The sequence below is a fragment of the Dipteris shenzhenensis genome, chromosome 22, assembly GCF_047967505.1.
Source record: "Dipteris shenzhenensis isolate YYH24624 ecotype China chromosome 22, Dip_SZ_1.0, whole genome shotgun sequence".
In the NCBI taxonomy this organism is placed as follows: Eukaryota; Viridiplantae; Streptophyta; class Polypodiopsida; order Gleicheniales; family Dipteridaceae; genus Dipteris; species Dipteris shenzhenensis.
The window spans coordinates 24,538,563-24,610,651 of NC_141617.1; the positions used below are offsets into that span (position 1 = coordinate 24,538,563).

Sequence of the window (72,089 nt, forward strand, 5' to 3'; positions counted from 1 at the left end):
CATCCCAATCGATTGTCACTCCCATTGCCTCTTGCTCAATAAACCACGACTTTGTTCCTATACAAAACGCGTGTCGCGTCTTTGCATCTATAGGAAGACGACCCATCGTAGCTTGCTGTGGATCCAATTTACGAGAGTTAGATAAAGTGCATGTAATATGTAGTAAAACAAATAGAACAATACATTAAATGAGAAGAAGTAGACTTACCATGGTTGCCTTGAACGCCAACCATCCGCTTGTACCAAAGTGCGAAGTACCTACGGCGTGCAGCCATCTCCTCGCAGCCCTCCTCTGATCCTCGAACATTTCAGGATGGTCCCTATTCTGCTTCTTGAAGAACTTCCAATCAGCTTTGTCTGCCCAACTTGGTTTAGCCATCCCCTTTGCGATGGAAGTATGCAAGGTTGATCTATGATGCTTCAAGACCAAACCCATGCGCTCTCGCATGTAATTCTCATTGAACTCCCAATTTGGTAGGTTAGGGTATTTTTGTTTTAATTCATCGATGACCACCTGCTTCTTTTGGTCATCTTGATACCACCAATCAGTAGCAATGCCGCTCTTAAAGTGGTGGCTCATCAACCGCCTCATGGTGGCCATCACTACTTTGCCCTTTCTATCTTCTATTATCTCTCCGATAGCCATGATTTGATAGGAGAGGTCCTTGGGTAAGGAGGACTCATGATAGTGGTAGAGTCAAAGCGAGTGGAAGCTATGTGAGCACTTCCGGAGTGAGGAGTAGTAGTGGGAGTAGGATAGGGCAAGGGACCTGACTAATACTGTGTCGCAGGACCAAGTGGAGACTTGTAGGGATGTGAGTGTGCTGACTCATCTACATCTCCCGAGTCAGCACAACATAAGCGGCCCCCCCTACTCTTCCTTCCCTTATGATAGGCACGTGCAGGTGATGACCCCTCAGTCAAAGGGGCACGAGGGGATGGCTGGGCACTAGGTCTAGCCATTAGTGTAGGAGAGGGAATTGTTGAGGTCCTCTGAGATAGCAGAGAGAAGAATCTCATTGCCTCCTCATCAATCATCTATGCTACAAACTCATCGGGACACCCGACAAAGCCATAAGCTGTTAGCAAAGGAGTTCCCTGAGGGGTAGTCGCAGTGCTACCTCTAAGAGGAGTCACAGGGGGACTACCTCTAAGAGGAGTCAGGCCAGGGGTAGTCACAGGGGGACTACCTCTAAGAGGAGTCAGGCCAGGGGTAGTCATAGGGGTAGGCCCCTGAGGTGTCACCTGAGAGGAATCAAAGTCCTCTGGAGCATAGAGATCGTGATGTCTCCTCCTGCAAGGCTGTCCATACTCATCGGACGTGCGACGTGATCCCATGTCTAATGTAGACACAAACATGAAAACAAAAAATAAAAAACAAACATAGGCATAGGCATAGGCGTAGGCATATGCTTATGAAAACAAGACAAAAAGAGAGAAAGAGAGAAGAGAAAGAAGAGAGAAGGAGGGAAAAAGAAGAGAAAGAAGAGAGAAGGAGAAGAAGAAGGAGAAGAGAAAGAAGAGAGAAGGAGAAGGAGAAGAGAAAGAAGAGAGGAAAAAAGGAAAAGGGTAGGGATAGGCATAGGCATATGCTTATGAAAAGAGATCGAAAGAGGGGGAAGAGGGGGAAAAGAGATTGAAAGAAGGAAAGGAGAAGGAGAAGGAGACATATGCTCATGCTTATGCTTATGCTTATGCATGAGCATAAAAGAAGGAGACATATGCGTATGCTTGTGCATAGGCAAATATATATGCTTATGAAAAGAGACTGAAAGAGAGGAAAGAGGGGGGGAAAGAGAGAGAAAAGGAGGAAAAGAGGAGGAGAAGGAGAAGGAGACATATGCTCATGCATAAGCATAAGCATAAGAGAAGGAGACATATGCTCATGCTTATGCTTATGCTTATGCATGAGCATAAGAGAAGGAGACATATGCTTATGCTTATGCATAAGAGGAAGAAGAGGGAAAGGAAACAAAGCATATGCTTATGCTTATGCATGAGCATATAAGCATAAAAGAAAAAGAGAGAAAGCTTAAGCATAAAAGAAAAAGAGAGAAAAAGAGATTGAAAGAGGGGAAAGAGGGGGGGAAAGAGAGAGGAAAAGAGAAAAAGAGATTGAAAGAGGGGAAAAAGAAGAGGGGAAAAGAGCATCAACATAAGAGAAGGAAGAGGGGAAAAGAGATTGAAAGAGGGAAGAAAGAAGAGAAGGAAAGGAGGGAAAAAGAGATTGAAAGAGGGGAAAAAAGAAGAGGGGAAAAGAGATTGAAAGAGGGAAAAAAGAAGAGAAGGAAAGGAGGGAAAAAGAGATTGAAAGAGGGGGAAAAAGAAGAGAAGGAAGAGGAGAAAAGAGGGAAAGAAGAGGGAATAGGGGAAGAGAGGGTTCCTACGCCCATCACTATAGCTAGAGCTTAAGGCGCTAGCTGCAAGCCAATGCAAATAACAAAAATAACAAAAGGAAAAGAGGAAGCACTTTCTTACCTGGAATAGTCCCGCTTGGTGTTTTGTGGATTGGTCCTACAAAAGAAAGGAAACATAAGCTTTTTCAAATAACGAGTTAGAGAAAGAAGGAGTTTAAAGAAGCAACTTCTCAAAGGGATTGGATTGAGGAGACAAGGAGAAAGAGGAGGAAGAGAAATACAAAAAAGACTAGAAGAGGTGTCTTCGTTTTTTTGCAAAATATCGTTTTTTGTCTTTAACCCTTGAAAATCAAGCATGAAAACTAGGATATAGCCTTAGCAATACAAGGAGAAACATACTTCAACACTCATTGCTCAAAGAGACTCACCTTCTTGAAAAACTTCTTTTCACACAAGCAAAGAGGGAGAAGAGTGGAGAGGGAGCACAAGTGTTAGGAGAGGGGCTGAGTAGTGGTGAGGAGTAGAGAATAGAGAGGAAGAAAGCGAGGTCGTCGGATATGAGGTGGGAGGAGAGATTACTTTTTCTCTCGGGGGGGTCACTATGTATAAACCCTCTATATCACGTGCGTTCAAGGCCTATATTTAAAATCCCTTATCTGTAAATTTTTTCATTAATAAAATGTACCCCTTTTCTATACAAATCTGTAAATTTTTTCCAAAACTATTTTAAATAGTCCCTTATGTATATTTATTTCTGTAAATTTTAGGAATTAAAAATATCCTTCTGTTGAACTCACGTGATAGGGTTACATATGATGAGTGACCCCCCCGAGCTTTTTCTACAATAGAGATGCTAAAGAAAGCGCCATGTCGTGGGGTTTTGGGTTTTAGCCCATAGTGTCACTATATAGCGACATTGGTCAGTCGCTATATAGTGACACTTATAATTAAAAGCATTGCTACATAGCGACGAAACAGAGCAAATCGTCACTATATAGTGACTGAACAGAGCAAAACGTTGTGAAGATTGTGGGAGAGAGGGAAGGAGTCTCACTTGCGGCTTTCTCACATGCACAAATGGGGGAATACACACAAAGGTGGAGGCTGAAAACAGTTTTCCTCTTCTTAGTTGTGAAAGCCAAAAGAACTCATGTACAAAGAAATAGAAGAACCCTATATGTGGGTCTCAAAACCAAACTCAACTAACTAAGGTGGCATACTAACTGAGCCACGAACTAGTGTAGATAAGGATAGATGTCATCCAGCTATTATTCATGAGCGGTGTACCAACCGCATCTCCAGTTAACAAGTCGGTGACATAAATGCACAACAGTCACCCTGGCATATCGCGAGTGGAGCTCGATATCTCAACAATATAGTGATGCTTCAGGACACTTATTGTTTAAAGTAAAAAAGAAGCTCATAGATGCTATTTTATTACTATTAATATATTTCCTTGCAACTTATGTGGTGATTTTAGAAGTGTGCAGATGGAAGGGATGAGTGGAAGCTCATCAAATGATGCGCCAATGCCAGGGAGAACAAAGTGGCTTACGGAGAGGTTGTATTGTCATTGCACTCATTGCAAGCAAGAAGTACGACATCAACATCATATTATCATGTGGCACTTGCGGATGTATGGGGAGGATACCATTATGATACGAAACCTTGAGACAAGATCTTATATTTATATGAAATCTTAAAAGAGGATGAGGGCGCTGATGAGGGTGCGCATAGACCTTCACACTTTGAGCAAGACTATAGTCTCTTGGATGATGATGAGGGTATGGTCGACATGATGGATTCTATTTTTAGGGGCACTACATCCCATGTACATGTGATGTCTGAGTCTGAGGTCAAAATGCGAGAGTTGCAATCAACACAATTGTATGAGGGTGCTAGGATGTCTAAACTACGTGCTTGTCTTTCAATCTTGAATCTGCAAGTCAAGTATGGGTGGTCAAATACAAGTGTCTCGGCCTTAATGAGGTTAGCTCCTGCATTAATTTGACTCATTATTTGGATATTGTTTGTTTTGAGAATCATCATGTATGGATTAGTGTACCAAATCATCATTATTCGAAGCCTATGTATGTTTGAATTGTGATAGGTTGCTTAAGATGCCCGCATCAAGAGATGAAGCGAAGAAGATGCTAACAACGGTGGGTATGGATTATAATACCATCCATGCTTGCTGTAATGATTGTATTCTCTTTCGTCGTGAGCATGGAGATTTGGCTAGTTGTCCGAAATGTGGAGAATAAAGATATAGAGATGACTTGTAGGGTGAGTAGATACCGGTTAAGTTCTTGAGACACTTTCCCATCATTGCAAGGATATAGCACATGTTCCGATGCAAATCCATAGTGGAGTTGATGACATGGCATGCATCTCATCGGTCCACTGATGACACATTGAGGATTCTCGCAGATTGTGCAGCTTGGAAGCACATAGACAATCAGTGGCTAGACTTTGCGAGGGAGCCACACAACTTACATCTTAGGCTCGCCATGGACGGCATGAATCCTTTCGGGTTATGCTTGACATCTTGGTCGACATGGCCCATAGTCGTGGTAAATTACAATATCCCACCATGGCTAATAATAAAAAAGGAAAACCTCATGCTTGCACTACTTGTGCCAGGGAAGTACAAGGCAAAAAATATGGATGTGCACATGGCACCTTTGATAGAGGAGTTACAGATATTATAGAGAGGAGTGCGGTTCTTTGATATTTCCAGAGCTCCTAGACATACCAATGATATTTTGGTCAAGGGTATCTTGATGTGGACCATGCATGACTACCCAGGATATGGAGAGTGCACAGGTACATGGTTGTGTCTCTACATGTATAATATAGGATTATGCTTTTATGACTCTCTTTCACATGCATGTCTTATACTAATACATTCATGCACGCGTGTAGGACTTGTTACAAGTGGGTACCATGCTTGTCCTATTTGTGGACTGGGTGTGAAATCGCTTGCACGATACTCCAAATATATGAGGAAAAATGTTTATGAGGGTCATGCTTGATACCTTCCGCTGGACTATCTCGCGTGTAGAGGTCAAGTTGATCCACCACCATCATATATGAAGGCAAGTGATGGGATTCAGGCTTGGAGGACAAATGGAGAGGAACCTCCTCCTGGTATGAAGAGGCTATCGATCTTTCATGAGCTTCCTTATTGGGGTGAGTTACAAATCAATCATCTCTTGGATCCCATGCATATCTTCAAGAATGTGGGGGCTACTATTTGGGCACACTTGGTTGGCTCCAAAGACTCGAGAGGAGTACGAGAAGACTTGTGTGCTATGAATAGGATGTCTCATTTGTGGCCCCAAGTGCATGCTTCGAGAAAAGTTGTCCTCCCGAAAGCAATGTGGATCCTCTCTATGGGGGAGGAGGCAATGGTCAAGGCAGACATTGCCTCTTTTCAAACACCGACAGGGTACATGCGTTGCTTGAAAGCAGCATTTTCAAAGGACAATAAGCTTAGTCGGGGCTCAAGTCCCATGATTGACACAAGGTCTTACAGGTATTCTAAGTTGTAGAATTAGTGTACCGATAATCGTGATGCGTTAGCGTAATTATGATTATGTTATATTGTTGACATGACTTCTTTGTTGCTTTGATAGTTCATCCTCCCAATTACAATAAAAGGGTGCTTACAAGAAGATGGTAGAAATGCTATATTCAAGATCAGTGGTATTGTGAGGTATGTTTACTATCAAATCACATTGATTGCCTCTTGATTGCATTTTCTTCAATTTAAGTTGAATAATCTCTAGACTGATTATGAAAATATCTTACATGGGCATGTGAAATAGGTGGATATCTCAAAAAGAGATCTCCATATTGAGCATTGAGAAGGCTAGGGTGGAATACATCGAAGCTGTATGCTTGCTTGAGAAGCACTTTCCCTCGAGCATTATGATAACTCAAGTCCACTTGCTTGTGCACATAGTTGATGAGGTGGCTAGTGCAGGTACCATTCATAGTCGGTGGATGTTGTTTCTCGAGCGGTTTATGAAAACTTTGAAGGGATTTGTAAGAAAAAGAGCAAGACCAGAAGCAAGCATGGCAGAGGGATGGCTTGTGCAAGAGTCATTACTATATATCACGGAGTTTCTTGCATCCACAGATCCTGATATGCTGCAAGCTTGGCATAACAAGGATGATGATCGCATCGTTGGTGAGGTTCCCCAAGGAAAAGGGATTGAAAGAAAGATGAGCGAAGAGCAAATGGAGAAATTCAATAAGTTTTGTATCCTCAATAGCAAGGAGATGCAGAAGTGGATTGAGAGATATGAAGTGGCCAAAGCAGAAAGAATAAATGCAAGGACGAGATTCAGAGTAATGTATAGGCGATCGTAACCATATCCATGGGATCTGGCTCTTCTCCCCACTCACATGTCACTTGATTGGCTACAACTGGCTCTACGTAAAGCCAAACGCGATGGAGAGACAATAAATGAGTGCGAGCGAGAGTTATCATCTGGATGTATGATGCATGTAAGTTTCTTACCTCTTGATGTAATTAAGTAATTATTTGTGGCAATATACGCTATAAAATAGATGCGTCTTCATTGTTTTAATGATGCTCTTTTATAGTACAAAAAGTACAGTGCATTATGGTCATATGGACGACATTTTCACATGGAACGCATCGATTCAAAGAGAGTCATGTATGATTGTGGAGTCATGGCTAACTTCACACAAGATAGCCAACCAAGTGCTTCGGATACCAATCTTCTCTCCTCACAGTTGGATTATTGTGGAACCATATGCGAAATCTATGAAGTTGATTTCAGACGATTTAGTATTTTCATTCTTAATGTAAAATGGTTTAAAACTATTTACAACGGTCCCCATGCGACAATGAGAAAAGATAGTGGGGGTTTCTTTGCAATAGACTCCACCAAACATTGGACCGATGAAAGTGATACTTTTGTTCTTCCCGAGCACTGTGAGCAGGTGTATACTAATGATTTAATTAATCGACGCTTTCGTTTTTAAAGATCCATTGATACATGTACTTAAGCATAATTTCATATATATAATTGATGACATTTGGCACCCATCTTCAATATAGGTGGTTTTTCATCCGGATCGTTTTGATCCAAGATGGTGGTACGTGATCCAAGTTGCATCACGAAGTAAGCAAATTTTTGAAGATAGAGATGTGGATATGGAGATGCTAATACCAATGCCGGATCCAATTGATCTAGATGAATCTAGCGAAGAAGATGAAGATCACAATATGAGCCAAGAGGAAGATGCACATAATGACATCGCACGGGAGGAAGATTGAGATCACGATATTGAGGAAGAAGACAACAATCATCAAGAATAACCACACTTTATTGAAGAAGATGATCAAGTACTTTTAGGTGAACGTACGATGCTAGAGTACGATGATGATATAGGAGATCAACTCGGTATAGAGTTAGAGATAGACTTGTTTGGTGTGTTAGATGAAACTGTTGATGTAAATGCTCTTCATTGATTTTTTTTCATCTCAAACTTGGACATGAATATATGAGCTTCAAAGGCTTGATGTACATGCTCTTGTACTTTTATTCTCTTAAAAGATCAAACATGCATGAAAATTTTAAAAAAATTAGTATATAGCGACACTTAGAATTCTGATAAAAGTCGCTATATAGTGACTTTAGAAATCATCATTATATAGCAACGTTTGTCTAAATGTATTATTTATATAGATATGTGTCAATAGAGTCAAGTTTTATCGAGATGATGACCCACTTTTGTTGGTTGGTTCATCCCAATTACAACCCTTCCCAACCAGATGTGTGATTGGCAAAGCTAATCTAGATCATCTTTGTTATGTGATTTTGTTATATGTTTCTTGTTCTAGCCTCCACCAGCTCATAGGTTGATAGTAAATAGTGACTTTACAGAAGTTGCTCTATAATAATGGATTATGTAGTGAGCTGCTATAATAGTGGATTATGTCATGAGCTACGAAATACTTGACATAATATTCCATTGCCTTAGAAAGCAAAACGTATTTAGTAGTTTATTATTCTGAGGATCAGAACTTTTGTGAAAGTTATTTTGGAACATGACAATTGATTGTACATTAGCATTGCAAATTTGCATGTGTAATTTGGGTATTCTTTATTTTGAAGTAGTTTGAGTGCTTACAAAGTGATTGTTACATGCACTAGATCACTACACACCCATCCTTGATGGCAACACAAGAGCAATTGAAGATTGAGGTTTTGATGCTTGTTCGTAAATTAACGATCACACACTTCATAGGACTAAGTGATGAAGAAATTCGAGCCCATGCGAACTCAAAATATTTATGTGATCAAATGCTAACCTGAGTAATTGACCTTATGTACTTTGTGCTGCCCCGACGTGGCCAAATGTCATAGTCGGATGTTAAATTGATACTTGAGCAATATTTCCTTCAAGTGTTGGGAGATCCTATCAATCAATGGGAAAAATATGTAAAGATAAATAATGTCACCTTGCTTATCAATGGAGAGGAGAAGCACTACTACACATGGATCCTATTGCAACGTTTAAGTACCGACGTTTAGCACGCGCAGGGCACTAATCGTCGGTATTGGAAGTGTGCCTCATCAAGGGTCGTTATATACTCTCTTTTCCTCTCTCTCTCTCTCTGTCTCTTTCCCTCTCTCTCTTTTCATTTCCCTCTCTCTCTTTCCCTCTCTCTTTTCGTTTTCCTCTCTCTTTTACCCTCCTTCTGTCTCTCTCTCTCTCTCTCTCTCTCTCTCTCTCTCTCTCCCTCTTCCTCTCTCTCTCTCCCTCTCTCTCTCTCTCTCTCTCTCTCCCCCCTTCTCCCCCGCCCCCCCCCTCTCTCTCTCTCTCTCTCTCTCTCTCTCTCTCTCTCTTTCTCTCTCTTTGAGCTCTCTCTCTCTCTTTTCCTCTCTTACAGCCTACAGTCAGCCAAGGCGAGGTGATTCCAACCAGCCGAGGTGGGCCATCACTTGGCCTGACTAACTAACGTGAAAGCCTAAAGAAAAAAAAACTCACCCAGAGACGAAATGAAATAGACAAGTGGAAGAAAGTGAAAGCCACAGGTGTGGTAGTGGCAAAGGCAGTGTCTTTTTATAAGATTTCGCAATGATATTGTAGATCATTGAGAGTCAGATAGTCCTTGATGACACACATGCCGACATGACCAACACCACACGGTATGGGTATGTCATCTGGTGGTGTCTCATGACACCCTAAAAAAATCAAAGCAGTATGGATGCAGGACCATGTGGGGTCTCTCCTATTGCTCGGCATGGTTCTATACTGTGCGGAGTCGGAAGACACATACCGCACAGTATTTTGACAAACCATGCGATATGTTCCCGATCGATAGCAGGTGGGAAAAAAGTGTTTTTTTGCGTTTAGGATGTTAGGCTACATTTTTTAATTGAAAAGTATGTATTTTAATTTTTTTAAACGTACTTTTCAAATCCCTACAAGTTTACATCCCTCTCTCAATTTCCATTAGATTGTTAGGTCATGTTCAAAGGGAAACCAGTTCCAAAATATGCTCTTTAGGTGCTCTTCTAAGGGAAAAATAGTCTAAACAGGCAATTTATAAGAAAGAAAACACCCGTGTGTTCTTTGATCATTATAAGATTTGTGTATGGCTTTTATTGAAATTTAAAAGAAAGAAAGTGACCTTGAAATTGAATGTTGCACTATCAAGTTTTGCTCGACTTAGAGTGAGAAAGTAGAGAGCTCAACGAAGAAGAAGAAGACTAAATCGAAGAAGAAGAAGAAGACATTAGAACTTGTAGTTAGAGAACTTCGAGGCACATTGCAATGTTATCTTGTCGATTATTTTAAATCCAAGGGTTATTAAATAGGCATGGGACCAAAGGATAAGCTAGAATTTCTTTTCATTCAGCCAATATTGTTAGCACATGAAATCTCTGCATCAAATAATTGTAAATAATCATGGCTCCAAAATTTTATATAGGGACCTTATGTTTTGGATTAGCATAAGACCCATCGGCAAAAGCATCTTAACCTTCTATGCTTTTAATGCTATTATAAGCATATATTATTAGCACTTGAATTCTCCATATAGTACAATTGTAAATAACAATTCCAAAATCTAATAAAGTGACCTTATGTGTAGGATAGCTAACAAAACATATTGATACATCTAAATATAGATCTTGATATGTTGGGATGACTTACTAGAAAGTGTAATAGCACTCGACATGCTATTCAGGAGCACTTTTTAGCAAGTGATGATTATGGGGTCACTATGTACAAACTTTATATATGAGTACTTGCATTCAAATCCTATTTGTAAAACCCCTTAATATGTGTAAATTTATTCTTTTATCTCTGAATATCCCCTTTATATGATAAGCTCTCTATGTGAAAAATGTGTAAAAAGGGGATTTGAAAAACTCCTTGAGTTAAACCCCCGTGCTATGCTTGCATATCTATGAGTGAGCCCACCTAGACATGCTATTTTGATTGTTCCACCCCATAGTTGTGAAGATTTTGTTTCACCCGTGTGGACGGGCTATTTTGTGGAGATGAACATTGTTTCACCTCCATAGTTTATCACACCTGAGTTGTAAATGTTAACGAGGGCTATCTCTGGGCGTCTCCGCCCACCGCCATATCATATGGGAGTACATTGGCAAAGGCTACAGTACCCATTGCCTAGAAAATGGAATAGAATCATCTCTGATATCATGAAGCTGCACGCCGATTAATTTGTATTCAACGCCAACAATTTTGCAGGCACAACGTGCCACATGATTTGAGCTTTGTAGAGCTCGCCCAGCGTCGTAGAGCTCGCCCAGCGTCGGCCTTGCCATCTCCCTCTCTACTATTAGGCGTTGGTTTCGAACTCAAGGAACCTCGGACAAAGATCTGATGGCTTTCACCTTGTGCAAATCCGCTCCAGCCATATTTCTTCTTTCCTTCTTGATAATTTTGCATTCCTCGTCGCTTGCAAGGGAGCTACAAGCCTCGCAATATGACACCTACAAACAGGACAGAGACCATGACCGCGTGGTGGATCTGCCTGGACAGCCCAATGTCAACTTTGCGCATTATGCTGGCTATATTACCGTGAATGTCACACATGGGAGAGCTCTTTTCTACTGGTTCTTAGAGGCAGCATCCGATGCGAATCGCAAGCCCTTGCTTCTGTGGCTTAATGGAGGTACAACTTCTCAAATTAGGCTAGGCAAATGCAGCTATTGACGATTTAGATGACAGCTATAGCTTCGTAGACACTCGGATGCCGCCTTTCATAATCAGTCTTGCATGAGTCTGGCAGGTCCGGGATCTTCATCTGTTGGCTATGGGGAAGCTGAAGAGCTGGGCCCGTTTATCGTAAACAAGGATGGAGCCAGTGTCTCAATCAACGAATATGCATGGAATAAAGGTATAAGTCGATGGTAGTTATCTATAGCATTGTGCATCACTGATGGTGGTTAGCGCTTCAGGGCAGGCAGCGTAACATCACTTGTTGTCTGCTGGTTTCGACCGCACTGTTTGATTCCTAGATTATGAATTCGCAGAGGTGAATTTGCTGTTTTTGGAGTCGCCTGCCGGTGTCGGGTTCTCCTACTCTAACACATCAGAAGACTATAACCAGTTTGGGGACACACTAACCGGTCCGTAATCGCGTTCGCTTCTCTACTACTAGATTTTTCGTAAAATTTCCTGCTTCAGCGTGTTTAAGATCCAGCTAGACCCAATCTTGAAGCTACTTCGCAACGGTTCCGGCTAGTATACTGCGACTCCAATTCTTGAAAGTTAGATCAGCTTCAGGTTCGTTAGAACCCGCGCGCAGTACGATAATATGGGTACGTTGATTGATTTATGTAAGTCACCGCTGTTCTGCACTGAAATTATGTGTAGCTTGGGACTCCTACACGTTTCTCGTTCGTTGGTTCGAGAGATTTCCTCAATACAAAACCCACGATTTCTACATAGCAGGAGAAAGCTACGGAGGTAATATCTTCTTTAGCGCAGATCTGTCCCATCATGTTTCTAATCTCCAAACTGGTCAAGAGAATGACAAAGACTACCGAAAGAGCCTCCTTTCCGAATCCAAAACACATAAGACCGTCAAAAATGTACGTATCTGATAGCTATCCATATGCGAATTTCCGTCACATTCTAAAGTCATTTTCATGTGGTCTATTTGTTGGACGTTGCTGGGAGCATAAAAGCAGGCCATTACGTCCCCCAGCTCGCACAACTGATTATCGAACGGAAACACAGTGGGGGCCTTGCGATCCTTCTCAAAGGAATTCTGGTACGTTGTTGTTGGTACTGCCCTGCAAAAATGTTCGTACTGCAGTGAGGTTGACGTCAATCTCAGGTCTAACTACGTCTGGTGGAAGCAGATAGGCAACGCTATGCTTGATGACACTCTTGATTACAAGGGCATTTTGGACTACGCCTGGAGCCATGCAATTGTCGCGGATGCCTTTTACAAGAACATAACCTCTGCATGCAATTTCACGACGGAAAATTGGTCTGACGCGTGCGACGAGCTGTTGGGTTCGCTTGATGCTCAATACAGTTCGATCAACAGGTACAGCATCTTCTCCGATAACTGCCTCAGCAATGCTCCTTCCGCGGTTCGAACCCGGCAGAGATTGCCCACGTCCTCTTTGAAAGCAGGCAGCTCCGCCCGCAGGTTCATCATGGCGGTGGGTTCCCTTAATTCTATCGCCATATAACTGTGAAGAATGCAATATACTCCTCATCCATAGCTTTGCTCGATCGGTTAATTGAAACTGCAGTGGAGGGGCAAGATTTCGAATGGAGGATCAGCTACTGGAGGATCCGATCCCTGCATCGACGATTACGTTTCCGCGTATCTGAATCGAGCCGATGTGCAGCGGGCTCTGCATGCAAACACAACAAATCTTCCTTCTCCATGGATGCTCTCAAACATGTAAGGACAGAAAACTAGCTCAGATTTTTTATGAACAGCTCAAAGATTGTAGAGGAATTCCCAGGGATGATCATGAATACGTGTATCGGAGGTCAATCTGAGCATTTTGGGATGCAGTCATTTTGTTGGACTTAACTGGAAGGATTCCCCGGCCTCGATGTTGCCGACATTGAAGCAGCTTATGGAATGGGGCTTACGAGTATGGGTATACAGGTAAGCAAAGTGCAACGTTTATAAGCACATCAAATTAAATCCAGTGGATGTTATAAGTGATTGATAGATGTTATATAAGTGATTTGGATTAAAGCTGGATGCTAAGTGATTGATAGATGTGGATTGAGTGATCAAGGTGCTTCATCAATTATCACTCATTCCAATGCATCAATCAAATGTTAGCCACTCTCCTCACCATATCAATGATCACTCACTCCCGATGCATCAATCAAATGTTAGCCACACTGCTCACCATATCCTAGCAAAATTTTATCAAGCTAACTTTTTTAGTTCACTATATTGACAAAACATAGCACCGGTTATATATTGTCTTTTTTATTTCCAAGTAAATCTTGGCTAAACTTTTAAAATTTTTGCACAAAAGTTTCAAATCTTGGTGAGTAGTTAGGACGTGTAAACTTTCAATGCCAAATTAAAATCTCAACTTCTTAATGAAATTAACATGAAAAAATCATCTTTGTAACTCACTCAATTCACATGCATCAATCAATTAACAATGAATGGATGAAATATTAACAATCACAAGGATTTGATGTATGATTAATCAGCGGAGATTCTGATGGCGTTATCCCAGTGCTGTCATCGCAATATGCTATGGACGCATTGGATATTCCAACGGAGGTGGATTGGTATCCATGGTATTACCAAAAGCAGGTGATTATACATATATAACCAATTAGGCTACAATCTTAAGCTCCTTTTGATGAAACTAGTTTGGTTTAATTTGAGAAAGTGTATGAACTGAAGTGAAAACCAATGCTTGGGGAATTAGAGTAGAGCAAGTAGATGGCAATTGCATGGGATAACAATTAATTAGAAATTTGTGTATGAATTGGAGTGAAAACAAAGGGGTCGCTTATACATGAGAAAAACTCATCCTTAGCTTAAAGGAATTCGCCCTTAAAGAGTAGGAAATATTGGCCTTCAAATCATGCTCATTGGCATTGTGTAGCACCGGGATATAGATTCTAGAAGCAATTAGAGCCTGCATTATGTAAATTTTAGTATGTAAGATGCCACCTGCTAAATAAGTTTTGGCAAGGTGACACTTAATGGAGTAGAGATGGGGCAATGATGAACACTAATGTAAAAAGTTTCAGCCAACAAATGACATTAATGCGACATTAATGGGGCAACTTAAGTAAGGGGGGACTCAAGCCTAAAGGGGAGATGAAATTCGAGTGGAGTTGGGGATGAAATTGGAGTGGGAGTGGGGGAACATTTATGAACAAGAGAGGATTCATTTCTCTCTTGTTGACCTTGCCTCTAAAGGCAAAAAGTCTCGACATTGCTCACTATTACTTGTGTTCCTTATGCCTAGGCACTTTTATCCTTACACTTATTCCTTCATATATCCTTTCATAAGGCATATGGTGAAGCCATCAATTAAGTCCTTTCATTCCTTTAGGAACAACATCGTCTTTCATATGTTAGTGGTAGGACTCAAGTTTTGGAAGAGGAGATTATGAGGTCAAATGATATTGAGGGGATCTCTTCCTTTCGGAGGAGTAATAATATGTCAATCCCCAAATTACCACCCCTTCCAAGACTAGAGAAAATAATGTGCATTTTAAAAACCAAAGTGAAGAATTCAAAATATATTCCCTAATGGGATCTAGTAAAGTTTCACCAAGATTTGTTTTTTGTTTTTTTGAAATTAGAAAGAAACCACACTATACTTTGTCAATATTGTGAAACTTAAAAAATTAGCTCGATAAAGATTCTATTGTATTTTATATTAACACATAAGTTACCTTTTATGCAATGACATGTAAGGGGTTTTGTACATTTTTAAGCATGTAACACTCATATACACAAATACCTCAAGGGGGCCAGTACTATGTAAGAACCCCATATAACATGTGAGATCAAGGTGTATTAAAAGTACTCGTCCCCCTACGTATGGATCTTTATAACTTATATACACCTCTTCTATATATTTTGAGATGATTAAAGTATCCCTTATGTATGAAAATTTTCACTTTTTGAATTAAAAAACCACTTATGTATATTTTCTATAACTCCATAAAAATATAAAACCCTCTTTGTTGATCATACGTGCTATCTTACATTTTTCTTAGTGACTCCCTCGGGGCAAAGACATGCAAGGGAATGTTGTATATCTTTAAACTATTGGAGTCTACAGAAATAAAGGAAGGCTAAGCACTCTCTTACAAGAAAGGGTTTAAGAAAAGATGAAATCCATTAAAGATTCCCTCAAAGGTAAATCTTGATATGACTACAAATAAAAAGGGGATGAGGAATCAAAGGGTATGATCAATGAGTGAATGATAGTGTAGGAAGGAGAAAGGTTGAGAAGAGAGGTGAGGTATGATTCCTGGTGAAGGGAGGAGAAGAAGGGTGAGGAAAAAAATGATGAATGTTTAGGTGATAACTACGATGGCTATATGCTTTGGTTTTTTACAATGATCCTTCAAGAGAAGGAATGATAATGAAGCGTGGAGAATCAATGGTGAGGGAACAAATGATAATTGTTAAGGAGGGAGGAGCCACTACAGCTACAGGATTGGTTGCATATACAAATCAAAATCATCTTAGCATGACTTTGACAATCTTGTATAGATCTCCTATTGATGTGGATGAAGTGAACAAGAGATATATATCATGGAGTTCCTTTTAGATGCCCCATTAAAATATCCCCAAGAAAAAGAATCTCCTTTCCATTCAAGGTCCAAGCATGGTTAGGTGGTATCAAAAGCAATTATGTTGATATTGCTTTTAATACTCTCTTTTTTAAATTTTGGAGAGTTTTAAGTAGATTTACAAAATACTAGTAGTAGGAGAGTAGTACTTTGTAGCATTCTTGTCCATAAAAGAGGACAAAATCCTCTCTAGAAAAGATCCAATCATACTTGCAAAATCAAGATCTAGAGAGAGAAAGATTAAAACTAGTCATTTACAATTTGAAACATCAATCAAAATCCTCAAATGAAGCATCTTTTTTTTCCTTGACCATGCTTTCACCCTTCCATTATTACTAGGCTTGTGCCCCTTTTAATAGTTGCAAAAATACAAATTGGCATGCATGCATGTGTGTGTGTGTGTGTGTGTGTGTGTGTGTGTGTGTGTGTGTGTTTAGATTTGAATATCCCATCATTATATGAACCATACAATCATTTCGAAATACAATTGCCAAAATAATAATACATTTGAAAGAATATAAAAAGCTTGCATAAGAGAATTAATAATCAATATTGACACAACAATAATAAGTCTACTATAGCAACTTGCTTAAGGAATTTAAGAATAAAATTAAATCAATATTGATATAACAAGAATACAGTTATAGTAGAAGCCCGAGTAGCCGTGTCTTCCACAACAATTATTTGAAGAGTGAGGAACTCTACCTGTCAACCAACTAAATAATAACCATTGTTAGAACAAATTGATTATTGTGTGGGTGACAGGTATCCAAGCATCCCCCACACACTTGTTATTGTTGTCACAAATAATTACTGTAAAAACCATGCTTTTTCTAGGTAAAATATGAATAAAAATTAAACAACAATTGGAACATCTATATAGTTGAGAAGTGAGTATCCTTTAATGGGGATATGGGGGTGATCATCAAAGTATATAGACAATTATAGACTTCTAGCCAACAACCAGAGATAATACATTTTCTTTTATCTCCATAGAAAAAACATAGATCATAGTTCGGAACAATGGTCATGAAAGCATGTAGGAAATAAATGTGGTAAGGGCCACGAATGGAGACGTCTGTTAGGAACTTTGGGAGAAAGAACGTGCCAAAATATGGAAGAACCTACGAGCAGTTTTGATAAGACCAAAAGGCATAAAGATTAGGAGAGAGCTTACCCATGCACACAAGCAAATTTATGGCTACCAAATGATAAGCAAACACTTGTAAACGAAACTACCACGAAAACATGCATACATACAAAGATCTAGAGGGGGGTGGAAGCTACAAGCAAGGGGTGACACACAATAGTCTAGCAACAAAGGTAGAGATGCAGAGCATGTAGGTTGGTAAGGGACAAAAGAAAAATAGAGCTGATCGTGAACCAAGGAAGAGCACAGCCGAACAAAGCATAGGTGGACTCATCATAGCAGTGAGCAATGGTAGCTAAGGGAGACCTCCACAAGCAAGAAGGCTAGACCATGAGCCAAAGCATAGGGTGGACGACTAGCCACAGAGCACTGTGAAGAGAAGCAGCTATGCATTTTCATCATATAAAGGCAATTGGAAAAGTATTTGAAGGCAAGCATCATTCCAAAATATGCGATACCGCGTGAGTGCAAGAAAAGCTCGTAAAGCCTACTAAAACAAAATGAAAGAAAGGAAAAAGGCAGGTTGCACAGGGAAGAGCATTTGGAAAAGAGAGCCAATGGCCGAGTTAAGAGTCCATGAGCTGCGTGGCACCGTAGAGGCAAGGTGACTATGATAACAAACTTCTAATAATGGATAGTCTTAAAGAAGAAAAATGACGAGAAGATTGTTGAGGAAGACTATGTCCACTTGAAGCAAGCTCACCTGAGGAAACAACGAGACGAAGTTAGAAGGAGGAGCTACGAACAAAGAAACAAAGAAACAAAGAGGAGATGAATTCGACACAGAGAAAGGCAACCAATATAGGCATGCCAATTAAGATCAAGGTGGTGCATGCTTTAAATGAACAACAACGGTGGGGGTAAGGTTAGGGGGTGCAAGGGACATTTACGTGGAATTTATCAAAGAGGGTCAAAAGACCACCACTAAAAAGGTTGGCCAACATTTGAAGGCTGAAATTAATGTCCACGTTTGCGTAGGGATAATACAAATCTTCTAAAATTTTCATCTAAAATAATGTGGCTAAGATAATTTGGATAATTAAGCTCCTAGATTATATAGTGATAGTAGGCCCATACCCCTCAAATGCACAAATTATTTTGCTTGTAATAAAGTTCTTACTTTGTATGGTATTAGTAAACTTATGTTTCTCAATCCTTCCTCAATTTGTAGCTACGAGGAATCAGTAGTCAATTATTTCTCCATTAAATCTCTCAACTAATTCTTACTAGGATATAAAGATGAAAAGGACTAGATAAAGAGATATAAAGTCGCCAGGCAAGATCTTCATCTCTCAGCAGAAATATGCAAAGGAGATCTTGAAGGCATTTGGTATGTCTGACTGCAAGGAGATAGCTACACCTATGGAGGTAAATGTGGGGCTATTTATGGAGGATGCCTTACCACCAGTAGACATCGAGAGGTACATGAAGTTGGTCGGCAGTCTCATCTATCTATGCAACACTAGATTGGACATCAGTTTTGATGTTGGCATTTTGAGCAGGTTCTCTAATAAGCCCTGAGAGAATCATTGGAATACAGGGATGCGGGTGCTTAAGTATGTGAAGGGCACTCTTGATTATGACATCATCTATAGTATGGGCAGTTCCTTGGCTGGTCATTGTGACTCAAATCGGGCTGGAGATGTTTCCAGGAAATTAGTTTCTGCATATTGTTTCTCTTTAGGTTCAGGTATCTTCTCTTGGATCAGTAAGAAACAACCAATAGTGGCATTATCTTCTACCGAGGCTAAGTACAAGATAGCATGTTTTGCTGCATGTGAAGTAGTGTGGCTGAGGAGGATCTTATGGCACATGGGAGTGTAAGAGGATGAGGCAACTATGTTGAGGCGTGACAATCAAAGTTGCATGGCCATTGCTAAAAATCCAGTGTTTCATGCACGCACAAAACATATAGAGATTTAGTATCACTATGTGTGTGAGTTGATCGAGGATGGGATAGTGGAATTGGTCTACTATCCAACAGACCAAAATGGAGTAGATATCTTCACCAAGCACTCGGGAAGGATCACAGCTTTAGGTTCATCTTTAGAGACTCAGCATTGGGCCGAGAAGGTAGTTACTCACTATGGGTGGACATTGAGGGGGGATGTTAGATATGCTCAATGCCCTACCCTCTTGGTATCCACTAATGGTCTAAGGTGCTCAGGTTGTAAGGGCCCCATATGAGAAGAAGCCATGTGTGAGCCCAAGACATTGAATGGATCCCGACTTGCATGTCAGATGAGGTCTATCAATGAGACTGTTGATGGTAGAAAGGTGATTGTGTGGGAGCCCCTTGCTCTCGCTAGGGTCTCAGGGCCAGCTAGCCTCCAATTGGGGGGTCTTAAGGGGCCCAGCGGCCCCCCTGGTGGGGGTTCGGGGGCAAGAGCACCTGAGGCGATGGTATAGGGAATATTCCATGGATGACTAGTCGTTTCCACTGACTAGGTTGACTGGTCCTCTTCATTAACTAGGTTGACTGGTCAGTTCCACTGACTACGTTGATCCAACTAGCTACCACCCTCATAGCTATAAAGAGGTGATCTTCCCAGTCCATTGTACCAGATCAGATCTTCGAGCTAGTAGCTCTTCACCTAGTATCTATCCATTGTGGGAGTGCACGGGTGGGCGAAACCATCATCTATACTACATCAGTATTGAAGAAAAAATTTGTTCATCTTCAGTTTGCTATGTACTCTCTATTCTTTGTTCAGTTTCTGTTCCGCTGCGTCATGTAATTTAACATATCATACCAATATTAGAGGCCTATAATCGCACCATTAGACCAAAGGAAAACTGCATATAGGAGAGCTAAGACCTTAACATAAAAGCTAATGTTTAATCAAGAGTGTTGGTAAAATTATTTGTGAAAGAGTAAAGTTGTGGGTGTATAAGCTTGAGTATGGGAGTATGTTAATATGCGTGCATGTGTAGAATTATGTACCTATGTCAACATGAGATGGAGAGAGAGAGAGAGTATGTGTGTGTGTGTGGCCCACCCCCAACCCAGAGGGAAAGACCACATAGTGGAGAGTAAGCCCACCATGTGGAGCTTACTCCCCACCTAATAGTATAACGAGCAACTTAAACAAAGATTACTATAAGTGAAATGAAAATGTTAAAATAAGGGATAAAATAAGTGGTAACATATGCCGATTTGGTAGTTGCATAAAGATGGCATAAGTAGCACCAGATTCCCATTTCGTCCAAGATATAGTCCATTGGTTCTGCATAAATTTTTAAATAATTAGGATTCAAGGATGAGGGCAGCAATTGCTAAATTGAAAATGATTATATGGTAGTAGCTAGTTGGGAGAACAATGTGTGTATTTAGATTTGAATATCCCATCATTATATGAACCATACAATAATTTCAAAATACAATTGCCAAAATAATAATACATTTGAAAGAATATAAAAAGCTTGCATAAGAGAATTAATAATCAATATTGACACAAAATTAATAAGTCTACTATAGCAACTTGCTTAAGGAATTTAAGAATAAAATTAAATCAATATTGATATAACAAGAATACAGTTACAGTAGAAGCCCGAGTAGTCGTGTCTTCCACAATAATTATTTGAATAGTGAGGAATTCTACCTGTCAGCAACCAATCTAACAACAATCATTGTTAGAACAAATTGATTATTATGTGGGTGACAGGTATCCAAGCATCCCCCACACACTTGTTATGGTTGTCACAAATAATTATTGTAAAAAACATGCTTACTCTAGGTAAAATATGAATAAAAAATTAAACAACAATTGAAACATCTATATAGTTGGGATGTGAGTATCCTTTAATGGATAAGGGGGTGATCATCAAATTATATAGACAATTTTAGACTTCTAGCCAACAACCAAGAGATAATACATTTTCTTTTATCTCCATTAAAAACCATAGATCATAGTTCGGAACAATGGTCATGAAAGCATGTAGAAAATTAGGAACAATGGTCATGAAAGCATGTAGAAAATAAATGTGGTAAGGGCCACGATTGGAGTGTCCGTTAGGAACTTTGCGAGAAAGAATGTGCCAAAATATGGAAGAACCTACGAGCAGTTCCGATAAGATCGGGAGGCATAAAGCTCAAGAGAGAGCGTATCCGTGCACACAAGCAAATTTGTGGCTACCAAATGATAAGCAAACACTTGTAAACGAAACTACCACGAAAACCCGCATACGTAAGAAGATCTAGAGGGGGGTCGAAGGTACAAGCAAGGGGTGACGCACAATATTCTAGTAGCAAAGGCAGAGATGCAGAGCACGTAGGTTGGTAAAGGACAAAAGAAAAATAGAGCTGATCGCCGAGGAAGAGCGCAGCCAAACAAAGCACAGGTGGACTCATCGTAGCAGTGAGCAACGGCAGCTAAGGGAATCCTCCATAAGCAAGAAGGCTAGACCATGAGTCAAAGCGTAGGGTGGAGGAGAGCACAAAGGCAATTGGAAAAGTATTTGAAGGCAAGCGTCATTCCAGAATATGCGATACGTGTGCGCAAGACAGGCTCGTAAAACCTACAAAAATAAAATGAAAGAAAGGAAAAAGGCAGGTTGCACAGGGAAGAGCGTTTGGAGAAGAGAGCCGACGGTTGAGTTAAGAGTCCACGAGCTGAGTGGCACCGTAGAGGTGAGGTGACTACGATAACTAAGTTCTAACCATGGATAGTCTTGAAGAAGAAAAAAGACGAGAAGATTGTTGAGGAAGACTGCGTGCGCCCGAAGCGAGCTCACTTGAGAAAACAAGGAGACAAAGTTAGAAGGAGGAGCTACAAACAAAGAAATAGAGAAACAAAGAGGAGGTGAATTCGACATATATAGAGAAAGGCAACCAATATAGGAATGCCAATTAAGACCAAGGCGGTGCATGCTTTAAATGAATGAAAGCGGTACGGGTAAGGTAGGCGGTGCTTTAAATGAATGAAAGCGGTGGGTGGTAGGTAGTGGGAAAGCGGCCAAGTGGTAGTGGAAAAGCGGTGGGGGTAAGGTTAGGGGGTGCAAGGGAGGTTTACGTGAAATTTACCAAAGAGGGTCAAAAGACCACCACTAAAAAGGTTGGCCAACATTTGGAGGCTCAAATTAATGTCCACCTTTGCGTAGGGATAATACAAATCTTCCAAAATTTTCCATCTAAAATAGTGTGGCTAAGATAATTTGGATAATTAAGCTCCTAGATTATATAGTGATAGTAGGCCCATACCCCTCAAATGCACAAATTACTTAGCTTTTAATAAAGTTCTTACTTTGTATCGTATTAGTAAACATATGTTTCTCAATCCTTCCTCAATTTGTAGCTACGAGGAATCAATAGTCAATTATTTCTCCGTTAAATCCATCAACTAATTCTTACTAGGATATAAAGATGAAAAGTACTAGATAAAGAGAGATAAAGTCTCCATATCAGACCAATATTAGAGGCCTACAATTGCACCATTAGACCAAAGGAAAACTGCATATAGGAGAGCTAAGACCTTAACCTAAAAGCTAATGTTTAATCAAGAGTGTTGGTAAAATTATTTGTGAAAGAGTAAAGTTGTGGGTGTATAAGCTTGAGTATGGGAGTATGTGAATATGTGTGCATGCGTAGAATTGTGTACCTATGTCAACATGCAATTGAGAGAGAGAGAGAGAGTGTGTGTGTGTGTGTGTACTGTGCGTGTGTATACATACATACATACATATATGTATATATATATATATATCTATATCTATACATACATACATACACACGGCATATCCAAGGCTATAATCCTTTCATGGACTCTCTTATTCAGCATTGTCATTAAAGCCTAGCATCCTAATGATGGAGCAGGCAGCGAATCCACATACCCGAGGGCAATCAAATCCTTATGCCATAAAGAGGCCTGTTAATTCAAAGCCAAGCAAAACCATTAGTCAAGAGATTTTTGTTATCTCAAAATGGTTACACTAGTGTGTGTTCAACCTATATATCTACTTGTTCTCTAATCATCACATTCCAATATCATTGAAAAATTTTCGAGTCCTATATATCCAATAATTCAAGGGTCCCTCTATTAAACCCTCAATCACAAATAATAACTTCGTAGATCAGAAGACTACCCCCACAATCTCATGCAACATTCCTGTTTCTTTTAAATCGAGACCTTTCCATTTAAGAAAGTTCTAAATGTTTTGCAAATATATATAACATAACTGTCATTGTAGTATACAAACTTTTGGTGTCACAAACAAAATCAGATCATCTGGATAGTAGATACAATCTGTCCCAAAATCTGTTAACCATTCATTTATCACAATCTCTCATCTTGATATATAGAGAAATTAGCCAACAAGAGACCCATGTTATCCCAAAACCCTACCTCATGGGGACTTCTCAATATTTTCAAAAAGGCGCCTATAACTGTGGTACGATCATAAAAAATTGTGTTATTAACCCATAATCCTGGTAATAATAAAAGGTAAAGTATGGAAGAACATTCCTTGCTACAGGATATACAAAATAGTTCTCCCCACTTGTCAAAAATGATTATTGTTCAAAAAATGATTCCTGCTCCAAAAGTGATTACTGCTCCAAAATTGACTACTGCTCCAATGCAATATTCAAATATATTCATCAGCAAATCTAGTAGAGAAGCATGCCAACTCACCTGCATCCATCCACATAAAAGGAAAGTTAGAACAATGACCTCTTAACTGTGGGAGTGCAGGCTTCAATGCTAGCATGCAGTTGTCATTCATGTCACTCTTCCCAATTTGCCATATTTAACTAGTTGAAGGCAGTCATATTTTTAAGAGTGTAAGGTATAAAGAGGACTCAAATCATGTGGATTCATATTACATAGACAGCAAAGGGGGCAACTCTAGAACATCCTTAGGTTCCCCCAAGTCACCAATCCTGCATAGTGGTCAATACCTCTTTTTCAAAGATTAATACATTTGTAGTTATTCCAGAAACTACTTGCTACTTTTAGAATCATCAGCAGAATATCAGTGATTTACAGTATCCATTCCAGTCCTCTAACATTCTCGATCTCTCGTAAAAATACAAGGTGGAATTCTATAACACTGTAAATTGCTTTTATGGGGGTAAAACAAAATTCCCATAGTATAAACTATTCTATATTCGACCATCACTACCAATACTTTAGTCGTTAAGCTTTGCATCTCTAGTATACATTTTGCTAAATAGTGCATACATATGCTCTCCCCATTATTCATCTTGTCTTGGATAAACATCGTTATTATTACTTACAATCTGTAGCCTATGTAAAACATCAAACCACCTGCTTACATCCAACCCCCAGTAGACTGGTTGGTAGGACTTCATGGCTTCCATAACCGCTCGTTCCTTTTCGGACTGGCCGATCTCCTTATCTAAAGGAGGATACTATGGTGTATCCAGAGGATATATTAATAGGGGCTCTGAAGTTTTCGAATAACCAGACTATTGCTGACTGAAATATAGAACTGGCAAACCCAACGGCCCTGGTGTTAGAACCATATTTCAGGTCACGTTCCAGCTTTATCACATGCAAAGTTATCAATCCTGAAGTCGAGCTCTAGTATATGATATGCATTACGGGTGGGGAGTCCTTTACCTCCTTTTCTATCCGTGTGAGGTCACATACACCTCCTACACCGTTACGTTCTTACCTTTAGCATTCTAGCCGTATGAGCCAATACGGGTCTCTTATACAGATAAAACATCAAATGGTACTCCAGCTGCCTTCACGTAAAAATGGACATCAGTTACATATCAAGGACCTCTATCTCATCACAACCAGTGTTCCCTCCTTCATTCCATTTCCCTTTTAGGATACAGTATTGCCTGGCGTCTTTCACCCAGGGGCAAAAACTGAGGGTCCATGAACACTAAGTGTAAACCTATTCTTTATCGTGATAGACAATAGGACTATCAAATGGAATGTGGTTTTTGCACGGAGTGAACGTGAACTGTATACACCAAAGAGCTTCATAGAGACTACCATCTCTTAGTCTCTCGCCCTTATGTCACACCACTGAGTGGTTGCACTCAATATTGATAGACTTGGAGTCTGCGATCTCTCTAGCTAAGGTCATCAGCTCGACCTGCTAGAGTGGACAGCTTGTAACCAGGACGTTGTTAGCGATCTCTTAATCTATTCTATCGTAATGGAGTGGATACGTGTATATATGGGAAGGCTTATCGCTTTTTGCCACGACCCTAACGTTAGTGATCCCATTTCATCTCATGGAGGAGATACTACTTGCCATCCCTTCTAACGGAGGCTTGACGAACAGAGAGACTATTCCAAGGTTGTCTAACACTATGTGGGATGGGAAATGAGCTCATAAGCTATCGTTCCCTCAGTCCAACATTGCTTCATCTCCTCCTTCTAAGTGAATATTTGAATGGAGGGGCTATCCTCGTACAGGTAAACATGAGCGATGGAGCTGCGCACTCCTCCTAATCGTGCATGGGTTCTCAGCTTTGTGATTCAACGTTCATAAGCTTCAATTCATTTTGCCTATATCAAGTGTGGACTTAGCCACCCGTGCCTAATCATACCTAAATACTTCCATAGAGTCTCGATATGTGTACGTTGGTGAACAGTAAAATCTATTTCTCTCTTAATACACCCTCTTGGTTCTCAATTATGAAGCTGCCCTTTACATCCAATGCATCCTCCTTCTCATGTTATTAGTGTACTGTATGTTGCAATATATGTTTCAGAATGTTGCATCCTAGTTTTAATTATGATTTTCAAATACATATCCATGGACAAACAACATTGATTCAAAACTGCCAACTTCAAACTGCCTATTATTTATACTATGCAGAATTCAGTTACTTTTTCAAAAATGTTTCCAAAAACCATAATTCCCAATTTGTCTCAAATAAGGTATAACATAGCATATCCGATACTTATGCTTTTCTTGAATCATGACCACATTACAATAGACAGCCCACTATCCAATCTGGTGCTACTTGTATGGTTCCTCCCAAAAGACATAAAAAGGTGTCAAAACCCTCTTGGGGGTAATATAAAAGTCTCTACGGTAAACATTCCTAAGATGAGGAACATTATAGAGTGATCTCACTTGCCAGTAAGTGTCTCATTATCTTCCTTCCTTTTAACAAAAAGCTAGGATAGGTAGTTGGACTCACCTGCATCAATCAAGGTAAAACATGAGTTGGATCCAACCAATGATTTACACCTATAACTGCAGGCTTCATGGCTCAGCTACGGTTGGTATCCCTATCATTTCCAGCATTTTAAGAAAGAAAGGAGGAGGATTATGAAACAAGTTTCAAGACTTTTTCTTTCAAAATGTTAATTAATTTTGTTAATATCGACTATAACTTTCTCATAGTCTTATAATCAATTGCATTGCCTAAACTAGAACCATCCAGTCTCAGCATTGCATGGGAAGATGTAAGTAAATTCTTGTCCATATAAGAAGATACATTGCAAGAGTACATATCAAGGGGGGAGTCCCTCTATATTCATCCAAAATTGTGTTAAGTATCCTACAACATGGGTCCTTGGAAAAGCAGTCTATCATATTACTCGAGTGTTCAAAATGTTATCATAACCCATGTAGTTCCTTCACTTTTTAACATGCATGGAAAACAAGAGAATAGCATCAGTATTTTGTGACAAATTCTCATAACTATAGGGAAGATCTTCCCATTATTTCCTCTTCCCTACGGTAATAGTTTCCAAACCACAAGTATTTTTTGAAAGTGTAAATCAAATCTAACCTCTAGCCAAGTTTCCCAATCATCTACAAGTTAAAATATGGCTTAGATAGCTGCTACGAGGTCTCTTTTCCCTCCAATTCTCTTCCTTTAGCTACCTAGTGAGAACAGATTGGAGTCTAGTCGACTAGAGTGCCAAGCATCACGAGGTGAATGGTACTAATGGGAGATTCATCCCTTGGTGCGGGTAAGCTCTCTTGCCTTATCATTGCGCATATCACATGCGCTCACCAGTTCAAGTATCTCTTTTTTCTCTAGTTCTTTTCTCAGCGTGAGACTTTGGTTTTGTGATCGAGTTTGAAGCAACAAACTATTAATTGTTTGTTCCCAAGGGTGACATGAGATAGTATTTCAACTGCGCAAAGCCACTATAATCTTCATATATGACCCCTTAAAAAGAAAAAATCCTCCCATATCATTGGTGCTCTCCATAATATCATCTAATGTAGACATAAGGGTATACATAGATCTCCTATATCCTAATCATCACTATAATCTTCATATTGGAAAATCAAGTGCAGAGGTTTAAACTACAAGATGTCATTAGCCGCTCACTAAAAGCTTTCTAGCTTGTAAAACATCAGAGACACAGCATCAAAGTGTCAGTGAGCATAGAACATGGTTTGGAGTTGGTGAGCTAAAGGACTAGTGTCTCCACGATGGCAAACAAAGGCATCAGAGATGAAGGTAAGGGCATTTGGGTCCCAACTTTTTGACAACTATGTCAATGTGCACCGTTTCTGCTGTGGCACCTTTTAGTGCTAGCATTTCCCTACTGTATTTTTTTGTTTTCATTCCTAATAGTTAGGTAGTTGGCCTATATTGTGGATGAGTGTGTGTAGTCATGTGTGGTTCATGACTTCTCATAGTTTTTCACAGCCCACAGCAATTATGCTTCGTAGAGAACTATACGCAATCATCCCTATGCTACGTAGGTGTGGATCGGGGCATATGTAACACCATCAATGTTTTATTCTCAACCGTTTCCTACTGTATAGGGATGGTGCTTGGTGCTCAGGTTCCCCAGCTTTGGTAGTCATCATCATACCATAATGTATGAATCCTAGCTGAGGTTGGCTGACTGCATTCCTAGTGGGAGTGGTATCAGTATCATAATTGTATCTTTCTATCATTTTGGCCTTACGCTTTGTAGCCGCAAGACCTATGCACGTCATAGTAGTAGTTCGTGACATGCATCTAAGCATAGGGTCCGCGTCCTATGTGGAATGTTGGTACCCATCACAACTAGAGCCCTTGTACATGGACGATGTTCCAGACTAGAATTCTGATGGGAGAATAGACGAGACTAAAAAAAAAGAAAAAAAATTTCCGACAGGAGACGAGAGCTCTAGTGCGGCTTGTTTGTGGTTAGCTATCTGAGAGGCTCCACAAGGGGGAGGGTAGCTTCTTGGGCCTATGCCATAAGGTTCTACTTCGTGACTATAACCTCCCCGTGCTCCTTGTTGGGAGTCATCACGTATCCATTGTGCACTCTTGAGCACTGGTATGGATAAATTTGACCAAAGTAAAAAGGCATAAATATGAGTGTGTGCTTGTATGTGTGGCAATAGTCTAATAAAATATCGAGTGCATAGGGCCTAGGGTTGAGGTGGTAGGGCATGACCATGTGCCAGCCTTCCATGTAAGAGGACCCATAAGGTGCGTTGTACATAATCCATGGTAGTAATATTATAAAATGTTAAGGTGGCATGGCTCCTCCATGTGCCACCCCTCCACCTAGGCGATCCCATGCCTGCATTTAGTGAGATATGGCTCAAAGTCCATGGGAGAAGTAATATAAAATAGGTGGAGATGGATATTATATTGGGTTATTCCCTCCTTATTAGATAGGCCCATCTGGGGGAGGTATAGAAGGTCCAAGAGTGCAAGTTAAATAATGGGGAAAGTAGGATGAGGTGGCAAGATTCCTTGTGCCAACCCTCCACTTGTCCTCCTAGATGTTTGAACGTATTATAAAATTGGGAAGAGACCAAGGGAGTATCATAGACTTGGGATATGGGAGTTGATATATGTGGAAAAATGTGGCCAAGCATTATCGCACACAATTGAGAGTGCGTAACTGCCTAGCCCACATGGGAGACTCTTCCACACACGCCATGCATGTGAAAGGATGCATTTATTGGGAGAGACCCTCTCTCTTGGCTATAAAAGGAGGGGGCTATTCCTTGATGGGACACACTCATCCTGGTAAAGCCACCTAGCTAGTACTTTGATATTTCCCCCTCATCCTTCCTTTCAAATAAAGCATGACCCTCTTCCCTTGATGTCTCCATCTCTATATTCCTCCTCCACCCATGTACATACTCCTCTTTCCCCTCCCTCTCTCCTTGTGCCATAGTCTCCCTCTTCTTTCCCTCCCCTCTTAATCCCTTTTCCCCATCCATGTTAACGCTCCTCCCCTCATGTTCCCTATTCTTCTATGGCCCTCGAGTGGTGCCATACCTATCCTCTAGCCTCTTGTCTTGATTTCTTTTCTAGCTAATAGAAATGGTGTGGCTGTTGGGATCGAAATGTCCATGGCTAGTGGTGTAAAATTTGTTACTCCTACGATTGGGTGCAGCTTTGCGGCCTCTTCTGTGTGCAGTTCTCTACTTTTGCACCTCCAAACTATGTGCCTTCCATGTCTCTATGGCTACAAAACCTCCTTGCTTCTGCAAAACATCCGTGCTCCCTTTGAGTTCTTACGCATGCATTCATGCGTCAACTGTGTATACTCGCACGCATCACAGCAGATCTCAGTAGTTTTCTGTACGGTTGCAAAACCTCCCTGCTTCTACGAAAAATCCGTGCTCCCTCTAAGTTCCTGTGCATGCATTTGCGCATCAACTGTGTACACCCGTATGCATCGCGGTCAGATCATGACAATTTTCTGGGCTCCTATGTCTTCTAGTCGCTAATAGATTTTCTCGCCTTCTACAAAAGTGTAATAGATCCCGCACCCCCCTCTCTTCTCTTCTTCTCCTTCTCTTTCTCTTCTCCTTCTCCTCTCCTCTCCTCTCTTTTTATTAAAGAGTGGGATTTGAACCCAAGACTTCCCCCTTTACAAAAGGGAGACTTATCATTGGGCCAGCAGATAAGAAGTGATGAGAATGTACTGATATTGCTTATATATTGAAATCCTGTGAACTATAACTCTCTAACCGTAGGGAGTTTTCACATGTTGTAAAAAGCAAAAGTACTTCACTTCATGTGCTCTACTCATATCTCCTACTAGATCATAGATTCTGAACTTTTTCAAGTTCACTTCACGGATGCATGCCAGATGAGGAGGGTGGATATTTATGTCACTTCTCGACGAGTTTAAGGATTTGGTGCCTAGTCCTCCGTGCCTTACGGCTACTAATGGGCGAGATCTCTTTCTTGATCTTCATGTCGATCTTCAACAACTGATTGTACAGTACATTGCGCAAAGAGATGACGGGTGGGATGATACACCATGGATGATTCAAGGTGAAGAACTAGTGATACGTTGGGAGGACTTTGATTTTAATTCTACTCATTGTGCAGTGATCAAGCTACTTAAACTTTGGAGGTAATTAAAAGGGTGTCCTTCTTCGAAGGGTGGGATGCTCCCCAAGCTTGGGGGGGATTTAGTGCATTTGCTTGTTAATTCATGTGGATAAGCTCGTCTTGAATGGTTTATTCTCAATCTCACTACAAAGGTTTCTAGGGCTCAGCTATGGTTGGTAATGTTTCAACCAAGGAATCCCTTTGTACCTACTCAACCCTTTGTGCCTCATTTTGAACTTCAAGTTTTAATTCTTTTTGGTCTAAAGATAAACTATCAACAAAGGATTGCAAGTTTATTTGGTGCCGAACATTAGGCTCAAGTATTGAATTCTCCCCACCCTCTCCTTCTACCTATCTTGCACTACCAAGAAACTTGGGATGTCTAGATTTTAGTCCTGGTGTGATGACATCTTGGATCCTTCAATTTGATGCAGCTTACAAATTTTCGACCAAGGCTGCTGGCATGGGTGTGAAGCTCACTTCATCGGGTGGTGAGGAGTATTGTTATAGCAAGTCTGCACCTGCAAGTACTTGCAACCAAGCTGAGTACTCGGCACTCATTTTTGGGCTACAAAAGGCACAAGAACATCGCATCAAGCAACTTGAGGTGCAAGGAGATTCTCAACTAGTGTGTGAACAAGTTAGTGGAAGGTGTAGAGCAAAGGCTTGGTTCCACGACATCAACAAGCATTGGAACTTTGAAACCAATTTGAATAGGTAAAAATTCAGCATATCCCTCGAGCTCAAAATCTAGTTGCTAATTTCTTAGCATGTGAAGCTTGTACTTTAATCACGCATGAAGCGAGTGGAAGCACCACCCCAACAAAGCCGCAAGCCACGATTGAGGGTGATCATTTGTAAGGAATGAAAAGGTTGTGGTCATCATGAAACTAAGTGTTGGGCATATTTGATACGAGTTTATCGACTTCGGAAGATCATGAGAAAGGTCCTCAAGGACATTGCTCAAAAGAAGGATGCCAGACCGCACACCCCTTGAAGAAATAGCATGGCGATTACAAGAACTGAAAACTCCTATGACTGGTTGTAGTTCTATAGCACCTTCCGTGTGCAGTTCTCTGCTTCTATGTCTCCAATCAGCGTGTCTTCTGCTCATAGTTCTCTTTCTCTACGGCTAAAAAACTTCTCAATTTTTACACCTTTTCGCCTGCAGTTCCTGCACATCTTCTGAGTTCTTGCGCATCTTCTATGAGGTGCCATGCATCTTTTGGTCAACCGCATCTGCAAAATCGCTTCTGCGAATCTTCTGTGTGGTGCCACGTGTCTTTTGGTCGACCGCGTCTGCAAAATCGCTTCTGTGCATCTTCTGTGTGGCGCCATGCAAAATTCCTCCTGTGCATCTGCAACAGACCTCACGCCCCCCCCTTCTATCTTCTTCTTCTTCTCTTCCTGTTCTCTTCTCCTCTCCTCTCCTCCCTTTTTATTAAGGAGTGGGAATTAAACCTAAGACCTCCCCATTCACAAAAGGAAGACTTACCAATGGGCCAGCAAATAGGAAGTGATGAAAGCATAATGATATTACTTATATGGTGAAATCTCATGAACTGTAACTCTCTAACCGTAGGGAGTTTCCTCTTGTTGTAAAAAGCAAAATTACTTCATTTCATGTGCCCTATTCATATCTGATACTAGATCATAGATTCTAAACTTTTTCAAGTTCACTCCTTGGACGCACACCACACGAGGAGGGTGGATGTTTATGTCACTTCTTGACGAGTTCAAGGATTTGGTGCTTGGTCCTCTGCTCATTACAGCTACCAATTGGCGAGATCTCTTTCATGATCTTCATTTTGATCTTCAACAACTGATTGTACAATGCACGGCTCAAGGAGACAACAGGTGGGATGATACACCATGCATGATTCAAGGTGAAGAGCTAGTAATACACTGGGAGGACTTTGATTTCAATTCTACTCATTGTGCAGTGATTGAGCTACTTGCTGCATTGGAGGTAATTAAAAGGGTGATATTCTTGGAAGGGTGGGATAATCCCCAAGCTTGGGGGGAGATTTAGCGCATATGCTTATTAATTCCTATGGATAAGCTCGTCTTGAATGATTTCTTCTCGATCTCACTACAAAGGTTTCTAGGGCTCTGGTTGGTAATGTTTCGACCAAGGAATCCCTTTGTACCTAATCAATCTTTTGTGCCTCATTTCGAGCTTCAAGTTGTAATTCTTTTTTGTCTAAAGATAAACTACCAACAAAGGATTGCAAGTTTATTTGGTACTGAACGTCTTGCTCAAGTATTGAATTCTCCCCACCCTCTCCTTCTACCTATCTTGGACTATCGAGAAACTTGGGATGTCCAGATTTTAGTCTTGGTGTGATGACATCTTGGCTCCTCCAATTTACAAACCTTCGACCAAGGCTATTGGTGTGGGTGTGAAGCTCACTTCACCATGGGGTGAGGTGTATTGTTATAGCAAGTCTGTACCAACAAGTACTTGCAACCAAGTTGAGTACTCGACACTCATTTTTGGGCTACAAATGGTACAAGAACATTGCATCAAGCAACTTGAGGTGCAAGGAGATTCTCAACTCATGTGTGAACAAGTTAGCGGAAGGTGGAGGGTGCAAAGCAAAGGCTTGGTCCCACGACATCAACAAGCATTGGTACTTTGCCAACAATTTGAAGAGGTAAAAATTCAGCATATCCCTCAACCTCAAAATATAATTGCTGATTTCTTGGCACGTGAAGCTTGTACTTCAATCATGCATGAAGTGAGTGGAAGCACTGCCCCAACAAGCCACAAGCCACGAATGAGCGTGATCATTTGTAAGGAATGCAAAGGTTGTGGTCACCATGAAACTAAGTTTTGGGTATATTGATACAAGTTTACCAACTTTGAAACATCATCAAAAAGGTCCTTAAGGACATTGCAAAAAAGAAGGATGCCAAACTGCACACCCCTTGAAGAAATAGCATAGCGACTACAAGAATTGGAAGAAGTTGAAGGTGATGTGCAAGCTCTCCAACTGTTGACATTTGTCATGGCATTCTTGTTTGCCTTGATGAACAACCTCATGCAGCACCGTATCTCTAACCCTCGCTTGTAAAGATGGATGCAATATCATGAGATTAGTCCTTTTAAGATTGTTTATGAGCTATTCTATGCTGAAGATTCTTCCCATCTAATATTTCACAATACACCAGTCACACCCTAACCTACCTATGTGTGCTTTGTAGATGTATCTTCACTTGATTTTCAGTTCAAGCTACCTCTTTCCATTGTTTGCCAATAGATAAGCCTCATTTTGTCTCTCTCTTTTCCATCTTCCAAGCATGGCTGACATTCTTGTGTTCTGTGGTTGGGTGGAAGAAAATCCAAACGAGTATCTTGTGGCCTTCAACCGCCGTTGTGTTTCTCTCAACTTTCTTACTGAAGATAGATGGCTATTGGTTCTTCCCACATTTCTAGAGGGTTTAGCTCAAGTGTGGTACGAGAAGTAGGCCGAAGACATTCACCAAAGTTAGCCGAGGTTGATAGCATCTATGATCGAGTATTTTCACAAAGAAGAGGAGCCAGAGAATGTGTACCTGCAAGTGGCAAACTTGAAGCAGTTAGAAGGTAAGATGACGCATCGATATGTGGATCGAGCAGCCATGCTCCTGGACCATTTAATTGCCACGTAGGAGGACAATGCCAGATTTCAAGCTGGAATGACTCAGCATGTGCTGGGCTACCTCATAGCAGGAGCAAGTGATGAATTCTACCTCAAGCTTAAATGGGAGAATCTAGAAACCATGGTGCTAGCACATGAGATTGCTCAAAAGTTTGATAAAGTTCAATCTGACCCCGCTTCAAGAAGATGATTGTCCCTCTACAACCCCCTCAATTCTTGCAACAACAACCTGGGGGGTCCAACTCAGGGGCATACCCCCACCCCCCATTAGGGATGTATCCACCGCCTCCACCTCAAATGTATGGTCCCCCCTTAGATGGTTACCCTCAACAAGGAGTATATCCTTAACCTCCGCTTGGAAGATTTCCCTAGCTTCGTCCACGAGCCCCCCTCCTTCTTACTCCCCTACCCCTTGTGCTAAAGAACCCAGAGTCAATGACCTAGCCAAGGCCCTTTCGGCTTGAGATGGTGGGCATCAGAAATCAAGCCAATCACCCTCCAAGAGAACGTGCCAATGTTGTGTGCTATGAGTGCCACCAGAAGGTTCATTATCGCACGGAATGTCCCAATATTCTAAGGGTGAATTTTCTAAGTGAATCAGGCACCAAGGATTCTAACATAGAGATCCTTGATCTCGGGAAAAGAAGTCGTACCACCTCAGATCCCTCTCCAAACTGTCGGGCCGACCCAGAAAGAAGGTGTCCTTTTTAGAGCCCTCAGATGCTGAGATGGCATACCCACCAATAGAGAAGACTAAAAGATCTTGGAGGAGTAAGTGGTTGCCCTTGGGTTTTCCCATTGGCTCGAGGCAAGAGGACTATTCGGTCATTCAAGACCTTGCTCATTGGTGGTCTTCGAGCATCACGCTCCCTCAACTAATAGCATTAAGCCCTAAGGTGAGACGTGAGCTGCAGCAAGAGCTCTCAACAAGGAGGAGCAAGAAAAAGGAAAAGGTATGAGAGGTCTCTTCTATCTCTGAAGAAATTGACTGGCACCCACATACAATAGATGTCATCATAGGTAATTTCCATGTCAAAAGTGTGTGTGTCAATGGGGGGGCTGCATGTAATATCATGGTTCCCCGTATCATGAAGAAATTGAATTTGAAATGCACAAGGCATTCCTCCACTTGAATCAAGGTAGCAGATGGGCAACGACTCGCCACCCTAGGAGTCATTGAGGATATGCCCATCACTGTCAATGGTTAACCACCACCATCAATTTCTATGTAGTGGACATCAAAGATATAGGCAGGAGTTACCCAGCCATACTCGGGAGACCATGGTTAAGAAAGAGTGATGCAGTTAGCTATTGGAACATAGGACACATGTCTTTTGGTGCTTCTAAGGATAAGATCCTGGTGCAACCAGGTGCCATGGAACCAGAAGAAGAAGAGGAGTAAGAGAGTGATACTCTCTCATCATGATGTTTGCATTCAAAGTAATGCCATTTGGCCTCACCAATGCTCCTGTTACCTTTCAAAGATTTATGCAGATGGTGTTTGCTCCATATTTGGGGGATTTCTTGGAGGTGTTTTTAGATGATTTTTGTATATTCTCGGCATGTAAGGAGCACATCATGAAGGTTAGGTTGGCCTTCCAAAGGGTCAATGATGTGAATGGTAGCCTCAACTCTGATAAATGCACCATTGGAGCCACTCAAGGGAGGTTACTAGGACATATTCTCTCATCCGAGGGCGTCAAGTTTGACCTTAAGAAGGTAGAAGCTATCCTCAAGCTCTCCCCATCAACAACCAAATGTCAAGTACACTCATTTGTCAATCTAGCAAGATACTATTGCCGCTTCATTGATCAATATGTTGCTTTGACGCCACCCATGACTATGCTATTGAAAGATGGAGTTGATTTCTCTTGGAATGAGGATTGTGATCATGGGTTTGTACAAATCAAGAGTGCTTTGGCTTCAGAACCCATTCTATGCAATCCTGATTGGTCAAAGACTTTCTATATCAATCCTGGGTTTGGTAAGCATACTCTAGCAAGTATTCTTCTCCAGCAAGGGGAGGATCGGTTCATGTATCCCATTCAATTTGCTTCTCGACAATTTCTCAAAACTGAACGACGCTACTCTGAGGCTGACAAGCATGCCTTATCTTTGGTGTTCTGCATTGAGAAATTTAAGCACTATGTTGCTGAAAGTCTTTCATGATACTCTCTAGCAATGGTCTTGCAAAGTAGGTTCTTCAATCACCAGATCCCATGGGCCGGTTGGCCAAATGATTAGCAATTTTACAAGAATATGATTTTTCTTTCAAAATTGTAAAAGGGGGTTGTTCCAACTTGAAGAATGCTTTGATTGATTCAGAGGAGTGCCTCGATGTAACCCTTGTAGTGGCCATACAAGTTGGGGATACATGGTATGGCAGTATCTATAGATTTCTGATCACTTTCTCCTTTCCTTTAGAAAGTACTAGCTATGAGAGAAAGAAGATCCGCAGAGATAGTAGGCACTACACTCTCTTTGATGGGGTGTTATATGGTCAAGGCCTGGATGGGGTACTAAGATGGGCTATTGATGTAAATGCAGTACCTAAGGTATTGAAGCATTATCATGATGGATTTTGTGGAGGCCACTATGCCGGTGACTATACAGCTAAGAAGATTTTACATGCTGGGTACTATTGGCCGACCTTGTTCAAGGATGTCACTATGTATTGCAAAACTTGTGAACCATGCCAATTCTTTGGTAGGAAGGATTTATGTCCTGGGCAACATCACCCAGTGATGTCCATCATCCATTTTGGAAGTGGGGAATAGATTTTCTTGGGCCCCTACCCATGACTGCCTGCAAAAAGAAGTATCTTCTAGTAGCCACTCAGTATGTCACTAAGTGGGCTGAAGCTATCACCCTCCCCACTGCAAATGGTAAGGCAGTTTCAAATTTCATATTTGAACGTATCTGCACAAGGTTTGGGACACCCATGCAAATAGTATCTGACCATGGGAGTCCATTCTTAAATGAAGCAGTGAAGTTGCTCATGGATCGCATGGGTATTATCACTGCACTTCTAGCATCTATCATCCAGCATCCATGGGACAAACGGAGTAGACCAACGGCCTCCTTTGTAAAACCATGGGAAAAATGGCCACAAGGAACAGGAGCTAGTGGGATTGGAAGGTCATTGAAGCTATGTGGGCTTACAACATCACCCATAAAATGTCTATAGGTCACACTCCTTTTGAGTTGGTGGATGGTACTGAGGCAGTTTTACCACTAAAAATAGAGATTCTGGTCGGCCTTGAGATTGGCACAAGAATAGAGGATGATAGAAGATGAACATGTAGAGGCCAGGTTGGTGCAACTTGAGAAGCTAGATGAAACGCAATGCCCTACACTCCATCAAATAGAGATCCAAAAGAATTGACAAAAGGCCCGCATGGATGCTAAGATTCATAAGGGATGGGAAAGATACTTTGCTAAGGGGGATGTTATGCTATGCTTTGATAATATATTGGACCACCAGATGGATAAAAAGTTCCTTCCACTATGGACCGATCCTACAAAGTCATCAAGGAACGTAGCAATGGGTCTGTACAAGTACAGGAGCTGCATGAGCCATATGGCAAGAAGGTGACCAACAAGCATTATCTCAAGCCCTTCTTTGTTCGTGATGGTCCTAAGCATGGAAATGCTATGCATTCCCTGCCTGGGGGGGAAGTGTTATGGATAAATTTGACCAAGGTAAAAGGCATAAATATATGTGTGTGCTTGTATGTGTGGCAATAGTATAATAAAATATGGTGTGCATAGGGCCCAGGGTTAAGGTGGCAGGGCATGACCATGTGCCACCCTTCCACATAAGAGGAACCATAAGGTGTGTTGTACATAATCCATGGTAGTTATATTATACAATGTTAAGGTGGCATGGTTCCTCCATGTGCCACCCCTCCACCTAGGCAGTCCCATGCCTGCATTTAGTGAGACATGGACCAAGGATCATGGGAGAAGTAATATAAAATAGGTGGAGATGGATATTATATTGGATTATTCCATCCATGTAGGATAGGCCCATATGGGGGGGGGTGTAGTTTTAGCCCGAAAAGTTTTCGAGATCAGAGGCTAGAGACTATGGCTACGCTCAAAGGCCATAGAGAAAAGGAGATCACGAGGGTGATGGGATGTCATAGGGGTGAACAAGGAATTAGAAGTGGAGGGAAGGAAAAGGGAGACTATGACACAAGGGGAAAGGGAGAGGGGGAAGAGAAGCATGTACATGATAGGAAGAGGAATGTTGAGATGTAGACATCAAGGGAAGTGAACCATACTTTATTGGAAAGAAGGGATGAGAGGGAAATATCAAAAATACTAGCTAGGTGGCTTTACAAGAATGAGCGTGTCCCATCAAGGAATTTCCCCTTCCTTTTATAGCCAAAAGAGGGGGTCTCTCCACATTAATGTATCCTCCCACATGCATGGTGTGTGTGGAAAAGTCTTCCATGTGGGCTAGGTGGGTACGCACTCTCAATTGTGTGCGACAACCCTTTGCCTCCATTTTCCACATAAATCAAGCCCCATATCTCAAGTCTATGATACTCCCTTGGTCTCTTTCCAATTTTATAATAGGTTCAAACCTCTAGGAGGACAAGTGGAGGGTTGGCACAAGGAATCTTGCCACCTCATCCTACTTTCCCCATTATTTAACTAGCTCTCTTTGTCCTTCTATACCTCCCCCACATGGGCCTATCCCATATGGAGGGAATAACTCAATATAATAGCCATCTCCACCCATTTTATATTGCTTCTCCCATGGACTTTGAGCCATATCTCAATTATTGTATCCTAGGTGGAGGGGTGGCACATGGAGGAGCCATGCCACCTTGCATTTTATAATATTACTATTATGGATTATGTACAACACACCTTATGGGTCCTCTTACATGGAAGGGTGGCACATGGTCGTGCCCTGCCACCTCAACCTTGGGCCCTATGCACACCATATTTGATTATACTATTGCCACATATACAAACACACATACATATTAATGCCTTTTTCCTTAGACAATTTTATCCATAACAGTTCCCCCTCAGGGGGTCACTATGTATAAACCCTCTATATCACGTGCGTTCAAGGCCTATATTTAAAATCCCTTATCTGTAAATTTTTTCATTAATAAAATGTACCCCTTTTCTATACAAATCTGTAAATTTTTTCCAAAACTATTTTAAATAGTCCCTTATGTATATTTATTTCTGTAAATTTTAGAAATAAAAAATATCCTTCTGTTGAACTCACGTGATAGGGTTACATATGATGAGTGACCCCCCCGAGAGTTCCCCCCCCCAGGCAGAGAATGCACCGCATTTCCATGCCTGGGACCATCACGTACAAAGAAAGGCTTGAGGTAGCGCTTGTTGATCACCTTCTTGCTATATGGTTCATGCAACTCCTGAACTTGTACAGACCCATTGCTACGTTCTTTGATGACTTTGTATGGACCAGCCCACAGTGGCAGAAACTTCTTATCCATTTGGTGGTCCAATCTGTTATCAAAGCATAGCACAACATCCCCTTCAGCAAAGTGTCTTTCCCATCCCTTGCGAATCTTAGCATCCAATCGGGCCTTTTGTCGATTCTTTTGGATCTCTGTCTGGTGTAGTGCAAGGCGTCGGGTCTCATCTAACTTCTCAAGTTGTACCAATCTGGCCTCTACACGTTCATCTTCTATCATCCTCTGTTCCTGCGCCAATCTCAAGGCCGGAATCTCTATCTCTAGTGGTAAAACTGCCTCAGTACCATACACCAACTCAAAAGGGGTGTGACCTGTAGATGTTTTATGAGTGATGTTGTAAGCCCACACTGCTTCAGTGACCTTCTGATCCCATTGGCTCCTATTCCCTGTGGCCATTTTTCCTATGGTTTTACAGAGGAGGCCATTGGTCCGCTCTGTTTGACCCATGGATGCTGGATAATAGATGCTAGAAGTGTGATGATCAATGCCCATGCGATCCATGAGTAACTCCACTGCTTTGTTTAAGAATGGACTCCCATGGTCAGAGACTATCTCCATGGGTGTCCCAAACCTTGTGCAGATACGTTCAAATATGAAACTTGAAACTGCCTTTCCATTTGCAGCAGAGAGAGCGATAGCTTCAGCCCACTTAGTGACATACTGAGTGGCTACCAAAAGATACTTCTTTTTGCGGGCAGTCATGGGCAAGGGCCCGACAAAATCTATTCCCCACTTATGAAACGGATGGATGGACATCACTGGGTGATGTTGCCCGGGACGCAAATCCTTCCTACCGAAGAATTGACATGGTTCACAGGTTTTGCAATATAAAGTGACATCCTTGAACAATGTCGGCCAATAGTATCCAGCATGCAAAATCTTCTTAGCTGTATAGTCACTGGCATAGTGGCCTCCACAAAATCCATCATGATAATGCTTCAAGACCTTAGGCACTTCATCTGCATCAATGGCCCGTCTGAGTACCCCATCCATGCCTTGACGGTACAACACCCCATCAAGGAGGGTGTAGCGCCTACTATCTCTGCGGATCTTCTTTCTCTCATAGCTTGTACATTCTGAAGGAAAGGAGAAAGCGGTCAAAAACTTATAGATACCACCATACCAAGGATCCCCAACTTCTATGGCTGCTACCAGGGTTACATCAAGGCATTCTTCTAAATCAATCAAAGCATTCTTCAAGTTGGAACAACCCCCTTTTACAATTTTGAAAGAAAAATCATATTCTTGTAGAACTGCCAACCATTTGGCCAACCGGCCCATGGGATTTGGTGATTGAAGAACCTGCTTTGCAAGACCAGTGCTAGTGAGTATAAAGAAGGACTTTCCAGCCACATAATGCTTAAATTTCTCAATGCAAAACACCAAAGACAAGGCATGCTTGTCAGCCTCTGAATAGCGTCGCTCAGTGTCGAGCAATTGTCGAGAAGCAAATCGAACGGGATACATGAACCGATCCTCCCCTTGCTAGAGAAGAATATATGCCAGAGTGTACTCACCAAACCCAGGATTGATATAGAAGGTCTTTGACCAGTCTGGATTGCGTAGAATGGGTTCTGAAGCCAAAGCATTCTTGATTTGTGCAAACCCATGATCACAATCCTCATCCCAAGAAAAATCAACCCCATCTTTTAATAGCATAGTCATGGGCTGTGTCAAAGTAGCATATTGATCAATGAAGCGGCGATAGTATCCTGCTAGATTGACAAATGAGCGTACCTGACATTTGGTTGTAGGTGGGGAGAGCTTGAGGATGGCTTCTACCTTCTCGGGGTCCGGCTTGATGCCCTCGGATGAGACAACATGTCCCAATAACCTCCCTTGTGTGGCTCCAATGGTGCATTTCTCAGGGTTGAGACTGCCATTTGCATCATTGACCCTTTGGAAGGCCAATCTTACCTTCATGATGTGCTACTTTTGTGATGAGAATATACAGAAATCATCTAAAAACACCTCCAAGAAATCCCCCAAATAAGGAGCAAACACCATCTGCATAAATCTTTGAAAGGTGGCAGGAGCATTGGTGAGGCCAAATGGCATTACTTTGAATGCAAATGTCCCCCAGGGTGTGGCAAATGTGGTTTTAAGCACATCTTCCTCGGCAATTCTGATTTGATAAAACCCCGAGTAACCATCACAGAAAGTATACATCTCATGACCACTTACCTTCTCAAGAATGAGGTCTTGAAAGGGTAGAGGATGATGATCCCTCTTGGTGGCAGCGTTGAGCTTCTTATAGTCAATACAGACCCGCCACTTGTTGTTTTTCTTTGGGATGACTACCACTGGTGAAACCCATTCAGTATTGTGTACCGGAACAATAAACCCAGCCTCTACAAGCTTCTGCAACTCTGAGCACAAAGCATCGGTCTACAGGGGCCCTAATCTCCGATACTTCTAAGCCACAGGCTTTGCATCAGGCTTCAGCTCTATCTTGTGCTCTATGGCAGTCACATGGCGAAGGTGGTGGTAGCTAGTTGCAAAGAGGTCAGGGAAATCTTTGAACATTTCAAGAAACTCATCTTTCTCACCTGGAGTGAGGTCTGGAGAAAGCATTGATTCGAGCTGTTGAGGACTAGCTGTTATCTTTTCTGCAGGTGGCAGGATCGGAGACACCCCCATCATGTAAACTTCCTCCTCTGAGAATTCCTCCCCCCCGTCTGATTCTTCCATGGACTCAGACACTGAGGATGAGATAGTATCACTGTCATGCTCCTCTTCTTCTTCCGGTTCCATGGCACCAGGTTGCACAGGGATTTTCTCCTTGGAAGCACCAAAAGACATGTGTCCTGTCTTCCAATAGCTGACTGCATCACTTTTTCTCAACCATGGTCTCCCGAGTATGGCAGGGTAACTTCTGCCTGTATCTTCAATGTCCACTACATAGAAATTGATAGTGGTGGTTAGCCCGTTGACAGTGATGGGCAAATCCTCAATGACTCCCATGGTGGCGAGTCGTCGACCATCTGCTACCTTGATTCGAGTGGAGGAACGCCTTGTACATTTCAAATTCAATTTCTTCATGATGCGGGGCACCATGATATTACATGCAGCTCCCCCATCAACACACACATTTTTGACACGGCAATTATCTATTATGACATCTACTATGTGTGGGTGCCGATCAATTTCTTCAGAGATAGAAGATACCTCTCGTACCTTTTCCTTTTTCTTGCTCTTCCTTGTTGAGAGACCTTGCTGCAGCTCACGTCTCACCTTAGGACTTAATGCTATTAGTTGAGGGAGTGTGATGCTCAAAGACCGATGAGCAAGGTCCTGAACGACTGAATAGTCCTCTTGCCCTGAGCCGATGGGAAAATCCGAGGGTGACCACTTACTCCTGTGAGATCTTTTACTCTTTTCTGTTGGTGGGTCTGCCATCTCAGCATCTGAGGGCTCTGAGAAGGACACCTTCTTCTTGGGGTGGCCCGGTGGTCCACGGTTTGGAGAGGGGTCCGAGGTAGCACGAGTTCTTTTCCGGAGATCAAGGATCTCCACATCAGAATCCTCAGTGCCGGAATCACTTAGAAGATTCACCCTTGGAATATTGGGGCATTCTGTGCGATAATGACCCTTCTGGTGGCACTCGTAGCATACAACATTAGCACGATCTCTTGGAGGGCGGTTGGCTTGATTTCTGATGCCCACCATCTCAAGCCGAAGATCATTCAGGGCCTTGGCTAGGTCATTGAATGACTCCAGGTTCTGTTGCAGGGGGGGCCTCTTTAGTTGGAGGGGCCATGGGAGTAGAGAGGAGGGGAGCTCGTGGGCGAGGCTGGGGAAATCTTCGAGGCGGAGGATGAGGATATCCACCTTGTTGAGGGTAAGCATCTAAGGGAGGACCATACATTTGAGGTGGAGGCAGTGGATACATCCCTGATGAGGGGTGGGGGTATGCCCCTGAGTTAGACCCCCCAGGTTGTTGTTGCAGGAATGGAGGGGGATGCGGAGGGACAATCGTCTTCTTTGAAGCGGGGTCAGATTGAACTTTGTCAAACTTTTGAGCAATCTCATGTGCTAGCACCATAGTTTCTGGATTCTCCCATTTAAGCTTGAGGCGGAATTCATCACTCGCTCCTGCTACAAGGTAGCCCAGTACATGCTGAGTCATTCCAGCTCGAAACCCGGCATTGTCCTCCTGTGTGGCAATCAAACGGTCCAGGAGCACGGCCGCTCGATCCACATATCGACGCGCCGTCTCACCTTCTGACTGCTTCAAATTTGCCACCTGTAGGTGCACATTCTCCGGCTCCTCTTCTTTGCCGAAATACTCAATCATTGCTACTGTCAACCTTGGCTAGCTTTGGCGAACATCTTCGGTTTGCTTCTCATACCACACTTGAGCCAAACCTCTAGAAATGTGGGGAGAACCAATAGCCATCTGTCTTCAGTAAGAAAGTTGAGAGAAACACAACGGCGCTTGAAAGCCACAAGATACTCATTTGGATTTTCTTCTACCCGTCCACAAAACACGGGAATGTCAGCCATGCTTGGAAGATGGAAAAGAGTGGCTTATCTATGGACGAACAATAGTAAGAGGAAGCTTTAACTGAAAATCGGGTGAAGATACATCCAAAAAGCACACATAGGCAGGGTAGGGTGTGACTAGAGTAGTGTGAAATATTACGCGAGAAGAATCTTCAGCATAGAATAGCACATAGACAATCTTAAAAGGACCAATCCTCATGATATCACTTTGATCATTACACGCGAGGGTTAGAGGTGCGGCGTCGCATGAGGTTGTTCATCAAGGCAAACAAGAATGCCATGACAAATGTCAACAGTTGGAGAGCTTGCACATCACCTTCAGCTTCTTCCAGTTCTTGTAGTCGCCATTCTATTTCTTCAAGGGGTGTGCGGTCTGGCATCCTTCTTTTGAGCAATGTCCTTGAGAACCCTCCTGATGGTCTGCCGAAGTCGGTGAACTCGTATCAAGTAGGCCTAACACTTCGTTTCATGATGACCATAACCTTTGCATTCCTTACAAATGATCACCCTCCTTCGTGGCTTGCGGCTTGGTTGGGGTGGCGCTTCCACTCGCGTCATGCGTGATTGAAATACAAGCTTCACGTGCCAAGAAATCAGCAACAAGATTTCGAGCTCGAGGGATATGCTGAATTTTTACCTCATCAAATTGGTTGCAAAGTTCCAAGGCTTGTTGATGTCATGGAACCAAGCCTTTGCTCCGCACCTTCCACCTTCCACTAACTTGTTCACACACTAGTTGAGAATCTCCTTGCACCTCCAATTGCTTGGCATGATGTTCTTGTGTCTTTTGTAGCCCAAAAATGAGCGCCGAGTACTCAGCTTGATTGCAAGTACTTGCGGGCGAAGACTTGCTGTAACAAAACTCCTCACCACCCGGTGAAGTGAGCTTCACACCCACGCCAGCCGCCTTGGTCGAAGGTTTGTAAGCTCCATCAAATTGAAGAATCCAATATGTCATCACACCAAGACGAGAATTCGGACATCCCAAGTTTCTCGGTAGTCCAAGATAGGTAGGAGGAAAGGGTGGGGAGAATTCAACACTTGAGCCAAATGTTCAGCACCAAATAAACTTGCAATTCTTTGTTGATAGTTTATCTTAAGCCCAAAAAGAATTACAATTTGAAGCTCAAAATGAGGCACAAAAGGCTGATTAGGTACAAATGGATTCCTTGGTCGAAACATTACTAACCATAGCCAAGGCCTAGAAACCTTTGTAATGAGATTGTGAATAAACAATTCAGGACGAGCTTTTCCACAGGAATCAGCAAGCAGATGCGCCAAATCTCCCCCCAAGCTTGGGGAGCATCCCACCCTTCGAAGAAGGAAACCGTTTTGATTACCTCTGAAGCAGCAAGTAGTTCGATCACCACACAATGAGTAGAAGTAAAGTCAAAATCCTCCCAGCGTATCAGTAGTTTGTCACCATGAATCATCCATGGTGTGTCATTCCACCCGTCATCACCATCAATAATGCACTGGACAATCAGTCGTTGAAGGTCGACATGAAGATCAAGGAAGACATCTCGTGCATTGGTAGCCGTAAGGTGCGGAGGAACAGGCACCAATTCCTTAAACGCATCGAGAAGTGACATAAATGTCCACCCTTCTCGTGAGGCGTGCGTTCATGAAATGAGCTTGGAGAAGTTCTGAATTTGCAATCTAGCAAGAGATGTGGATAGAGCACATAAAATGAAATATTTTTGCTTTTTACAGCAAGAGCAAACTCCTTATGGTTAGAGAGTTACGGCTCCCGTAATTTCAATATATGAACAAAAATCATTACATTTTTACCACTTCCAACTTGTTGGCCCAATGATAAGACTTTCTTTTGTGAAGGGAGAGGTCTTGAGTTCCAATCCTACTCTTTAATAAAAAGAGAGGAGAGGAGAAGGAGAAGAGAAAGAGAAGGAGAAGGAGAAGAAGAAGAAGAGAAGAGATAGGGGGGGCGCGGGATCTGCTGTTACTCTTTTGGAGGGGCTCAGGAAACAGTCCGCGACCAGAGCAGTACAGAGAACTGTCGCACAGAAAACTGTACGCAACCAGAAGTCGCGGCAGTCCAGAGAACTATCGTGCAGAAAACTGTCCGCAACTAGAAATCGTAGCAGTCCTGAGAACTGAAGCACAGGAGACGCATGAATCGAATGCACGCGCAGTAGCTTAGAAAGAGCACAGATGGTATAGTTTTGTTGATGTAACCCGTACGAATAGAAGATTCGCCACCAGCCGTGGAGATTCGTATCCCAGCAGCCACACCAAAACTTTTAGCCGGAAAAGTTTTCGAGATCAGAGGCTAGAGACTATGGCTACGCTCAAAGGCCATAGAGAAAAGGAGATCACGAGGGCGATGGGATGTCATAGGGGTGAACAAGGAATTAGAAGTGGAGGGAAGGAAAAGGGAGACTATGACACAAGGGGAAAGGGAGAGGGGGAAGAGAAGCATGTACATGATAGGAAGAGGAATGTTGAGATGTAGACATCAAGGGAAGTGAACCATACTTTATTGGAAAGAAGGGATGAGAGGGAAATATCAAAAATACTAGCTAGGTGGCTTTACAAGAATGAGCGTGTCCCATCAAGGAATTGCCCCTTCCTTTTATAGCCAAAAGAGGGGGTCTCTCCACATTAATGTATCCTCCCACATGCATGGTGTGTGTGGAAAAGTCTTCCATGTGGGCTAGGTGGGTACGCACTCTCAATTGTGTGCGACAACCCTTTGCCTCCATTTTCCATATAAATCAAGCCCCATATCTCAAGTCTATGATACTCCCTTGGTCTCTTTCCAATTTTATAATAGGTTCAAACCTCTAGGAGGACAAGTGGAGGGTTGGCACAAGGAATCTTGCCACCTCATCCTACTTTCCCCATTATTTAACTAGCTCTCTTTGTCCTTCTATACCTCCCCCACATGGGCCTATCCCATATGGAGGGAATAACTCAATATAATAGCCATCTCCACCCATTTTATATTGCTTCTCCCATGGACTTTGAGCCATATCTCAATTATTGTATCCTAGGTGGAGGGGTGGCACATGGAGGAGCCATGCCACCTTGCATTTTATAATATTACTATTATGGATTATGTACAACACACCTTATGGGTCCTCTTACATGGAAGGGTGGCACATGGTCGTGCCCTGCCACCTCAACCTTGGGCCCTATGCACACCATATTTGATTATACTATTGCCACATATACAAACACACATACATATTAATGCCTTTTTCCTTAGACAATTTTATCCATAACAGTAGATAGTCCAAGAATGCAAGTTAAATAATGGGGAAAGTAGGATGAGGTGGCAAGATTCCTTGTGCCAACCCTACACTTGTCCTCCTAGATGATTGAATGTATTATAAACTTGGGAAGAGACCAGGGGAGTATCTTAGACTTGGGATATGGGGGTTGATATATGTGGAAAAATGAGGCCAAGGGTTGTCACACACAATTGAGAGTGCGGAACTGCCTAGCCCACATGGGAGACTTTTCCACACATACCATGCATGTGGGAGGATGCACTTATTGGGAGAGACCTCCTCTCTTGGCTATAAAAGGAGGGGGCTATTCCTTGATGGGACACGCTCATTCTTGTAAAGACACCTAGCTAGTACTTTGATTTCTTCCCCCCTATCCTTCCTTTTAAATAAAGCATGACTCTTTAGAGATCTAAAACTTCTTCCAATTCGTAGATGCTACAATTTCTAGAGTCCCTTCCAAAATTATTTCTACATATCATTAGAGATCTAAAACGTCTCACAATGAGGAGATAAATTCGAGTTCTTCCAACCTCTAAGGTGTTGAGAGAAACCTTTTTAGCATTCATGAACTCACCTTGCATCATTAATTTCCCTATTATGCTAGCCTTCTCTTGGTCTCATGTAGTTAGAGTACATTGCTTTGGTTCTTCCCATGCTTCATGGATCTTTGGTGGTAGATCTAAATTTGGTAGTAATTTTCCCTTTGAGAACAATTGGGGTGGTAGATGCTTTGACTTGGAGTCTACTCAAGATGGCTTTTGTGGTTGTTTGCTTCTTTCATCCATGATGGCTTTGTCCTTGTGTTCTTTCTTCTACCATCTTTTTGGTTTGGTCTTCATGCTCTTCCTCCTTTCATCTTGCTATCTTTGCTTGACTCATTAATCTATCAAGGACTTGCACCCTCTTGAAAGCTTTGGCATGTCCTAGAACAACTTCATCTCAATTGTGTTCCCTTGGTTGTCTTTGTTCATCTTGTACCTTCAGTCTAGCCTAGTGTGACTATCCATTTTTATTGTTGATGCCATTTGAGGACCTTGTGCACCAATTTATGCAATGTGATCTTTGCATCTTTGGGGCCTTGAATTGTCACCTCAAAGGTGGGATTGTTGCTAATTATTTTTTTATCCTTTTCATGTTTGCATTAACCCATTATCCATGAATTTTAATTTAATTCACAAAATGCATAAAGATAACATGGTCACACTAGTAACCTAAAAAATGCATGGGCAAACTGGATAAATGTATTGCTGGTAGTAGTCAATATACTGATGAAAAGTACAAAATCAAAAGTATAAGTCTACATGTCATTGGTTTTTTTTTTAAAAGGTTGTTCATCCAGTAATATTTTATATCATAGTGGTGGTATAAGGAGTTCTACTAGCAATAGTTTTGACTAACCTTCTCACTTTTTTTTTATTTAAGAAAGCTTGCAAGAGCTGCTCGTCATTCAATGAGATTGTAGTCCATATCTCCTACACTTAGCATGTTAGGGTGAGGTGCATCACAATTGAGTCTTGAATAGTAAGACAGAGAGCGTGTGTTCATTGTGATTGCTAAAGACTTGTCAATTGCTTTCATATCTAGTGTATTAAGGCAAGGGTCAATCAAAATAGCAAGGCAATGAATGCAAAGGAGATTATGTAAGGTATCAACATTTCTAAGAGGTTGTTTTTTCTCAGTTATTAGTTATTACCACCCATAATAGGATATTTTCGAGTGAATTTTTGGCTTGTTTCTAGCAATATCTTCTATGTTTACCATTGGCATTTATTGTTTTACCAATCATATTTAGCCGGTTTTCTTTTTTTTAGAACTGGTACATTTTGTCATCATTACATGTGTGATTTATAAAAGCATTATTTATGAACACAATTCATATAAAATGTTACATGATTATGTAGATATAAAACCCCTAGACTTAGCTTAACATAGTCATGTCCCCATCATATCAGTAGACACTCGCTAAAAGTGTTACATATCAATGCTCCACTCTTGTGTAACTACTCAGGAACCAGCTAACTCTATTTGTAAGCCCCCCATATGAGGAGAAGGCATTTGAGTAGGTTGGTTATCCGGTAGGTCCTGGTTTGGTCACCTGATGGGGCCATGTGTGGCCTGATGGCTGGATGGCTTCAGATAGAGTTGGCACACTACCAACTAGGCTACATGCAAGTGTGCGAAGGCATCCCATGACTGACCACACTAAGGGTAGATGGAGCATTTCCTAGGTAGCCCACTCTCAGGTTGCAGGGCCCATTTGGAGCCCCCTATGATCTCGGATGGCTGTGGGCCGAATGGGGACCATAGGCTAGTTGCTCTATTTTGCACCATGGTTCTATCGTGTGGTCGGTGGCCTATTTCGAGACTGTAGCCATTTCATCACTAGCTACAGCAACCCTGATTCCGTAGCATCCAGCCTCCGTCTTCTTCTAGTTCCAGCTCGCCATCGAAGCTTCTTTCACAGGAGCGCATGGTTGGGAGGCAGCACCATCTATTGTATCAATTCTACAGTAATATAATTTTTATTTTCTCCATACTATCTGCTTTTCTCTCTTGCATACAAGATCCTATTATCTGTTGAGCACATACGTATTATTTTCTTACAAAAAGAACTTGATTAGTTATTATATGAAAGAACTTTTTTGGATTGTACTTTGATTCTAGTTTCCAAACCAACTCAGCTTAAGCACAGTCTAGGATATACGATGACCATGATAAAAGCAAGCAACAATGAGGCATAATCTTCAAACCACTAACCATAGAGAGCAAGAAAGCAAGCACGTTAGAGGGTACACTATTAAGAAACCCTATGTATCAAAAACATTCAAGAGGTATTTTAAAAACCCCTCAACTAAAATTTTTGACTCAATGAAAACACACCTCTTTACTTGTGAGCTAAGTGAGATTTTTTTCTAAAGTTGAATTGAAAAACCCCTCCTGTCATTATAATTTGGTTATATTTTTTTGAGAAGTTGAACTAAAATATCCATCCTTTTGAATGCATGTGGTACATTAAAGTTTTCTGAGGTGAACCCCCGAGGCAAGCATTGACCTCATGGAGAGCATAACATTGGTTGGATATTGCTATGCATGGCCTATGGAAGGGGGGGATCTTGAGGTGTTGACTTAAAAAAAAACAATCTAATGTGTGCTCAATGTGTAAAAGAAGACACTTATAGTTAGCATTATATTCAAATATTACAATTTTTTGTATAATGGTTTTGCCCTCTTTCATACATATAGACTCTTCAATTTCAATTTCAATCCTCCCTTACATAAATGTACATACCATAACTATATGATATAAATATTTTAAAAGAACTCTCCTAGTCATAAATAGCCCAAAAGTCCCCCAAATTAAAAACTTCCCTTCCATGAATGAACCTACTATGTAATGTGTTGTTTAGGCTAATCTCCCAAGGGTGTGACATAGAGGGGGGCTGAGTCATCATATCGTATGCATGCATGCAATATCATGCAAATTATGAACCTTCCATAACGCTCATGTATGTGCAATAAGCAAGATATGCTCACTATCTTAAATTGCTAGAAATCAATGGAAGGGTGATGGTCTCATGGGGAAACAAGGAATCAAAAAGAAAGAAAAAATCTTTTGCCAAGGTAGTTTACACCTTGAACGTCCTTCATCATCCCTTTAAATAGTCCTTTAAAGAATATCATGCTTCTTAGTAGAGCTATCTTTTGCTAAGTGACATTAGTTTAATTATCATGCATTGAGTTATGCTTGTTAAAAGCAAGAGCCACTAGTTAAGTGACCCTTCTATCCCACAAGTACTTAGAGGGATTATTATTAGACAACTATAGCTAGATAACATTTTCAACAGGTAATGTGGAATGTTGTATATGCCTATGACTTCCTTTCAAGGTAATATACTAGGCCAACATAAGGTAATAGTGAACCCCCTATAATGTGTACAACTTTCTTTTGTCTTATTAAATTTGACAAGTGAATAAATAAAGAATATATGTATTTTGTAATGAAAGTCTTAGATTAAAAGCACATTGTTTTGTAATGACGTTACCCCAAGTTTCATGCTTTTGGATGCACCATTTTATCTCCTCATCTTTTCTTCTTCTAAGAAATTTTATTAGTTAAATGTGTATGTCACATTTTATTTAGCCTTCCAATTATCTAACTTCTTATATTTAGAAAAAAATATGAACTACATTTTTACATCTGGATGACAATGAACATTATTGGTGTGGCTATATATAGGTGGGAGGATGGACTCAAGTATACAAGGGACTCACATTTGCAACTGTGAGGGGAGCTGGCCATATGGTTCCCTCCTACCAACCAGGTAGGGCTCTAGCCTTGCTTTCAAGCTTCCTTAGAGGAAATCCTTTACCTAATGGCCCATAGCTATTTTGCACAATGACATGAAAACATTCCTTAATCAAGAAAAAAAGTGATTATTATATTGCATTGAAGGTTATACCTTCCTGAAATGGCTATGCACAGCTAATTGATGTTTTGAAGTTGTTTTGTGAACACCTCTCTCTCTCTCTCTCTCGGTATATATATAAATATATAAAATGCATACATACCATACATACATACATGTTAGAGCTATATATAGCTCACCCTAAATCAACATATATAGTCCTCAACTATAAATATTTCTATGATACATGAATCCACTCACTTCTTCTGGGAGTAATATTATGTCTCACTCCTCTCTCCCTCTCCTTTCAACATGGTATCAAAGCCTACCTATGCTCTACTAGCCTATTTGTGAAAGGCAAGTAATGTGATTTTGAATTGCTAACGTGGTAAGACAAAAGCTTTCAAAATGTTCTTCCCGGCCACTTTGACCTCTTGATTATTAGGTTTTGAGTATGCAAAGGTTTTCAAAGATGCTTCAAAATTCGATGCTGCAATCGTAATTGATGAAAACCATCCATAATGGCTTGTTCAAAGGGTATTCTGTCTATTATTCTGAGTGGTTGGATCACTATATTTCATTTTAAGGTAAGGAATTTATGGTTACTTCTTTTCACTATCTGCAATTTGATTCAACGAATTGGTAGAATTAGTCTTTGGACAAGCAGATGAAGATATGAATTAATCTTAGGTATGCACCAATGCTCACTATCTTCTTGACAAGTTCTTCCTTGAGCTTTGCTTTGTTATACTCCGATTCTATTTATTCTTTTGCTATTCTTTCCTTGTAATCTATAATCATTTTTGCTATTTTCAAGATGTATAGCAAGTTTCCATGCTTTGTTCTATTATTCATGCCATTTTTGGCTTAGGGGATCAATCATATACGATCTCAAGGTAAAAAATAACCGGCTATACTTTCGTTCTAGCCACCATAAGGTCTTCTTTCAAGCCCAAAAAGCAAAATGACTTGCTTATTTGCCACTATGCTTTTGCCTCTATGCCTAAGTAGCGCAAGTATGCTATTTTTGCCTTTGTGGGCTGTTGTGCGCATCTTAGGAGTTGCTCTTGATACTTTTGCCTAGTTTTCAACTCGTAGTTTCTTACTTACTTTAATTTTCTACTTTTTATCCCATTGCCTCGCTTTTGTAGGAAAGAGATTAGAAGCCATTCAATAACATGTGTTTTAATTATTAAACCATGCTTTTTAGGGGGCTTGCTTTTTCGTAGCTTTTGGGTTCTCCCATGCTTTTGAACTTTTGCTTTTGTTTTTCAAGACTACCTTCTAAAAGCAGCCAAACTATTCCTCGACAATGAAATCTCTAAATAAGTTAGCATTGATTGAGGCCAAAAAAGTATAAGGACTATTATTGCAATCCCATGACAGTATAAAGATTTGGCATGGGTAGAATATAGTGTTAGTCAAGGTTGACTTGAATTAGATGGGTACATTGCAATGTTGTTATTAGTTGACAGATCACTATTGCTATATAGCAATACATTGCAGAAGTGAAAAGAGACACACTGAGATTATGAGCGCTATGAGAGTAGCACTCAGGCTCAACATTTTCTTGAAACTATCTTCATGAAATTTGGATCTAATTTTGGAAGTCTCCGTAAATTTAGTAGTAAAGAAGCCAATTATACCACATCTTTCTCTTGTCTTTCTCGATGCCTAGCAACATTTCCAGCATTATCACCTAGACTGGCTATAGAATTTCGCCTAGTCCCAGTTTTACAATAGGATTTCTCGTAGAGATATCTCTTCTATAGAGGTCACACTTAGTTTGTGTGGATCCATTTTGTGTTTGTTTATACCCTTGTATTGTGTCTAGTTGCTACTGTAGTGGTTATTTATTTCCAGCCACATTGTGATTTGATATTTTAGCATGCATACATGCAAAATTTGTTGGATGGGCAACAATTACTATATGTGTGGCAAGATACACCATTTCACTAAGTACATGCTAGCTCACTATTTGTTATGCCATGATGGGAGCCAATTGTGATGTGACAAATGTTTAGTTGTGACTTGCTTATTGTTATTTGTTAGTCATTGGCTATATTACTTACTTTGTAAACATCTTTTTTCACTCTATTGACACCTTTGCTACATCCCAAGATGTGGCAGATGTTCTAAAGCATATATCTCCTATCTTAAATAATAATGCTATATTTCTCCAATGTCTCTAATCTGATTGAATTATGGAGATAGAATTTTGATTGTGCTAACTCTCAGCAACTTTATTGGAAATAAAGCTCTTGTTGCTTCTATGTAACCTAAATTTATCTCATATAAAACATATGTTTATCCATCTTTGTGACATTCTTTCATTTCATTCACATTCTATTACATTTAGAAGCGCATGCAGGTTTGTGTTAAGTATTTGGATCATTTTCAAGGCTATGCTATGAAGTGTATGCAAGCTTATAGAATAACTAATGAAAACTACCATATAATTTGGAGTGCATGCAAGTTTGAATAAGCGCTCGAGAACGGCTTGAGAATGAATCACATTATGATATGGAGCATATGTAGGTTTGCATATGTTCTCAAATGAATTATGTTAAGTTATCACATTTGTATAAATACTCAATAACGTTTTAAAGTTTAATGATGAGTATGTGGTTCTTCATTTGTAAGGAACCCTTGAGAAGATCTACATTGTTTAGCCATGCCAATCACAAAGGTATGCTGATCTTTGTTGACATTTTGCCATGGATTAGGTGAGGCATCTATTATATGTTTAATGCATGGATTGCATGAACAACACTCAAGAATCTATGCTGGATAGTGGTATTGATTGTTGGATAAATAGTATCCCATGACATATTTTTGTTGAAAGGATATATAGGTTTGCATAAGTGTTGGTATATCAAAAGCACGTAGATGAATAATATTATATTTTGAAGCTTATACAAATTTGCATAAGCACTTGGATGAATTATGAATCATATGCGAGTTTGGAATTTTCAAGGACACATCCTTTTTATTGTCTTATAGGAATTCTTTTGGGGCAGCAACAAGCATGAGGCCGTATATTTTCTATGTCATAGTATTATGTTCTTATATTATTTATATTGTTTTAAAGGCTAGATTTACTTCAATGATAAGTAGATGTATTTTTCTTTATCATACTTAATTATGTTTAAGAATGTATGCATGTTTTCATGAGCACTTGAATGACTCATCTAGTCAAGATTATGTGTTGTGATGTTGTAGATGCACCCAACCAGCACAAGCTTTTCTCTCTCATATCATTGGATGAGCTTATATGCTTATATTATTCTAATTTTATCTTCATGGTTCAAAGTAGCATACACAAATAAATATATGGTTGTTGAATCCATCATGACATATCAACGGTTGTTGTATAGATCTAGAGCTTGAAAATTGTCACAATTCAACACTTTGGATTAATCCTTTCAAGTACTGATAGTCTATTAATTTTCTTTTATTACTGACACCTTACATCACAATGAAGTCATCTTGACTGTGCAAGAGACTTAACATGGTAGCAAGCATGGGACTTGACAAGCTAGTGATGAATATCATTTGATATTGGTCACTCTTTGCCATCTAATGCTGCTCTATAGTGTGACATCCTTACAAAAGGTCTTCCAAAACAAGTTCAGAATCTTCATGATCTGCATTGTATCATGACACATGGACTACAATGTATATATCTAAAATAGACACATGGAATACAATGTATATATCTACATTGTACAATGATGCACTTCACAATCTGCACTCTATATATCTTAGACAAGCTATATGACCACTATTGTACATTCTACTTCGATATTTATATATTGGCTTGGGCTTTTTCCTTGTACTCCACAAGGGTTTTTTTATACGTAGCCATAGGGCCTAGTTTAAGAAGGGGTGTTAGAGCTATATATACATCACCCTAACTCAACCTAGTGCTCTCAGGTGGTTCACCTCAAAAAAAATTAGTGTACCATGTGCATTCAAAAAGGAGGGGTATTTTAACTCAACTTTTGGGAATATTTTAACAGGTTTACAATAACAAGAGGGGATTTTTTATTCAAATTTAGAAAAAAATTGGTAAATTTATAAGTAAAGAGGGGTGGTTTTATTTGTTAGATCATTTCAGTTGAGGGGACCGCCCTGGAACCATACCATGTGACACAAAGAAATTTTTTGTGTGTGCATCGAATTTTTGATCAAACTATACCATTGTGTGCATAATAGCATGTGTGATGTTGTGTCTGAAGACTTCAAAGGCTAGATCCATAGGGAAGTACGTGAGATTTGCATTTTTGTGTGCTAAAAAGCTTGTTTTTCCACCTCCTAAGGATTTGGGAGTGAACAAAAAGTAGACACCCTTAGCTTGCTACTTCCCCTAACTTCACACAAGATAGCTGAGGAAGTGCTTTGGATACCAAAATTCTCTCCTCGCAGTTGGATTATTGTGGGACCATATGTGAAATCTATGAAATTGATTTCAGATGACTTAGTATTTTCATTCAAGATTGATGTAAAATGGTTTACAACTATTTACAATGGTCCCCATGTGACAGTGAGGAAAGATAGTAGGGGTTTCTTTGCAATAGACTCCACCAAACGTAGGACCAATGAAAGTGATACTTTTGTTCTTCCCGAGCATTGTGAGCAGGTGCATACTAATGATTTAATTAATCGAAGCTTTTTTTTTTTAAGATCCATGATTGGTACATGTACTTAAGCACAATTTTATATAATTGATGGCATTTGGCACCCATCTTCAATATAGGTGGTTTTTCATCTGGATCATTCTGATCCAAGATGGTGGTATGTGATCCAAGTTGCACCACGAATTAAGCAAATTTTTATAGATAGAGATGTGGATATAGAGATGCCACTACCAACGCCGGATCCAATTGATCCAGATGGATCGAGCGAAGAAGATGAAGATCACAATATGAGCTAAGAGGAAGATGCACATAATGACATCGTATGGGAGAAAGATGGAGATCACGATATTGAGGAAGAAAATGACAATCATCAACAATCACCCGACTTTATTGAAGAAGATAATCAAGTCTTAGGTGAACATACGATGCCAAAGTACGATGATGATACGATGATGATATAGGATATCAACTTGGTATAGAGTTGGAGATAGACTTGTTTAGCGTGCTAGACTTGTGAAGCCATTTATGTAAATGCTCTTCATTGATTTTTTTCATCTCAAACTTGGACATGAATATATGAGCTTCAAACTCGATGTACATGCTCTTGTACTTTTATTCTTTCAAAGGATCAAACATGTAAGAAAAGAAAATACATTTGTCATTGGGAAAAACTATATTTAAAGGTCTGTATGTGGAAAAATACTCTCTATAAAACGTTGCCTTAGGAAAGTGTCTCAGTGTCACTATATAATAACCTTCTACAAGTTTTTTAAATACCCATTGAACGCACATGATACATGGGGCTTTTTAGTAGTGCACCCCTCGAGCTAGTCCTCAACTATATATATGTCTATGACACATGACGACTCACTTTTTTTTAGAGCAATCTTCTATCTCACTCTCCTCTCCCTCTCCCTTTTAAAAGTAATCTCTAGCTAAAGGGAAACATTTTAAATATATATTGCAAATTTTCCAAAGAGATGTAGAGGAAACAATGCAGAACTCTCATGAGCTTAAATGATATGCCCAATCCCATTGTTGTCCCTCAAATAAATGTGAGAGTTGGTAAATCTTGACTACCCTCCTAGATATCATAGAAGGGTCAATGCACGATCGGGTATAGCCAATCGCAGAACTATTGTTGGGGTCGTGATTCAATGCACTGGTGGGTAATATTTTGAATTTGGGGCAAACTCGCGCTCTCACCAGAATTTTCCCCAATATAATGGTTACCTTACTAAAGTAATAATGAGATGAAATCTATCAAAACTTTCTATAGAGCTTGATACATGTCACTATATGAGCAATTTTTCCCTCCGTTGTGTAGTCTCTATGCTGCATCTTTGTACATCAGATTGTCCATAGTCTGTCCTACCATATACCTACTGGTCACCCCTTGTAATCTACTTGCAACTTGCATGTTCACATCTACCCATGGATCTCCACCTATCATCTACACGTAGATATCCCATGCTAATCTATATTTGCAACCACCGCACTAACCTTGGCTTGTTGCAACCACTATGCTGGTTCTTGGAGATGGCTTTAGCTATAGTAGCTCCTAATTAGACCAAAGAGAATGTATTTATGCAAACTATCCGGGTCACATGAGACCGGTATTAGAGTCCCACAATTGTTCATATATTTTGCATCGAGTTTAAACAAATGGCTAAGAGTTAATCCTAAACAAAGGAAAATGTATTTCCTTATGTAGCCACCATGGTGATTCTATTTTAGTGTGGGTTGTAGTTAATCCTAAACCAAGAAAAATGTAATTATTTGCAACAATCGTGTTGGTTCTATTTTAGTGCGGTGGTTGCACAAAGTTAAACATTTTCATTCATTTAAAAGCTAACACTAAACAAAAGAAATACATTTTCCTTCATTTTAAAATTAATCCTAAACAAATGAAACTATGTTTCCTTATGCAACCACTACGTTGGTTCTATTTTAGTGGGGTTTGTAATTAATTATAAACCAAGGAAAATGTGTTTCTTTGGAACCACAATGCTACTTCTTACACTAAGTCTTTGCTTGAAGTTAGTCCTAAAACCAAGGAAAATGTATTTTCGTGTGCAACCACTATGTTGGTTCTATTTTAATGTGGGTTATAGTTTATTGTAAACCAACAAAAATGCATTTCCTTATAACCACCATGCTAATTCTTTTGGAACTATTTTAGTACTACTTTTAATTAATCCTAAAACTAAGGAAAATGCGTTTCCATGTGCATCAATTACTTATGCAAAGACTTAACCAATACCAACTACCACCAGTACCAACTATAATAATAGTATTATTTATATTAAAGTTGAACCTTAGAAGGTATTACACCCGATGACTATAACAACTAAGCCATTACTGAGAGAAAAAGTAGAAGAAATATATTAAATCCAAATACAACTTAATATCAACTCAGCCATTGCTGAGAGCCTCATTGAGCAAAAGTTTAACAAAAGAGATTACATCTACATCTAAAGACAATTTATAAAAACAAGAAGTAAGCAATTTGTTGAGAGCCTCATGGATCAAAATTGAACAAAAGGAACTACATCTATAAAAGCTTAACAATTTTTAAGAGCCTTAGAGAGCCCAAAATATTACATTACATGAGGATAACAACTCAACCATTGTAGAGTGGCTATGAGCCCTATTGAGCAAAAGTTGCAAAGAGGCTACTTGTACAACTCAGTATTGTTGATTGTTTGCTGATAAATCACCATACATTATCATATTCTCAGAGGCCAACCGAGCTTGCTACATTCAATTTTTTATGGAGCCAATGGAGAAAATGACGGAGATGCCGAAGATTGTGCACAAATATAGGACTTAGAATCCGAAGCCCCCAACAACATGAGAAGGAAATTGTGCCAAAGCAGTTGTGTGATAGTCCACACCCATGATAATCTAACCAACCAAATCTCTAGCCTATCAAACAATGCAAAACTTTTCCATTGACCTTTAACAAAACCAGGAATATGAGGAAGCACACTAGCTATACTGGTAGGCCAAGCCAACCAAGAGAGATCAGTCCTTGAATCAGTGATCCATCCATGTAAGTCCAAAGGTCACCTTACCACATTGCTCGTAGGACAATCCAGTCTAAGATGATCAAACATGGTAGCAAAAAGTATGGCCTCTCTTTGAGTCAATAGCCCACATATCAGGGGAATTCTAAACTCTCAACTATTACAATGACCTCTCTAAAGCATGCTAATGATAGATCTCATGGCCAATCTCCTGTAGTGTTGCAAATCTCTCACACATTCTCACCACTAGCTTCTAACAAATTTCTACCTTCTTATAGGTGCACAGGAACTCCTTGCGCTCCTCACTTTTCTCATCTTTGCCTTCTCTCTCAATACACCTTCGAGCCCACACCCCTCTTTTCCCTCTTCTCTTTCTCTCTTATTTTCTCTTCTCGTATTTCCTTTCTCCCCTCTCTTTCTCTCTTTTTCCCTCTCTTTCTCTCTTTTTTCCTCTCTTTCCCTCTGCTCTATCTTTCTCTCCTCTCTTCTCTTCTCTCTTTCAACATAATTACTTCTTTCAGCTTTTCAAAAACATACAACATAACAAATAACCAAGAGAGACAAATATCCAAAAGGGGAATACAACATAATCACTTCTTAGAGCATAACAAATATCCAAGAGAGGGCTCCCTCTCATATACTAGAAAGTGTAATTACATTCTCCAAATCGGAGTACTCTATAATACTTTGGTCTTCTCATCATTTGGTCTTGGATGAAGTGTGCCCCTCTCCTTTGTCATCTTTCTTCTTCTTCTTGTCCACTTTTGTTTTCTTTCTCTCCTTCTAAGGAGCTTCCTTGGGCGTGCAGCCATTATCTTGGATGTAGCTCAGCAAACACTCAATAGAACCCTCTAGGATTTTACGATTTGCCTTGTCCTAGTTGGAATAATCCATGTCCGTGCTGTATGTGGAGGGACATAGATGCACCCGAGGGAGCGATGCTACATCTACCTCCCCACACTTTATATCATAATACTAATGGTATAGCTCCTCCAAGCATGCTATCATAGCTTTTTTAATAGGTGCCATTGGGAATAGCAGAGAGAGAGCAACAAGAAGGAAACGACGAAAGAGCGATGAGAAGGAAACTAAAGAGTAGGAGAAAGAAGAGGAGAAAAAGAGAGGAGAAAAAGAGAGGTGAGAAAGAGGAAAGAAAAGAGAGGGGAGAAAGAGGGAAAACAGAGGGGTGAAAGAGGAAGAAGAGAAGAGAAAAAGAGAGAAGGAAAAGAGAGAAGGGAAAGAGATAGGAAAGAAAAAAAATAGAAAGAGGAAAAGAGAGGAGATAAATTAAGAGAGGAGAGAAAAAGAGAAGATGGAAAAGAAAGAAGAGGATAGGAGAAAAGAGAGAAAGAGAGGAGGGGAAGGGAGAGAGAAGGGAAAAGAGAGAAAAGAGAGGAGGGAAAGAGAGGAGGGAAACAAGAGGAAAAAAGAGAGAAAGAGAGGAAAAGAGAGGGGAGTTCCTACACCCATCACTGCAACTAGTGCTTGCGGTGCTAGCTGCAGGCCAATGTATTCACAAAAGGAAAACAAGGAAAGAGAGGAAGCACGTTCTTACCATAGAAAGCATGTCTACTGGCATCGGATGATCCCACTCAGAAGAGAAGGTGTTTTTTGTTTATTGCCCTATAAAAGAGAGGAAACATACCATTTTAAGAAAACTAATTTGTGAAAAGAGGAGTTTGGAAAAGCAACATTCCAAAGGGTACAGATTGAGGAGATAAAGAGAAGCCTAAAACAAGGAGAAATCACAAAAACAATAGGTAGAGATTTCATACTCTTCTCTTTCATGATTGTTTTTCATGTATTGTTCCTTCCTTGAGAGAAAGAAAAGGAAAGGAGGAGAGAAAATTTAGAGAAACTAAGGGAAAGTAGACAAAGGGAAACAAAAGGAGAGGTAGAAAGAAAGATAAAGAAACCAAACAAACTTGAAATAGAAGCAGAAGAGAGGAATTCTTACCTTGAGGTGGAGAGGGAGCTGAAGCAAGTCTTGTAGGTGCACAGGGAGAATGTAGGAGAGTATGGAGAGGTGGGAAGTGGAGGGAGGAGGGAGGAGTGAGAAGGCAAGGGTTGTGCATGATCGCGAGCTAAAAGCAAAAGCAAGCGAGGAGAACACACAAAAAATCAAATGGCATCGTCAAACAAACAATGCGGTATCTGTATAAGCATCGATATAAAAGTGGGCATATAAAAGTAGGTCTGGGGGGGATGGTTTTGAATGTGTTCAAGTGGAGAGAATGAGTAGTGACAGCTCATTGGATAGGGGTCCACCTCTCAGGATTTTAGAGCAGCTTCATGAGAGATTGACTTGTCCTTGCACGCATTGCAAGTGAGGGCTTCATCATCAGTGATGTATTGTCATGCACCACTTGCAAATGTATCGAGAGGCACCACTAGAAGATGATAGTGGTTGTCATGGTAGTGCATCATTGGTAAACCAATGATATTTGAATGATTCATGGATATTTATATTGCTTGTCCTTGTTGCACACACTAACCTTACATCATTATATAGGATGAGGAGACAAGCAAGGGAGCATGTGCACCACCACCATAGTTTGAGCAAGATGATCTTGAGGATGATCCTCTAGAGGAGGACAAGGGTATGGCGGACATGATGGATTCACGGGAGATGGAGGTGAGAATTTGGACATGATGGATTCACGAGGGTAGGCACCATGGGAGATGGGGGTGAGATCTTTGAGCATGAGACCATGATGCAAGATTTGGCATCAACACTCTTGTATAATGGTGAAAGGATGACAAAACTATGAGCTTTCCTTTTGATCCTAAATTTGCAAGCAAAGTATGGATGTTCAGACACAAGTGTCTCATCCTTGATGAGGTTTGGAGCCTTGATCTCAGTATCTTGTTCCTAATTGTTTTAATTAATTAGTATCTCATTCACCAGTTTTCTTGGATATGCAAACTATAATAGGTTGCTCTAGAAGATGTTGCCTGACCCAAATACCATGCCCCAAAGATGAAACGAAGAATATGTTGACAATGGTTGGGATGGATTATGAAACCATCCATGCTTGCCCTAATGATTGTATTTTGTTTCATCATGAGTATGGCAATTTGGTTAATTGCCTAGAGTGAGGAGCACAATGCTACAGACAAGATTTGCTAGGGGAGACGATCCTAGTGAAGGTCTTCAGACATTTTCCCATCATCCCCAAAATATAGCACATGTTCAAATGCAAGTCCATTTCACAACTAATGATGTGGCATGCTACACACTAGCCCACAGATAAAACTTTGAGGATCCCTGTAGATTGTGCAGTAAGGATTGGCCTCAAGTCCCAAGATTGGCACACGGTCTTACAGGTATTTTGTGGCATTGTCAAGTATGCTTATAACCATAACACCTTCATTATATTTTATACAATTTTAAGTGATCAGTAGAAAATATTGAACCTTACGAGTGCATGTGGGTGTGTATCAAGCATCAAGAGGGCTAAGGTAGACTCCATTGAAGCTATGTGCTTACTTGAGAAGCACTTTTCCTCAAGCATTATGATGACTTAGGTGCACTTGCATGTACACGTATTTGATGAGGTCGCCATTGCAGGAACCATTCATAGTCATTGGATGCTTTTGCTTGAATGGTTTATGAAAACTTTGAAGGGATTTGGAAGGCAAATAGCTAGATCTGAAGCAAGCATGGCAGAGGGATGGCTTGTGCAAGGGTCATTAGCATACATAACAGAGTTCCTTGCATTCATGGATCCCAATATGCCACATGCTTGGAGCATCAAGGACGATGATCATGTCATCACAAAGGTTCCCCAAGGTAAAGGGGCTGAAAGAAAGATGAGTGAAGAGCAAAGAGAGAATTTCAATAAGTTTGTGTCCTTAATAGTCCTGCGATGCAAAGATGGGTAGAGAGATATGAAGAGGCCAAAGCAAAAAGAATAAATGAGAGGACGAGATTTATAGTCATGCATAGGTGGAGCATGCAATATTTATCGAACCTTGCTCTTCTCCCCAGACACGTCACATGATTGGCTACAAGAAGCTCTTCATGAAGCCGAAGATGATGGAGAGGATGTAACTGATCCAGAGCAGGAGCTTGCAGTTGGATGTATGCCACAAGTAAGTTTTTTGCCTTTCTACTTAATTTGGGTATTTATGATCACAATCTCTACAAAATGCACCCTCATTGTTTTAATCATGTTCTTTTTTAGTACAAAAAGTACAGTGCATTATGGTTAGATGGATGGCATTTTCATGTAATTTAGTGTACCACGTGCATACAAAAGGAGGGGTATTTTAATCTAGCTTGTTGATAAAAATTTAGTAGAATTACAATATCAAGAGGGGTTTTTTAATTCAAGTTTTGAAAATTTTCATTTATGACGAGTGTTTTTATTGTGGGAGAAATTTTAGTTGAGGGGGTAGTCCACTGATGATAGTGACAATGAAGTTCTCTTCATGTCTAGTCTCCATAAAATAAGGGGAAAGAAAGAGCTTGATTTGGTGCATTTAGACGTATGTGGTCCCATGCCTACACAGTCAAAAGGCAGAATTGAGTACTATGTGACATTCATTGATGATGCAACTAGGAAAGTGTGGGCTTATGATATAGCTCAGAAGAGTGATGTGTTCCATGTATTTCAAAAATTATTGGCTTTGGTTGAAAATCGGTCAGGTAGAATGCTTAAATCTCAGGGGGGTCACTCATCATATGTAACCCTATCACGTGAGTTCAACAGAAGGATATTTTTTATTTCTAAAATTTACAGAAATAAATATACATAAGGGACTATTTAAAATAGTTTTGAGAAAAATTTACAGATTTGTATAGAAAAGGGGTATATTTTATTAATGAAAAATTTACAGATAAGGGATTTTAGAAATAGGCCTTGAACGCACGTGGTATAGAGGGTTTATACATAGTGACCCCCCCGAGGCTTAAATGCTTACAGACTAATAATAGTGGAATGTATATCTCTCCAAAGGGAGCTCATGTCTCCTCATACTCTAGAGCAGAATCGAGTTGTGCAGAACAAATTCCAATGCAAGACCTTCTAGTGGTTTTTGGGCTAAGGCAATGAAGATAGCAGTGCATGTGATCAATAGATCACCTAGTAAGAGTTTGGATGGTGGTATTCCTGAAGAGGCATGGAGTGGAAAGAAGCCCTCTTACTCTCATTTGTGTGTGTTTGGGTGTGAGGCATATGTAGATGTGCCAAAAGAGCTTCGGAAGAAGCTAGATCCTAAGTCTAGGAACTGCATCTTTTTGGGTTATGGAGAAAGTGGAGAGATAAGCTATTGTCTCTAGGATCCAAAAGCAAATAAAATCATACAAAGCCATGATATGGCCTTAAATGATAATAATATGCATAAGGAACCCATGAGGGATTTGGAAATGAGGAGAATCACTTTCCAGGATGTGAATCCACCCGCATATGTTGATAGACAACAAGCTGTCCATGCACCGAATGTGCAAGAAATGGTGCCACCAAGTACTCCCACAGGTTCACAATCAAGGGCAGATGATGGATCATTCATTGGTGGCAATGATGAGTCAAATGTGGCTGATATGCACATGGGACATCAAGCTAAAATGCCCTTGAGAAGAACATCTAGAGTGTCTAGGCCGCCTAAGAGATTTGTTCCAAGGGTAGACTATGTGATGCTTACTAGATTGTAGGGAGCCTTCTTGCTACAAAGAGGCTATGATGCGCAAGGATCAATGCAACTGGGAGTATGCTATGCAATCAAAAATGAGTTCACTCATAAATATTAAGACTTGGGAATTGGTTTCTTTGCCACATGGAAAGAAAGCATTGCCATGTAAATGGGTCTATAGGATGAAGGTCACAGGTGATGATGTGCCTAAGTACAAGGCTCATTTGGTTGCTAAAGGGTTCAAGCAAGAGAAGGGTGTGGAATTTGATGAGATCTTCTCCCTGGTTGTGAAGATGACCACACTTAGATGTGTACTTGGACTTGTGGTAGTAGAGGATATGGAGCTTATGCAGATGGATGTCAAGACAGCTTTCTTGCATGGGGATTTGCATGAGGAGATTTACATGGTACAATCGGAAGTCTTTGAAGAAAAGGGCAAAGAGAATTTGGTTTGCAATCTAAAAAAGAGTCTCTATGACCTTAAGCAAGCGCTTAGAGAATGGTATCACAAGTTTGATGCTTTCAGTCGGTCCCAGGGTTTCAAAAGAAGTGAGATTGATCACTGCCTCTACACTAAAAGGGCTAAGGATATAAGCTTGATACTCTTGGCACTTTATGTGGATGATATGCTATTGGCTAGCAAGAACACTTATGAGCTTGATGCATTAAAGGCCAAGTTGCATGAGGCCTTTGACATGAAGGATTTGGGACCTGCAGGTCATATTCTTAGTGTGTGCATCACGCGTGACCAAAGTAGGAACCTACTTTGGCTCATGTCCAATGGGCATGATACTTTGAATGCAACTCAAAATAGGTTGTATTGATTCACATGCAAAGTATTGTGCCCATTGGGTATGAGCACATTTGAATAACACACCTCAAATACTATTTCATGCACAACACTTTGTGAAAAATAGGGTTTGTGGTGCATTTAACCATCCAATGCATATACGATGAGCAAGATATTTTGCACCTCACACATTCTCACCACTAGCTTCTAACAATTTTCTACCTCTTTATAGGTGCATAGGAACTCCTTGTGCTCCTCAGTTTTCTCATCTTTGCCTTCTCTCTCAATACACCTTTGAGCCCACACCAGATCTTGCATTAAAACTTACATCATAAGTCAGCTTATGGCCAATTGACATGATTCATGAAGCTAGGAAAATGGGTAGGATATTCTCCCTCTCCATGATGTCCCAATATGGCAATGTATAAAATATTGACCATCTTTTCCACCCAATCAATGACCCAGGATCTTCTTTAGGCCTCCTATTGCATTCCAATAGCCACTTCTCCCTTTGTCTACAAAATTCCTTTATTTCTTTGACACTAGGATATATAGGATGCTCTCTATATTCAGTGGAGCCATTGAATGCAATTCTTAAACTTCTGAATCTATGGTCCATTAGAAGAAAGCACCTATGGCCTATATACTCATCCTCTTAAGGCATGATGAGTATCTTCCTTGAAATGCAGGACCACATATAGGAAAAGCATTGTATCCCTTTGTGTAGCAACCAGAAGTGAGCCCATAAGCTAGAAAGTCATGGATGGTAGCAAGATTCCCTCAAAGTGAATATTGTTCTTCTTATATCAGATTCACTTGTTGCATCATATGCAGTCCATAAGACTTGAAGCTCATCAATGAGAACCTAGAACATAAAACCTGAAAGATAATTTTTCATGAAATCTCACAACTAAAGGAAAATACTACATACATCTACACCAGTTGTGAATTTTTTTGATGTTGACATGCATAAAGATTGCATTATCTGCAAGTACACATCAATTTGTTCTAAAGAAACTTGTTTTGGACTTGGTATTAAAAGTGAGAGCATCAAAAAGAACTTCTTGGTTGCCAACCATGGTGGTAGATTGTAGTTCACAACAATCAACTAGGGCAATCATCAAGATCGATTTTCTTTGAATGCTTTCTGGCCACATCTTCTACATGCTGACTTGCCAGCGTCTCATTGACCCTCGATAATTTGGCAGCATCTTTCCCCTTCTTTTGAATTCTACTCATTTGTCGTACCTGCTATCTTTTTCTTTTCTTTAAGATTTTTGAACAAATGAATGTCTGCAATAACACACAAGATTTTTGAAAAACGTTCATCAATGGAAACATAATACAAGATTATGCATTCGCAACATTTAAAACTTTATTATGCACTTGAAGTAGCTTGCGAGTTGTACAGTTTAATACATTTCCTTGTGCATTGATCTCATTATCTACCAGGGCTTCAGCGTTATGATCACTGCGAGGACTAATCAAAGGCTTCTGCTCCTTGAACTTTTGTTCCCACACCCTCTGTGCATTCTCCTGAGCTTCAAATTGCTCTATAAACTTTGCTTGTTACCTAAGAACTGTCTCCACCTCTGCATCTCTCTCTTAATTACCTTGGAGGTCCTCTTTTGTATCTTCTTGTTGTATGCCCTCACACTCGGTGCTACAAGTTTGCTCAAGCCCTTCTCCTAAATTTTTTCCTTGAAAGCTAAACATATCACATACACTATTATATAGGGAATGTAAAGATAGCGCGAAGCTGACAAAGTGAGGATCCTACTCTCCTAGTCACTAAGACAACATCCTAATACAACACTAATCTACGGAGGATGCAACCTAAGTGCAAGCATAATGAAGAGAGTGCTCATGACATGTATCTCAAGTCAATTAGGTTCCAAGATAGATTAACTTGGACTCATAAAGAGAATCTTGAGATAGTGCAAAGTGCTTGATTGATATTCCTTCAAATGAACCTCCCTTTTATAGGTGAGGGTACTTACATCCATTTGCTTGCTCACATGTGGGATATCTCCTCCATGCCATGTGGCAGCTTATCCTTTGCTCATACCTTTGCTCTACATGTGCTCATGGCACCACAACTCTCAACACCTCCCCTTGGTGCCATGATCCTTTGGCTACTGCAAGGTGGTCAGATGTGAGTTACAAATCCATCACCTCCCCTTAGTGCATGCATGCTACTTAAGGTGGTCAAGTGTGGCTTTTACATGTCAATACCTCCCGTGGGTGCTTTCATAGCTACTCTCAGGTGGTCAGGTTTGATTACAAAAATATAGGCAAGGTTGGCAAGGTTTTTGCTTTTCAATACATTCCATTGATGTCACCTTTTGGCTCATGGCTTGATGATGACTCCACGTAGTTGACTTGTTGATTCTTCAATCTGCAATCTTCTTCCTTGTGTCCGAGCTTCTTGCAATGGTGACACTTTGGTTTGTTCTTCAATCTGCAGTCACTTTGATAGTGACCCATCCTTCCGCAATGGTAGCATTTCACTGATGTTTTACTGAATAGTGCTTGTTCTTCATTATAGCTGTTGTGTGTTGATGTCGACGCTTTCAACTCTCTTTCTTTTTCGAGAAGAGAGGATACACATTCTTCAAACTTTGGATCTGGCAAATTCTTCAAAGTGGTTGTCAATGCACTATACTCTGCAGGCATGCTTTTAAGGAGAATTGCAAGTGCATCTTTCTCTCCTACTTTTGCATTTATGCTCTCTAGTTGAGTCATAATGCTTTTGATTTTGTTGACAAATTGTGCCATGGATTCATTGAAGCCCATGTGCATACCATAGAATTCAATTTTAAGATGGATTTCTTGGTTTTTGGCTTTTGCACCAAACACTGTGTTCAACTCATCCCATGCATCCTTGGCATGATCCTTAGAGTCTATATGATGAATTATGTTTGGACCCAAGTGCAATCCAATGAGTGATAGTGCTGCTTCATCTTTTTCCTTCCAAGCATCATTTTGTGCAGTGGGTATATCTTCTTTTACAATCTTCCAAGGCTTTTGGTGCATCAGAAGATATCTCATTTGTGTAGACCATGTGTGAAATCCATCCCCGGTGAACTTCTCAACAGTTGGAGTGCGGATTGCCATTGCAAAGGTCTTACCAATTTGATGATACTTTCAAATCTGGCAGTGTCTAATTGCATACAGAAAATCTGAGTTGATAGGTGCGTAGAGCTTGAAAAGACGATCACTTTTCCTTTTTGGAGTGTGTCCAAATTCTTCCTGGATTGGAAGTTATGGCTTGTTGAAGCTTTTGTGAAGAAGAGGGGCCTTTGATGATGTGGCACATAGATTCACATGCTGCTTACAAACTGTGCTTAGCAGGGGCTGTGTGCTTAGGTGGCAGTTTAGTGACCAATTACCCCAGTTTAGTTAACCACAATTACTTAGACTGTACCATGGTTTAACTGACCTGAACAATTAACTTAACCACAGTTAACATTACCACCTTATCTTGCCACGTGGCCCTTTGTAGACTAGTGGCTTATCTGCCACGTGTCTTCATCTTTGACTACCACATGTCAAAATGTGGTGAACCTTAGCTTGAAAAACTTACAAGCTACAGGGACGACGACGGCGTGCGACGGAGAGAGCTCGAGGAGCTGCGAGCTGCGCTGACGGAGTGAGCACATGTAGAGAAGCCGAGTATGGGCTTGAGAAGTGTGGAGCTGTGTGTGCATTGCGCCGCTCAATCTGGACGAATTCATCCGCAAGCGGGCTGTGAAGGCCTTAGAGCAGTCCGATGCAGAGAGCCTTTCCGATGCTGCCTCAACTCTAGCCGTTGTGCTCGCTGCTATTGGGAAGCAGTTGGAGGAGAAAGAGACGTAGAGACAGGTGTTTGTGAGATCTGAAGCCTTTGAGCTGCGGTTACAGGGCCTGGTTGTCGTCCGTCTCTTTGTCAGTGGGCTGACGGGAGCTTGTGGGTGGTAGTCACTGCTCGTGGAGATAGTTGTTGGAGCGAGAGCGCTAGCTCGTCTTGGAGGTCGTTGTCTCCCTTTGGAGCTTGCAGGGCCGTTGCTATTGTAGGCTAACAGAGCAGTTGGCTTCGTTTGATGAAGGGAGAAGCTCAATGCTTTCTTTCTCAAAAGTCTAAATGAATAATACTAACAAGTCTTTCTCTCAAGCAAGGTCAAGGATCTCTCTCTCTTGGCAAATGAATGGATGGAAATTCCTCTTTCAGTAAGAAACACTCAAGCTCACAATGAACTCTCACAAAAGAATAGAACAGAAATCTTCAACTCTCATGGACGGAATTCTTTTAACGGGAGAATGAAAGAATGAACACTAAAAGAGAACACTCAACCTCAATCTAAAAACTAATCTAGGAGAACTAGACCTAAGCTCTGATACCATGACAAAGTGAGGATCCTACTCTCCTAGTCACTAAGACAACATCCTAATACAACACTAATCTACGGAGGATGCAACCTAAGTGCAAGCATAATGAAGAGAGTGCTCATGACATGTATCTCAAGTCAATTAGTTTCCAAGATAGATTAACTTGGACTCATAAAGAGAATCTTGAGATAGTGCAAAGTGCTTGATTGATATTCCTTCAAATGAACCTCCCTTTTATAGGTGAGGGTACTTACATCCATTTGCTTGCTCACATGTGGGATATCTCCTCCATGCCATGTGACAGCTTATCCTTTGCTCATACCTTTGCTCTACATGTGCTCATGGCACCACAACTCTCAACAGAAGCCTCTCTCTCTCTCTCTCTCTCTCTCTCTCTCTCTCTCTCTCTCTCTCTCTCTTTATCTATCTATCTTTCTGTTGTTTGGGTTTCAATATGGAAATAGAAGATTGATAGAATGCCGAGTGTAATTCACCTGAGATTTCACCTAGTTTCCTTTTCCTAATCTGGTGAACTGAGAACACTAACAGAATATAGCAAGAAATTGACCCTAATCTAAGGACTTCGACTTGAGATTTCACCTAATTTCATTTTTCTTCCTAATCTAGTGAACTGACTTGCCAACCCATCTTCTCTGGGGCTATACAAAATCTGTAAATTTTTTCCAAAACTATTATAAATAGTCCCTTATGTATATTTATTTATGTAAATTTTAGACATTAAAAAAATCCTTCTGTTGAACTCTCGTGATAGGGTTACATATGATGAGTGACCCCCCCGAGGTTTCGGGACCTTCTATACATTCTTATTTGGATTTGTGTAGTTCTCCTTGTAAGATTTATTTGTCATGTTGTTTTCATGAGATGTTACAGTCTCTCTGCATGATTCTATATATACAACATAATATTTTCACTCTGTTTCAACATTTCAGGTTACCAAATTACCAAGCATCTCCAAAGTACAAACTATATGTATATCACATATACAAGGACCTGCAAAAGAAAGTCACAAGGATTCAAGAGATTAACTATTCAGTCTACAAAAAATCAAAGCATAACTATTTGTAGTGACAAATGAAGAAAATAATGCAATATCAAAAATAATTTACACACCCACTGATGGGAGAAATCAAGAGCAGCAACTAAAGAGCACTATGCAAAGCAACAACAAAGATTACTACAAAAGCAACAACAATGGACATCTCTCTGCCACCCTGACAAAATAGCTCTGACATCAAGTGGCAGCCCGCCTGGTAGGATAGTCAAACCAATCACAAAGCAGCAAACTATCTAATCATGTAATTTTATTTTATCTTGGCAAACAAGGGGTTAATTATAATGTCATCATAGGAGAGTTGGAGCATACAAAAAAGCCATATTTGATCAAAGTAGCAGTCTGACTGGAGTCCAACTCCTTGGACAATGCAGTCTCTGATCTGCCCGAACTTGGATAGGCACAGTCCAACTGGCGTCCAATAGCACAACCGGCCCAATCGGATAGATCCAACTTGCATCTGCCCACAATCTATATGACCAAAGTCTGATGGACCCTAAGGCAATGTGTCATGTTTGATTGACACATACGAGGTCCAACTCATGTCTGCCCCTCTTCCAACTAAAGGTGCACACACTACCAAGCATTCGACTTTGCCCGACTCTAATAAATCAACCATCCGCACCCTCGACTATTGCCCATCGACTATCCACTGCCACGGGAGTTTTGTCCCA

The 72,089-nt window shown here is 40.6% G+C and overlaps 1 protein-coding gene across 1 annotated transcript; it reads left to right on the top strand.

Moving 5' to 3' along the window:
• Nucleotides 1-11,255: 11,255 nt before the first annotated feature.
• On the top strand, nt 11,256-51,860 carry LOC147887908 (putative serine carboxypeptidase-like 23). The gene is made up of 10 exons (XM_087393245.1): nt 11,256-11,547; nt 11,665-11,772; nt 11,909-12,004; nt 12,252-12,344; nt 12,569-12,651; nt 12,743-13,051; nt 13,157-13,299; nt 13,417-13,512; nt 14,082-14,187; nt 51,714-51,860. The coding sequence occupies exons 1-10, from the start codon at nt 11,256-11,258 to the stop codon at nt 51,858-51,860; spliced, it is 1,473 nt and encodes a 490-aa protein (XP_087249371.1).
• Nucleotides 51,861-72,089: the final 20,229 nt, after the last annotated feature.

Bases quoted from the DNA above. Each gene is read 5' to 3' on its own strand.
- LOC147887908 (XM_087393245.1), top strand. From the start codon at position 11,256: ATGGCTTTCACCTTGTGCAAATCCGCTCCAGCCATATTTCTTCTTTCC. The intron at 11,773-11,908 runs GTATAAGTCGAT...ATGAATTCGCAG, and splicing joins CGAATATGCATGGAATAAAG to AGGTGAATTTGCTGTTTTTG. The intron at 13,052-13,156 runs GTGGGTTCCCTT...TGGAGGGGCAAG, and splicing joins CCCGCAGGTTCATCATGGCG to ATTTCGAATGGAGGATCAGC.